This window comes from Melozone crissalis, unplaced genomic scaffold, assembly GCF_028551555.1.
Source record: "Melozone crissalis strain CALT ecotype California unplaced genomic scaffold, PUWL_Pcris_2 ptg000013l_1, whole genome shotgun sequence".
In the NCBI taxonomy this organism is placed as follows: Eukaryota; Metazoa; Chordata; class Aves; order Passeriformes; family Passerellidae; genus Melozone; species Melozone crissalis.
The window spans coordinates 6,472,910-6,544,156 of NW_026535791.1; the positions used below are offsets into that span (position 1 = coordinate 6,472,910).

General features: G+C 41.9%; 2 protein-coding genes across 4 annotated transcripts; one reads left to right on the forward strand and one right to left on the reverse strand.

Annotated features, from left to right (window-relative positions):
* Positions 1 to 11,381: 11,381 nt before the first annotated feature.
* Positions 11,382 to 19,849, forward strand: POMP (proteasome maturation protein). Of its 2 annotated transcripts, none has more exons than XM_054271405.1 (6): positions 11,382 to 11,438; positions 12,875 to 12,972; positions 13,726 to 13,786; positions 15,825 to 15,926; positions 17,602 to 17,695; positions 19,351 to 19,849. In XM_054271405.1, the coding sequence occupies exons 1-6, from the start codon at positions 11,436 to 11,438 to the stop codon at positions 19,416 to 19,418; spliced, it is 426 nt and encodes a 141-aa protein (XP_054127380.1). In that variant the 5' UTR covers positions 11,382 to 11,435; the 3' UTR covers positions 19,419 to 19,849. The 2 variants fall into 2 exon arrangements, with proteins under 2 accessions (XP_054127380.1, XP_054127379.1); XM_054271404.1 differs by lacking the exon at positions 11,382 to 11,438 and adding an exon at positions 11,783 to 11,922.
* A 4,778-nt stretch (positions 19,850 to 24,627) lies between these two features.
* SLC46A3 (solute carrier family 46 member 3) lies at positions 24,628 to 34,689 on the reverse strand. 2 transcript variants are annotated; one of them, XM_054271401.1, is made up of 5 exons: positions 34,284 to 34,689; positions 28,310 to 29,183; positions 27,818 to 27,901; positions 26,235 to 26,391; positions 24,628 to 24,796 (listed from the first exon to the last, which is right to left on the reverse strand). In XM_054271401.1, the coding sequence occupies exons 1-5, from the start codon at positions 34,473 to 34,475 to the stop codon at positions 24,709 to 24,711; spliced, it is 1,395 nt and encodes a 464-aa protein (XP_054127376.1). In that variant the 5' UTR covers positions 34,476 to 34,689; the 3' UTR covers positions 24,628 to 24,708. The 2 variants fall into 2 exon arrangements, with proteins under 2 accessions (XP_054127376.1, XP_054127377.1); XM_054271402.1 differs by having other exon boundaries at positions 28,310 to 29,179; positions 34,280 to 34,689.
* Between the last annotated feature and the right edge of the window lie 36,558 nt (positions 34,690 to 71,247).

The following is a 71,247-nucleotide window of genomic DNA, read 5'->3' on the forward strand; positions in this document are numbered from 1 at the left end:
ATTCTTAAACTCCATACTGATTGGCTCTTGGGAAAATCATAAGGTAGATTCAAGCAGGTAAGAAAAGAAAATATATAACTGCAACTTTTCACCAGATTCTGAGTTTCTACAAGATCTTGGGCAAACCCAGTGTGCTGAAGTGTGTGAAGCATGTGGGATTTCTGATGCCACTGCCTGGTTTCCTCTTCCTTGAGAACAATGGTATGAATGGGACTGGGAGGGCAGGAGAGCATCCAGCACTGGAGGACATCTATTCACTCTGCTCCAGCCAGAGGCCTGTCAGCATTTCCACTGTTTCACACGAGTCCCAGCTTCAGACAGGGATGACTTCATTTTAACCACTTTTCTCACATTTAAAAAAGTCAAAATTAGTCAAAACAAAAACAGCAACCATGTGTGCTCAGGGATGTGAGCGGAGAAATAAGGATAAACAAATCTGCTCTCTTGGATATCCTACCAGCAGTTCGTCTCAGCATGATCCTTAAAAACAGCAGGGTGCCTAGCCTCAGCTTTTATCAAATAACATTTATAGGACACCCCACATTCCGCAACAGTGGACCACAAAGAATCAACAGGGAATGAAGAGGCTGTCTTTATTCTTGAAATGTTAGGGTCCAGCTTACTCAAAAAAACCCCCATGATCTATTTTATTTTGTTTTCTTGTGCTTTATATCATGAGAAAGAATGGATGAGCAGTGACCCACACAGGCTAACTTATGAAAAATTATGGTTCATCTCACAGGCATGTTTATGAAAACAACTGTGTGTAAGGACAAATACCCCTCAAAATCAGTTCTGCATCTGCACGGACACAAGAAAGTAGCTATAAAGTCTGTTTTACAGGAATGTCATCTCTTCAGCGTAGGAAGAGGGAATGCATGCTCTAGCATGTCCAGACAGATGTGTCCAGGGCTGTTGTCCCTAGACAGCAGAGGATATATGGCCTTTAAAGAGGACAAAGTTTGGCTTTGCTATAAAAGAACAAGCCACTTCCTGGAGAGGAAGATACAATGATTTTTTAGGAAAATGCAGACACATTGTGAGCTCCAAGGAACAGTTATCTAGAGAGGAAGGAAGAGGCTATGGAGTGAGGACTAAACATTACCTACCTACAAACTCTGTAATTAAGGCTCATAGCCTGTTATAAATGACTTTTTGTACAATCTTCACCTAGATGACAAGGAGAAAATACTTTATGTCTTTATTGGTTTTTTTTCTTCTGCTTCTTTTGTGCTTGAAAAGATCAACCAACTTTTAAAGTACGCCTGTAATACGGATTTCACTGCTAGTAAGAAGGAAGGCCAAAGTGGAGTATGCATTGCAAGAGAAGAAAAAGGCTCAGTGCTCAGGAAAAGATAAAGAAAGCAAGAAGATATAGAGAAAACTTGATAATGCATGCCATGTCTCCATACTTAGACACTGACTCCCTGGACTTTCAAAGTTTCAAGGAAAATCTGGCACTGTTGTGTTCACAGAATTCATGCAGAAAATAGGAAATGTTTTCCAAAAATTTAATAACATAATTCGCAAAGTCAGCAAGTTATGTTTTACTACAGGAAAATTAGGAAAAGCAAGAAAAATATGTGAGTGGGAGACAATGGAAAACTGTTATTTAGCTTTCTTGTTTCAGTAAGTAAGCACATAACATCCTTCCTTTGGCTACAAGACAGGCTATGTTTTCTTAATATTTTATTGTGAATAAACACAGATGGAGGTTCAAGGAGTTCTATTCCAAAATTATTGCTGTGGCTTTTAACTTCTGAATTAATGTATTGGGTTGAGTTTCTTTATTAATAATTTTTCAAATTATAGAACTATTTTAGCAGTATTACAAAGGCTAATGTATTATCATAATTCATTAGCTTGTGGTTTTAAATGCTAGGAAAGGAAGTGGGGGATAGGACAGATGTCAAATCCTTTGAACAGAGAAATAATCCTGAAATCTACTCTTCTCTTTCTTATCGCCTAACATTCACATCTTATTATGTTCAAATATGCCAGACAGTAGTTAATAATAGATAAGCATATCTAGAATGAGGGCCAAACACATCACTTCATGCTCTTTATCTCTGTAATCTTCCTTCAGAGGAATTCTCTCCTTCTGGAATTTGGGGCAACTTTTCGGGAAACCACAATGATACCAAACTCAGTAAGTTATCAGTCCTTACAACATGCGTGAGTTGCCACTGGAAGCAGAGCAGATGAAGATATCAACTGACAGCAGATTTTTTCCCATGATATCTGTCATTAGACTAAAGAAAATATGAGCTCATGGCATATTAGATATGAAATGAGGAATGAATAATTTCACAAGCTTACAGGAAAACTGCCAGAAAAAACCATTGGGAAATGTGGCATTGAAGCAGAATAGTACATTATTGCATTAGCCTCTCACTGCCAGACTAGTAAGAAGCTATCTGAGATCCCAGAATCACAGAATCAATTAGGTTAGAAAAGACCTTAGAGATCACCAAGTCCAGCCTTTGACCGAACACCACCTTGTCAACCAGACCATGGCACTGAGTGCCACAGCCAGTCTGCCCTTAAACATCTCCAGGGATAGTGACTCCACCATCTCCCTGGGCAGCCCAGGCTAAATAATATAATTTATCCATTAATTATTTAATTAATAATTAAATAATAATGCCTTCCATCCCCCTATGGATGAATTGGTGGGTTCCAGTTTGGAGACCTTCAGGAACGTGTCTCGAAGAATGAGTATCTATTTCAGTCTGTCTTTGAAAACCACCCAGGAATGTGTAGAAGCACATATTTTAGGCTGGATCCAAGCACTGCTTCAGGGAATAAACAAAATGTGTTGGCAGGTTGAGCTAAATAAGAGTAATGCAAAATGTCAAGTACACTTCATGTAAGCGCAATTGTCTTTTATTTAAAGATTGGTAAATGCTTATTCTTAGAGTTTTGGAAGCACAGTGGTAGACTTTGTTTTAAGAATGCTTGGGCCCAACACTGGCATAGTGTAGTTATTGTGTATGCATGGTGAAGCCTGGTGCTTTAGTCTTGTGTTCACAAAAATGGGTATGAAATAAGACAGAATAGATGCAGAGTCAAAAATATCTACTGTTCAGAGAGAGAGAGAGTAGCTGAAATAGCTTATCACCCAATCCCAATACTATTTTTCAACATATAATGAAAAGTAGGTTATTTCTCTTGGACATAGACCAGATCCCCATGTTCCCTCCCTACTACGAGAAGAAATATCTGGCCTCTTTTTGCCAAATCTTGTGCACTGAGAAGCTACAATCCAGCACATCATTTAGGGCATGATTCTTATTTATGCTCTTTAGACATAAATATCCCAGAGGAGAAGGCTCCAGACACTCTTCCTTCCTCTCTATTTCAAAGGACTTTTTTATCTTTTCAGTATAGTCAGTGTGCTATCCCCAAAGAAAAGCCTAAAGCTATAGCTTTTACTGCAATCTGCTTAGTAGGAATCTAGAGGGAAAATCAAATTTGGAAAAATAATAATCATCATTTTCTTGCAGATACAGCCGTTCTTGAAATTTGATGTAGATCCAATTTCTAGCCAGGGCAGAGCCACCAAAAATGAGTATTCTTTCTTAGTTTCCAAGCAGAATGAGAAGGTATGACATTGCAGCAAGACTGAATGCTAATTTTGAAGAAATCTGTAGAACTGGAAATGTCTATTTCCAAGGTGGCAGAAATTTTTAAAGAGTTGAATAACCAAAATGTTATAGCTTAGGTGATTTTCATCCTCAGTTCCCAAAGAATCAGCACAGTAATCACAAATCTTATAATACGGGTTTTCAATAAATCTGACAAATATTGTTTTTATCTGTTAGTTCATGGTACATTTAGGAGCTTTATTTATGAAAGAGAGAGAAGGAGTATTTTAGATAGCAGTAGAATCAATAATCTGATTATAACAATATGCATAATTTTATGATGAACTTTGAAGGAGAGTGTAATTAGGCATTGGGTAATTGGAAAATAATGTAGACTGAAAAAAATGTCAATTTCCAAGAGGAGGCTGTGTCATATCCTTATTTGGTTGTGAAAAGGAAGCTTTGAAAATAATAAAGTACAGCTCTCATCTAAGCACAATTTTAGTTTAGTACTTGAGATATTATAAGGAAAAAGGTTTAAGATTGAGAAGAAGGGTGGTAATGGTAGGATTAAAATTTGAATAGAAGTTTACACAGTAGACTACAATGGAGTGCCTTGAAATACAATGATTCAGCATATATTGGAGTTTCTTGGGATCTATTTTCAGGATCAGTCTTATTTCATATTTCCATAGCTGATGGTCACTCAAGAAATAGAAATATGTTAATTAAAGTTAATGGTAACCCAGAAAGTCATGAGGTCTGAAACCAGAGGAACATCAGACTAATCACACATGAATGACATGAGAATAATAGAAATGCAACAAAATAAAACAAGATCTCTGACTAGAGATTAAAAAAAGGCTTCCCACAGCAAACAAAGTGCTTGCCAATCAAGCATCTGAGATGAATAGAAAGCCTGAGAAGCAGAATATCCTATGAAGCACCAGTGTGAAGCAGTTATAAAACCCAAATGTGATCCTAAACTGTATAAGAAGAATTGTATTACTGTAGCTGTGCATGCACTGATGTGACCTCATCTGAAGCACTCTACAAAAGGTTGACTACGCATGTTCAAGAATGTAAGACTGGAGTGTATTCTGGGAAGGGTTGTTGGGATTATCAAAGGAACAGATGATGCAGAGTTTTCATGTCCTCTTCATGAAGAAAGAACCATGTGAACTAAAAGCCACCAGAAAAAATAGGTATAAACTGTCTCTGAACGACTTCTGTCCAGATATTAAGTTTTCATGACCAGAACAATGAGGTTTGAGCACAACTGCTTATAATAAGAACAGTCAGGGAAGAAGGAAGAGGAATGAGATCAAGTTAACTTAATATTCAAGTTTATTAAGATGTTATGAAAATAATTATACAGCATGGCTCTTTGTAACATCAGTGGGCAGGATTCAGTAAGTCAAGAGGAGCCCTTGAATCCAAATATCGACCTCCTTCCCCCTCCTCATCTCCCTTGAGCTTGTATATTGCTTTGATCTGCCCACTCTGATCCTTCATCACAAAGGTATTCACGCAAATTTACTCTCAGAGGAGGATATGACAGTCTGTCTTGAAATGTCCACTGTATATATTTCCCAAACCCTTTCAGGACTGTTTGCTTCTTTGAATAAATGGCTTGGGGTTTGTTTTTCCGGTAATCTTTCACAACTTAAAAAATTCCTTCAGAGGAAGAAACCATGCAAGTTTTCACAGTTAATTTGCATTTTTGCTCCAGCCTAAATCTAATTATTTAAATTTCTTTCTTTCTTTCTTTCTCTTTCTTTCTTTCTTTCTTTCTTTCTTTCTTTCTTTCTTTCTTTCTTTCTTTCTTTCTTTCTTTCTTTCTTTTTCTCACCTTCTTTCCTTCTCACCTTCTTTCCTTCCATTGAAGGTCATTCTGAAGCTGATCCACAATCTTCCTTTGCAAAAATAGAGATAAAAATAGAGAATTTACCCAGTGGCATTATTGTAATTTGTTTCTTTTTTTCTTTAGTTTCAGTTCGGTATGTTAAATACAGAACTTTCTACAAATTTGTAATGGTATGTGCTGCAACAGCTGTGAAAAAAACTTGTATTGGCTCTTTGCTGCAATATTCTTTACTTAGTAAGTATAAAGCTGCCACTCTTTGAATTCACTGACAGTTTCTGTCACAAGCATGGTATGATATAAACTGAATAGGAAATCTCATTGTTACAAAGTTCCAGCAACACACAATCAGCATCTCATGGCAATAAACTGGAGCAAAGGAGCATGATTTAAGCTGTTGGTATGACACCTATAACGAAAAAATAACTCATGCCATGGAACAGGTAGGTAGGTCTAAAGACTCAGAATTAAGAGATGCAACATGAAGATCAAAACAAGTCAAGCCCATTATGTGGAAAACCTGAAGTAAGGAAGTATGAATAAAATCATCCATGGAAAATGTATACTCATAGTTTAAAAAAATAAAAAGTTTTAAAAAAAAGTAGGAACAAAAAATAAAATTTGTGATGCACTATATTCTCCTTAGAAACAATTAACTTCACCACCCCTTACAATATAATATTATTGAATGCAATAAAAGCTTTTCCTGCAGAAACAGTGGAATAGTTCTCCATTACAAAAACAATGATATTTTCTGCTCCTTCAGTGAACTCCATTCTCCAGGGTGTGGGATCATTGCACCTGTGTGGAACTCTCTGTAAGTCAAGAAAGCCCTCTACAAGTGCCAGGGCTTGCCTGTGAGCTTACTGTAAGCTACGACCTCTGTCTACCTAGAAGAGAGCAAGCTGCAGTTTTCTGTCAAAATGACTCATCAGATTTAAACCTGAGCCCAAGCCTGGCCAATGTTTGAGAGGCTCAAGAACTATTTCTGATTTTGCTGGCTAAACCTAGACACCGGCTGGCTCATATCCTGAGGAGTTCAACACATTGTTGCCTTTGAAGATTCGAGCCTTAACTGTTTCTAAGCCAGACCACCACCATGATATCTGTGGGCTTAAATCTTAAGTAGCACATGGTGGCTGGATGAGAAACTTGGTCACAATTTCATTTTTAAAGTAACAGAAAATGCACGTGGAGATTTTTTTGATTGACAGTTTCTTAGAGGGAAAAGAAAAAATTTTCTTAGTGTTGCATATTTTTGCTGAAAACGCCTGTTTTCTGCACGGAATGCCAACTTTTCAGTTTGGTGATTATGGGTTCATTTATTGTCGTCAGCCATAGTAGGAAATTAGAGTGACTTCTGATTATTTAGCTGCTTAATGGATGTGGTTATGAGTCAGAGCAGTCTCAGACCCCCCTTTTGCTGCTAGGCATTTTGGCAAACTCTTGTGGGATTTTTTTTTTCCTGCACAGTAGCAGGACTAGGAAGTAATGTTCCATTCAATTCTTTCAGCTGTGACTACCATTAATTAAATTCAAGGTTTCCCGTAGGAAGACACTCTCACAGGAAGCGTGCTCTTAGTCTCACCTATATGTTCAGAGTGGATACGCTTCTGGGAGAAAAATCACGCCAGACTGAAGGGAAACACAAAAATATTTTCCTTTGAATTCTCATGAGGGATCTGATTTCAGACCAGAGGTCCTGACTACGTGAACACTGGCTTGGTTAAATGTTGGACTCAGCCTGCAGGATTAGTTTAATAGTGTCACAGGGAGGTAATAGAGCTTACTGAAAATAGCCATCAACACATTAACTTGGAAATAAGCCTACCAGCATTCTGTCAAGTACTGCCCATATAGCTTCAGCTGTTGCACATACCTTGCTTTTTATCTTTTGACCTTGTTTTTCCATAAATCTCACCGCACTGCAAGTGAAAAAGTACTCAGACCCGGGCAGGAGCATCTGAGCGAGGCGGACCAGAGGCGGCTGGCGAGCGCAGAGGGAAGCAGGCGCGGGGTGCTCGGGCACTGAGCATCCCCTAGTGACCGGCTCTCTCGGTGCAGCATCCCGCTTGTCTGAGCCCGCACAAAGAGCGCAGGGAAACAGACTCACGGAGTACAAACAACGGATTAGTACAAAAAAAGTACTCCTAGACTTACAAAAGCACTGACAAGCTGCAAAGTAAGTCATCACTTCTAGAGAACAAGGACTCCTTTTAAATCCAAGTACATTGCCTGGATCAAAACACAACAGGTTTTCCTTGTCTGACCCACCAAAAAAGGAACTGGAGACAGATATATTATCTTTTCACTTAAATTTCACTGGTGACTTATAAATCAGATAACGAAATGAGGGATTGTCAGTATTATTTCCCCACAAGATGCTACAGTATGTTTAAAAAGTCTACATACATTCCTATAGAGATCCTGATGTTCTCTTTCTGGTCACACATTGGATTTCTGGCTGCTTTTGAATGATGAGGACGGGAAAGTTTTGACTAAAGAAGATCCTACAAACAGTAGATTTTGCTGGTAAACAAACAGGAAAAAATAAGCTCCTTCAGCAATATGTGGGTTTTTTTTTTTTTTTGTCTCCGTGCAACAGTAACTTTTTTTCTAAATACTTTCACCAGCTTCAGGAAAGGGTGGGTTAGAGACAGGGGTTTCCTGAGCCCTTTCAGAACATGGCTTTAACGAAGCCGTGTGTTCAGAAGAGCCCCTAGAGAGTCTTGTTTTGGAACAGTCTGACGCCTACACGTTATTATCTTTGCTACGTTTTGCAGTTTTGTGTGAAATTTATTTTTAATCTTTAACAAAACATGCCCCTGTTTATCTTAAATTCAGAAAAGGTTTAATAATGTAAAACAAAATAACTTTTTAAATAATTAGATTTACAATGAATGCCAAAACATAAAAGTATAAAGCAAGTTAACAAGAAAGGAGTTCTTAAAGATCAAAGAAAATGTGTTTATTTGATTTGATTAAAAACAAATAAAAAGTACTTTCACTTTAACAAGCTATAACTGACTGTTGACAAAAACCAGTGAAAGAGTTTCCCAGTCCCACAGAATAAAGGTTTTTTTCTGATAGAGGTTCACGTAGCCAGAACAGATTGCTGACACTGATACGTCACAGGAATGATATTTTGAAAAGTGACAAAGCTGCATCAATATTTTAAAAAACATGGATACAAAGACAAGCTTCCTTGAAGAACATATTCCTTTTGCAGCCTTTGCCCCACACAAAAAATTTTTAGGACTAGGGTTAGAGTTTGGTAGCAAAGGCTGCCCCATACCAGACTTCTCTACCCATGGAAGAGGAGATCTGTGGAAGCCAGCTCTCCTCTGGGCACTCTGCTGCTATGTTAAAGCAGGTTTTGAGCTAATGTTGTGCCTCTGTGTGACAATTTTTGGATCTACCTTTCTTCTGGAGCTCCAGCAGGAAATGTACAAATCTCCCATGATGATGCCATGCTGGGATCCAGGCAAGAGAAAGATAAGTAACTGAAACCAGAAATTGCTTTAGGTCAGGCTGTTTAAGATTTCTTTAATGAGATTTTTTAAAAATTTTAATTCCAATTTAACTGATAAAAGAACAGTACCATTTTCTTTAAAAAGAGTAAACACTTCCCCATTTCCAAAAGATAAAAGTATCCATTGTCTAAGGATAGCTTGAATCTTTAATGAAGGTCCACAGCTGAACCAAAAAGACCAGGCTTGACATTCCGAAAATGCTGTGGTAAAAAATATCCAGAAAACACACGAAGCAGTCATACATTTCAGACCTCCACTACACAAAGTGATAAAAAACAAATCTCAAAAAACCCCAAAACATTTGGAGTTTATCTTTAAAGGCAACATGTGAAATTCATCATCCTAACTTTATGGAAGTAACCAATTTAGAGGAGCTATAGTTATTTTCACACTAATTTTAAGGTGTCCACATCCTCTTAAAAGAGTGTCCCCAGGCAAGAAGGCCCCTTTAGCAACTGCAGTCACTGCATCTCACTTTCTGTCTGCTTCTGAGCTGTCAAAGTGCTCATTGCTCACCATGGGCTTTCATTTCTGGTCCCAGGTTTGATCAGCCTGACAATTGCTCAAGCAACTCCTATGTCTTTGCAGTGGGGCTGCAGAAAGGCACCCAATCACCTACTATCAAGACGGTCACTGTGAGATTGTTAAAGCAAAGCTGGTTGTGAAAGAAATCAAGCCTTGCTCCAATTTGAAATACTTGGTAATGTGTTGAAAAAAAATACGTGTGTGATTTGTGTTTATGTCTGGAAGTTTTCCCCAGTGTGAAAGCCTGTAAAGAAAAACCAGTTCTTTCTCGCAATGTATGCCCTTTTATGTTATGCAGCCTGCACTGTGGATCGCAGTGATGTCAAAAATGTACATGGAGTGATTGCATCCTGTCTGTGTCCTGCAAGAATGACTTTGAAAGTTAGATGTTTCATCTCTACAGTCATATCCTGATCAACAAACTCAGTCAATAAATAAATACATTTAGTGACAAAACCTAGCTTTCTGTAAGCTGCAGTCAAACAGGAACTTGATTTGTTTTTTGTATTCACATCTATTCTATAATAATGAATCCAGCACCACAATAACCAAGTACCCATTATAATTATAAGATCAGAGAAACCTTTGTGGTGTTCATTTTCCTAAAAATTATTTTAAAAACGGCAGTCCTCCATTCTCATTCTTTTGAAGTTTTTGCTTTAAACCTAAGACTTAAATACAAAGGGCTAGAACTTGGGTTGAGAATGTGGGGGGTGGGGGATTTAAGAAGTGTACAGATATTGTCCAAGAAACAGGAAAATGGAGTATAAAGTGTATTCATTTTCCAGTCTTATTTTTTTTACAAATCTGAGTGCCATTAAAACATATATAAAATTCCTGCTTAAATATTGCCTCTGTGTCTGTGTGTGTGCATGAGAGAGAGAGATGGAGTTTAATTGCGACATTTAAAATTTATAATTTAAAAAGCAGGTCAATTTGGGTTGCTAAGTGTAACCCAAATTAAAAGGTTAAAGGATTGAATGAGCTACACGTCTCACAAGAAATATACAAACTAAATATCCCAAATACACATATGGAGCTATGCATTGAAATGTATGGAAAACTCTGGAAGTATCACTGCCTGGTTTCACCACCTCAGGCCATCAGCACTGTGATGCTTTTGGTGTCACCCAAGCAGTTTTTGCAGCCTGTGGCAGAGGGGGACAGGATGGGTTTGACCGAGAAAAGCTGTCCATAAAAGACATGGCTGCCCAGTCCACTATGTGGAGGTGTTTGTCAACTTTAGCTCCTGCTTGGGACCACAGTGGCACTGAGACAGCTAGGCTTTGCTGGCATGTGAGAAGTTTTAGCCTGGAAAAGAAGATGTCAGGGGTGACCTTATTGCTCTCTCCACGTGCCTGAAAGGAGGGTGCAGCCAGGTGGGGGTCGGCCTCTTCTCCCAGGTGACAAGCGACAGGACAAGAGGAAATGGTCTCAAGCTTTGTCAGGAGAGGTTTAGGTTGGACATGAAGAGGAATTTCTTCACAGAAAGGGTGATTTGGAATGGACTGTCCAGGGAGGTGGTGGAGTCACCGTCCCCGGAGGTGTTTAGGGAAGGACTGGATGCGGCACTCAGTGCCATGGTGTCGTGGACGTGGCAGTGTCCGATCTGGGTTGGACTCGCTGGTCTGATAGGTTTTCTAACTGATCCTGTGCTTCAGTGAACAGCGCGTTCAGTTTACAAGGCACAGACCTCCGAGTAAGAAAGCCAGGGAAAAGGAGGGCCCACGCCGGGACACGAACCCCTCACCCCTCACCCCTCACAGGGCGCCGGGCGAGGCGGTGCGGCCGCCAACAGACCCCGCCCCCTCAGCACTCCCATGGCCCCGCCCGGCCCCGCCCCTCACGCGGTGACGCACGCGGGGGGCGGGGCGGAAGTGAGCGGGCGGCGGCGGCGGAAGTGGCTGCGCGCGTCGGGGGCTCAAGATGGTGAGTGCGGGCAGCGGCGGCGCCGGGCGGGCGGCGGTGTTCCTGTGCTGGACCGCACGGAGCGAGCCTGACCGGACAGAACCTCCTGCCCCGCCGCCCCCGCCAGCTCCCCCGGCCCTCACCCTCTCGGCGTCCCCGGGGGCAGCGGGGCCGTGCTGAGTCATAGGGGTCCGGCGCGGCCATGGCGGGTTTCCTCACGAGCCGGGAGGCGCGGAGGGCCCGTGGCGGCTGTGCTTGAAGCCCTTCCCTGCAGCGGGGCGGGACGGGGAGCCCCGGCGGTGCCAGCCTCCCGCAGCCCGCGGCTTCGGCGGCGCGGCTCCCGGGCAGGGAGGTCACGCCTGGGCCCGCCGTGGTGGGCAGCGGCGCTGGGACCGCCTCGGATGGGCCGGGCACTGCGGTGACTCGAGAGTGTTGGTTCTGGGGCATGTTGTGTAGTTTTCTCCGTGAGTTTAACTTTGATCTTCCCTCAGGTCCGGTCACCCAGGTACCGTATCGCTTTAATGCTCTCATTTACAGCAGTCTCACAAAGGTCTGGTCGGTGCTGAGTGTGTAAATTGGTAGATGTGTTATGTGCACGAAACAACAGGCATGTTAGGACTGTCCTACAGTTCTTATGTTACTGTGAGCTCACATGTTGGTACAAAAGATCTTAGTTTTAAGTATGAGTTTTCTGTTGGATCTGACAGTGCTGCTGGGGGAAACCCTTGCACTGAACTCATCACTGTCATCTTCCAGATATCATTGCTGTCACCTTTTGTTGTGTATTAGATATTGCCCTATTGGTGGAGCAATTTCTATGAACAATCCTAAAATCACTCCAGCAAATTTGGGTAGCTTAGAGTGAAATTAGTGGCATGGGTTACTAGTAAGCAGTACTCAGTAAGTCTGTGGACTTCTGGTGATCCACTGCAAGGTAATGCTTGCCTTTGTTCTTTCAGTTAACTGTACACTGGACTGCTCAGATACACCTTGTCCTCCTTATGGCAGCCTCAAACTGTGGCTAAATTTGGTCTTGTGTCAGTATTGCAGTAAATGAAGGAATGCTCCTTTTCTGTCCTGTCAGCTGTCAGGACTTGCCTCTTTCCTTTCCATCCCTGCAGCCCAGGGTGGGAACAAACAGGGGACATATTGTGAGTTTAACCTGATCTGGGTCAACCAGATCCAAAAATGTTGTCAGTATGTCTAGTTCTTATCATTACTACACCCCAAAACATAAACCCTACACTAATATAGAATTCTATAATTCTATATTAGTGTAGGGTTTATGTTTTGGGGTGTCTTGCCTCTATTTTAAAGAAACTGTAAAGGCTAGGGGTACTTCAAGGAGTTTTTGAGCACTTCCTTTCATTTGGCTGGCCTAATGGCCCATACAAAAGTGGTGTGGTTCTATTGAAGTAATCCTCTTTCTTTTTCTTTTTTTTTTTCTGTTGTTCCAGAATTCCAGAGGTGCTGCTTCTCTGTTGAAGGATGGTATTTCATTTACAGATGTTTCAGCTGCAGGGCTGTTTGAAGGTCATGATCTTCTGCGCAGAGGGTACGCTGTTCTTTTGCTTGCTGAATTGTGTCATAGACAGTGCTGAGCTGCAGTGTGTGTTAAATGCTGGCTTTCACAGAAGTTTCTTGCAAGGTGTGTTGCAAACAGGCATTTGCCTCTGTGATACTGTTCTTTAGAAAAGAAACAGCAAAGTATTGATAATTGTGAAATATCTGATAGTTTTAATATACATTTATATGAGTGCGCCATAACGCTGTGGGAAATGGTTAATTTCAGAACTGGGACAAACCCCAAAAGTAATATAATAAAAATAGTTTGGAGTTTGCTATTTTCCCTCAAGTGCAAACCTTACATCTCTGTCTTGGATAAGGAATCCAGAATAAGTTCATGGAGTTTAAAATGCTGTACAACTGGCATTGGGGGTAAGGTGTGTACAATATTCAATTGCAAAAGCTTGGAGGCTTCAAAAGAAGGTACAATGTAGCTTGGACATAATTAAATATGTAATGATTTCATTTATTAGTATTTTAATCTCTTTCTGAAAGGTATCAAGAAAGAAAAACACATTCTGTTTTGTCAAGCATAAAGAATGCTTGAAACTCTTTTTTCTTCTGGTAGTGCTCTAGTTAGAGGTTTTGCTTCTGCTTCACTATTCACTCTTCTTTTTTGTAGTTCAGACTTGGCTAGTTGTGTGTCTCTGGTGTTTGTATCTGAGATTGGTTTTGGAATGCAACTTAAAAAAACATATCCCAATTAATTTGAAGTTAATGTCCTTTCTACTTATTCTTCTAGCTTTACAAGTGTGAAAAATGAATTGTTGCCCAGCCACCCACTGGAGTTGACAGAAAAGAATGTAAGCATAACATCAAATGTAGCCATCTTCACTCTTTACTAATTATGAAATTTAAACTAACAGTGTGGTTATCTGGACTGCTTTGTGCAGTAGCAAGTAATGAGCAGGGTCTTTAACAGAATGAAGCTGTTCAACAATAGTAACATTTTATTTATACAAATAATATTGTCAGCAAGTCTAACATTAATCTCTTACTTATATCTCTCCCCACTTCAAGTGTGTAAGCAGGCTTCCAGGTAGGGACTTGTGTAGTCAGGTTTAGTCATCCAAGAGTGTGTGCAGCCACCACAGGTAGGCCTGGGGCACGCCTGTCACCTCGTGAAGGCTGATCCTCCCATTTTTGTCTAGATTTACATATAATACCATCTGTACTCACTTTCAGCCTGTGAACACGTGCATATTTTTCCATAAATTCCTCGACCCCATCTAGACATTTTACACCTACAGTTTATCATGAGTGTTTGCAATCTTGTCTGGCTCAGTCCTCGCTCATGGGCCATTACAAGTGGTCTGTGGAAGGTGGAGGGAGGCCGAGCTTGCTGGTTGAGCTGAACGTCTCTGGTGCCTGTTATGTCAGCACAGAAGGTACAATGTATCAAAGTGTCTTGAAGCAAAGATGTTATTTTGATAGAATGTTCCAAATTGCTAAATTAAACATCAGGACAAGGTCTGACTGTAATGTCTAATATATATTCTGATTTTGGCTAGTGTTAGTGTTGCCTTGCATTAAAAGGATGATTTTGTGATACCAAATTTGTGTGTTTATTTATAAATACTGTTAATGTTTCAGAGCTATTTGTCGATTTTTTTTTTTAACTGATTGCTATAACTTAGTTTTTAACTCTGTTTTTGCTATACTAAACCTGCATAATTAAAAGATCACATGTTGAAGATACAAAAATGCAGAGACAAAAATAAAATACGCTATGTGATCCATTAAGAAGTATGTGAATCTTCTAAATTGTTTCTTCCACATTTGCTTAATTTTTCTGTAAGTTTAAGGCAACTTCAACAATTATTTTAATCTATATTTGATTGGGAAAATATTTAACTTAGCCTGAGGTAGTTATGGTTGTTTTTGCTGCTACAAATGTTAAAAAGGTTTTTCAGGTAGCACTGGTAGAAACCAGAGGTCTCTGCTGTCCAAAAATCCTTCTCTCTATAAAATTAAAGAAATGGAAAAATAATGTAACCAGAATTATAAGATTAGGATGAGGCATATAAATATATTTTCTGCTACCTTTTGAAGAGCATTCAATATAGATTGTTGCAAAGAAAATGCTTGTTATGTCTTTGACTTGTATTTTTCAGTTGGTTTTTGAGATCCCTTCTCATAAATATGATGTTCTCATAATAAGAGGGTTTTGTTGTGGTGATGGAGTACAGATTTTAAAGTTAAATATTTTAATTTTTTTGATTATTTAAGCTTAAGTTTAACATTAAGTATAACTTACTTTGTACTCCAGTATACATGAGTAAGTGCTTTTTCTTTAAAAAGCCTCTACTAAATAGATTTTCTTTGTCTTACTGGTAAGTTTGAGAGCAGTTGGAGGAAATATGAGTTTTCATTTGCTTTTCAGAATCCTAAGGACTGTAAGTGGTGCTCTGTTTCCCTGCTTGACCAGAAAAGAAGTACATCAAGTGTTTTTAAGTAGTCTTTGATGACTAACTAATGACATCAAATTGGTTTTTGTGATCTTTAAACTGGACTTAGCTTCCTATTCATCCAGACAATATCCTTGTGAAGTAGTGCAAAACTGTACCACTTAGTGGTGTTACATCTCCTGATTATCAAAAATAACAAAATAAAATTTCTGCTATTAATTTGGAATAAAATCCAGCAAAAAGCCAATTTCAGCTTCATAGAAATCTTACTGTGTCACTCTCTTCCCTGTACACTTGATGTATGTTTGATGGTATCACTGAATTTTTACATACATATTTAGTAAGCGTGTTCATTTAAGTAGGATGTCACAAATTTCTTCTATGGCTGTATTTTAACTTTTTCTAAAATAAAAGTCAGTATTGTTTGTGACAGTTCCAGTTAAATCAAGATAAAACAAACTTTGCCACACTGAGAAACATCCAAGGAATCCATGCACCTTTGAAGCTGCAGATGGAATTCAGAGCAGTGAAACAGGTAGGCATTTTTATCCAACTGACATAACTTAGGCCATTTGAAAAAAATGTTTACCTTGAAACATGCTTTCAAAGACACATCTTTCTTTGTTGAGATACCTTGTGTTTCCAAAAGAAATTAATTCACTGTTAAAAACAATGAACCAAACAGTGCAATTACTAGTTTTTAGAGTAGTCCATATACTGAAGTCTCTTAACTGCTGTTCTTTTATTGGTTATTTGGTGAAGTGATAACTGTTCTAGCTTTGCTGTGGAATAGCTTCCTGTAAGCCTTCAGAAAAAAGCAGGAGAAATTGAGTATTGATTCCTAAAATTAATAGTATCCACTGCAGAATGTATGACCTTCACAGGAAGGAGTCTCTGTAGCTGTAGGGAAAAGAGACTTAGGGGTTTGAAGCAGGTAGTGATTTGGGAGGAGATGTAGAAGTAATGTGAAACCTGGAATAGAGTTTTCTATGTTCTTATTGTTCCTCAGCCTTTGTTGTAAGATCAAGGGAGCTCTACAGGGAGTTAAGTTCAAAGGTTTTAACTTAATTGAGAAGCTGAGTCTCCTTTTCCTTCTTTTCTCCTAGGATTGAGGGTTGCTGGAGAAAGGGAAACATAGAAAGCTCATTGGTCCTAGTAGACTCTTTTGTCTTCTTGAAGGTTGTCAAGCTACTAAGAGTAGGTTTTCCAACTGAATTAGAGCAATTTTGCGCTCTGAGTGATAAGGAATTTTGTACTAAACCATAGTGAGCTGCATTAAGCTTGGAAGAAATTACTGGTCCTGAAGGTGTGAAAGTCAGGATGTGAGATACACAAACATCCGTTGGTCTCAGCTGTGCTGTCCTGAGGAATCTTTTTCCTAACTAACATTAGTACATTGCAGAGAATGAGGGAGGTGAGGATATCCTGTTAGTCTGTCTCCAGAGGTGGTTTTGGGAGATGAGTGGGGGAAATATGGTGATCAGAAGGTTTTTCACTTCAAGATTCATGTTGGGTATACAAGTTTTCTTGTAGTTTAGCTGAAGTATCTCTAGCAGTAGTGAATGCATTCTCAGAAAATTTATGCTCTGAAATCTATGTGTGCTACTTGAATTTTTTTTCAGAAATACTGTGAGTGAAGGGTACAGAAGACTGTTGAAAGTAACTAGGAGTGGACTTGAAGCTTAAGAATTGGTTGAGATCAGAGACATAATTATGATTTAGATTAATTAAAAGGAGGATTATATTTGAATGTGAAAGTCAGTATAGCTCTTTCACTTCCATTCTTGACCCATGTTAGAGATGTAGGAGGCTTAGAATGTAGTTCCCAAACTCTGCAGTATATATCAGTAGTCCAGTACTGACCTCAGGGTCTGGAGGTTTGCAGTGAACCTCCCCACCTTTATGTGAGAGGAGCTTTACAGAGTAGACAGAAAGTACCTTGTTATTTTTTAAAGTGCACTATTTGCTGTACTACCTACACCACAGTGAAAACTAAAAATCTATTAGAGGGCTGTTCTTCTCAAACAGATAACCAAAAGAAGATGGTGGTGTTTGTGTGTCTTTGTATGCCAGTAGTTCTCTTATTCCAGTGTTGCTTTTTCTGGCTGTGTTGATTTTTCTAAGTCACCTCAGACTGAGAAATCCAAATATGAACCCTTTCTATTTCAGACTCGCTGAGATTTGAACTCTTGCTTGAACTCTTTTTACAGGTCCAGCGTCTGCCATTTCTTCACAGCTCAAACATGTCAATGGATATTTTGAGGGGAAATGATGAATGCATTGGTTTTGAGGATATCCTTAATGGTAAATACATTCTGGCTTTAATATTATGGAAACATTTAAAGGTAAAGTTGGGAAGCTGTGAAGTTCTTTGCCTCTACTGAACAAGAGAATTAAACTCCTAAAATGCAAAAAAAACCCCATTAAATCCTAAAAGCAAAGAAACACTGGGGAAGGGGAAACAAATGTAATTCAACTGTAAGTTATGTGAAAATTACTCTGAAATATTGAGCAAGACTGTAGGTTGTCTTGCTTGTAGGCTGGGTTTCTAAAGGAGTAGATTATGCATGTATGTTGTATGCCTCTTTCCTCAGAAACTTTTTAAGTACTTGTGCAGATTTTGTCAACAGAGGTTACAAAGTTTTTTACATTCTGTAATTAAGAAGAAAATGTTGGAGAAGAGGTACAGAATTAATGAAACGGATACTTAGCAGGGGAAAGGCTCCCTCTAATGAGCTCAACAGGCTGAGGTTGCATGGTAGCCTGCTGACTATTAGTATGAGTGGAATAGAATAAGCCTGGAAAAATGGCTTTTGAACAAATTACTTCTAGCTTGTATTTAAGGAGATGGAAGGCGGCAGAGAGTGTTTTGAAGTGGCACTGGAGAGTGGAAATATCTGGGAGATGAGGAGCTGGAAATAATGGAGGAATAAATCTCAATCTGGAGGCATGAAAATAACCCCCAAATTTGGGGTTATTTTCTGCAATGGATATAGAAGGACCAAGGGAAGGAATCTTGGGCTATTGTGGTTCCACAGGGGTAGAACAATGTTGAACATAATTTGTAGACATTTGGTTATTTACCACTGCTCACAACAAACTTAGATTTTTATAGAGTGGTGAGGGGTGAGTGGGTTACAAGTGTTTTTGTAAAGGGCTTTATTTTTCAGAAAGTGGGCTAGATATTTTTGTTGTCTCTAGAGGAATCAGGGGCATTAATATGTCTCATTTATGGAAGGAAAACATGATTGATGCACCCATAAAGAAAAGTGTATTTCTTCCAAACAGTCACAACATGTATGCTGGCTCTGGGCTTGTTTTTTTGTTGTTGTTGTTTTTTGGGGTTTTTTTTTAATTTTAATTTTTTCTGTAGAGAAGGAGTTCAGTATTGGTCTCTCTTGTGTCCTCTGCACATTCCTTGGTAGCCTTTGAGTACAGTGGCTAATGTCAACCATACTTTACAGAATAGAGGAAATCTCAGAGATATTTACCAGTGTAGAATTTCTGTGAAACTAGGCAGCTGGGTGGAGAAGAGAAACCAGGATTATGTCCCAGCTAACAGAAGGGAGGACTGTGAGCTCCAGTTGTGTTGGAAAGGCGTAGGGCAACTATGGAGAAATGCTTCAGTCAGACTTGAGTTTTCTGAAAACACTAAACTTGTGGTGTAATCCCTTTGAGATTCAGGCAGTTGGAGGCTGTGCTTATGCAGAACTGGTTTGTTTTACTTTAAATGTGTGTGTGTCCTTAGGAAAAGCTGTTCATAATACATGTGTTTGTTCTATCAGTGCTTTGGATAGAGGCTTCTGAGTTGCAGGTCTGCTCTCTGCAACACTGTCAAAAATCAGTCAAGTAACTGTTGCACTAAGCATTATAATGAAAGGAGATGTTCAACTTCATTAGTTGTTGTTAGTCTTTGTACCTTGGTAAAGGTTTCATGCTGTCAACTTTTCTTTTTTCAGATCCTTCCCAGAGTGAGGTTATGGGAGAGCCACACATGATGATGGAGCACAAGCTTGGTTTATTGTAACAAAATATACTTCAGAAAAATGTTTTGTGTGTGTCTTTCTAGTGCAGATCAAAGTACATGGTACTAAATTGACACTCACAGTGTTAAGTAAGCAGACCTAGTTATCACTTGCCTTCCTTAATGAAAAGGCACGTTAAATGTTTAATGTCTCTAAATTGTTCTGTGCTTGTTTCCAATCATACATATGTCCTGTAACTAGGTAGTTTAAATAATGCCTTTTCATAAACTGCTCAGGACAATAGCTTCTCAAATATGGAAATGCTATATATGTATACAAGAAATTCAAAAATACCCAGGCATTTTAAAACTGACTACTGTGGTAAATGCATTTAATAGGGGAAGAGGAAGGTATTTTCCGTTGCATAACTCTTTGTTCATGAAAATTTCCATACACTTTTTAAACTATTGAATAAAAGTTTGCTATAAATGCTGTTGCGTTTCAAAATATATTTAATCCTAAATCAAGAATCTCTTATCCATGACCCAGTGTTGTCCCTTTTGTTGTAATATCTTTAAAGGTTTTTAACTTCGGCATTGCCAGTTACATACATTGTAGCCCTCTCTTGACAGCTATTTGAGTGAGCTATTCAGCTTTTATGTAGAATTGAAAGCATTGCTGTAAGAGTGGAATTAAAGGTCTAGCTTTTTTTCCTGTGTCCCTGAGAGGGTATTTTGGTTTCTGGAAGTAGAAGCAAGTTCCACTTGGGGTTTAAAGAGATATTTTAAAATCTGTTTGAACATAATCCAAAAGAGCACTCCCAGGTCTAGGTATTTTAGTATTAAGAAAGAATGCAGAATTATTTAAGTATCTAATAAGCTGCTGCAGTAAGGACATGAAGATATGGTGGTACAAATGCAGAAAAAATTATTTGTGGGTTTACTAAAATCAGATCTTAATTAAGGAAGAGAGAGATTTATACTTAAATACATCTTTTTAAGGAGCAGACCACTGAAAGGGGTTTTGTGTGCCTAAGTGGTTTTATTTATTAAATTCAGGGTTGTAACAATTATTCCTGGTGTCATACATGTGTATATGTTATATCAATCCTGCAAGGCAGGTAATACAATGTGGCATATCAGGAAAAAAGTCTGGTTCAAAAAATGTTATCTATTGTTAGATATCAAGAACTTGAAAGAGTATTTCTAAAACAGGAACTGTCTTTATTCAGCAAGTTCTAATGACTTGGTTAAATGTAATTAGTGTTCTGTTGTAGATAATTTTAGCAGGAATGTTGCTATAAACCTTTTTCCACAACTGCAAACCTCCCTTGTGCTTTACAGTGGGCTTACAGCTACTGCAAATTCCCTATCAGTTTGGGCCAAAGCCTCTAGCTTCTGTCCTGTAAATTTTATAGTGCTTTTATATGCAAAACATTGCAGCATTTTGGAAACATTAAGATAATAGTATGACTCACTTTAGTGGTGGTCTTATTTGGTTTTATATTTAAATTTGTTTCATTTAAGAATTGAAGCTTCTAAAATTTTCTGTCACTTAAGACTTGTAGAGATTAGAGGCTTGTGCTATGCAGTACAAGCTGTTTAATTTCTTGGGTTTTTTTCCTTAGGGAAGTTAAAGAGGGGACCAATAAATTGAACATGCAAGTGCAAACCTACTCACATTTTTGTTTTCTGCAGCTGTCCTCATCTGTGAGTTGATAATCTTTATTAAATATCAGAGTTGGCTGCTGGTTTATAATAAAGCCAAACCAAACTGTTATGAAGCAAGCTTGGGATTCAGTAGGCTTTGTACTGCTCAAGACTCAGGCCAGAAAAGCTGAGGGATTACATTGCCAGGTCTGGGACAAGTTAAAGATGCTGGCATGGATTTTTAGGAGGTCTGCCATCTTACCTGCACTTTTCAAGAAAACAGGGAGCCATCCAACAATCAGACACTGGTACCTTACAACTCCCCACTTCAGTGTATTGAGCTGGTTGGCCTTTCCTAGTGTTGGCTGAAAGATGGATGCTGTTGCATTTAAGCAAAACTACATTAAGACAAGTAATTTACTAGAGTTTCGTATTAATGCAGTGTAAAAGCAGAAGCAGATTAGGAGGCTGCATGCAATTTCTAGGTGGTTTTGTTCAATGATTAGTATACTTTGTAATAATCTTGGGTGAGATCAAACCCTATTCAGAGCCAGGAAGTTGCATTGTTCATTATGTCTGTAAGGAAGCTAATCCTAGGGGTTAGCCAGACTGGAAAGCAAATAGTATGTGTAAGAGGCCTGTCTTGAGAATTTATGCTGTTAGTAGAGAAATGGGAGTCAAGTAGGACTCAGGCAAAAAGCTTTTGAGGTAAAAAGGAAGGGTTAAATTTTCTCTGTGCTATAAGGGTTGGGCTGTGGACTGGGCTTCCTGCCCCAGCCCATTCTTCCCATTTTGTACAAGCTTTATTCTGTAAAGCAGGTGCTGTACAGAACAACCCATGGAGGCAGCTGAGTGGTGTGTGCTGGTCACTGGAGCTGGGACAGATCTGGCCTGGGTAAGGGGAGGAAGGCACTTCCAGCTCTGCTGCTCTGGCAGGTACAACACAAGCCCCCACCATGACTTCTTGCAGGAGGCAGTGCTGTCCCTACTCTGTAACTCCCCACACCTCCTCTTGGTGCAAATGTTCTGGGCAGCCTCTTTTCCTCTCCTCGGGTGCAGGAGGGAAACAAAAGCACATCTGCTCTGCTGTTTGTGTTATGACCATAAAAAATAGATGATACCGTGGTGCTGCTCCTGTTTACACCAACAATCTATCAGTCATGCCATTGGCCATTTGTCAAAAAACAATTTAGAAGCAGAACAAGTCCAAATGCAACAGAGTTTAAAAAACCCGAACTTTATTGTTATTATGTCAAAATAATTTGTATTTATACACAAATAAAGAAATTATTATAAACTTAATAGATTTTGCTTTAATAATCTGATGCATATTAGTACTTGGCTCCTCAGCTTCCACTGGCTTTTTAAAAACACAATTCATATCCTCCATGTGTTTTGGCCTAAATTTATAGCCAGTTCTAAATGCTCCATCTACCAGAAACCTCTGCAAACAGCATGTACTTTGTGCAGTTAAGTCATAACAAAGCCATTCCTGAGGTGTACATGCTTGTTGGACTGACACAGCACCACTGTGCAAGTGGCTCACTTTGTTGTGAGCTCCCAAGTACCAGGAGAGATGTGCACTGAAGAAGAGCAAGTGAAGGTACAAGTCCCTTCTGCATTTGCTTTTTTATTTCCAGGCAGTTTTGTGTGAAATAGTTAATTTCATAAAGCCTTACATAACTGCATAATGAAGAGGCAAGGAAGACAATGTAATGTTTGTGCTAAAATCCTTTACATCAGTGTTTTCTTAATCTCTCTACAAGTACTCATTATGCTTTGGACCCACTGGTTATTGTAGCATTCAGCTCATGTTTCCAGTAAGTTGGCAGTAGCTTGGGCGCCTCAAAGGCATTAAGCAGTTTTATTTTCTGGCCCTCGTCTAAGCTACTGAGAGAAAGCTAATGATCTTTAATTGCCAACATCAGTCTTGGGAGTTCAGGACAGAAGTGTAAGAGCTAGCTAGAGGTGTTAGCCCATTCCCTCTGGCCTGGATAAATGGCCATGTTTTCACCTGTGATGGGCAGATAGTGGTATCCTGAATATTGTAAGCTCTCCCTTTAAATTATTTGAACCTTCTTCCAGGCTTCTCTCTGATCATGACACATAACTTGGAAAGAATACAATCATTCAGTTATAAAGGATCTATAAAAGTATCATCATGATTTGGCATTACTGTTTTTTGGTGGAGTACCACTGGGAAGTTCTGCAGGAGTCTCTGTTCATAGGATGGGTATCAGTGGCTGTAAGCAGCTCATTGTTTATACATGCTATGTCTGTCTGCATTTTCATCCTAAGCTGTGTGCATGTGAAGTCATTGTAGTTGCTTTCCTACAGGTTTCATTCTCTAAAGGCAATGGCTTTACATTGTTTTGCTTTTTCTACCTAATCTGTCTTGGGGGAAGAGTCACACACAACTTTGAGAGATCAGAACAGTATTGGCTGTCAAATTCTTAACAAAATCAACAGATGGGAGTGGTCCTTAACACGATGTTATATTCACATTTCTGCTGTGCATTCTAGAATTTAATACTCAGGATAATTTCTACTTAAAGATTTTCAGGGAAAAGGTGAGGAGTCAGTGCTGAAACTGATTCCTAGGTTTGGCAGTCTCACCAGTTTGCACTGGGCATGTCACTTGTCCTCTCTGTTAATTTCTCTCTATCCAACCGAGAGGATAGTATCTATTATGGAAGGATGTTTTGAATAGCATTTGTAAAGTGCTTTGAAGATTAAAAGTGCTGTTCAAATGTTCATAAATTATGCTGCATTTCTTGCAAGATGAATAGATTATTGATTCTGATTTTGTCACCTCATTTCAGAGTTGTTAAAAAAATAAAGATCTACAGATAAGAAATGCTATCACAGATTTTCACCAAAAGAAACCTTTAAGCTAAGTACCAACTTAACTAGAAAACAAGTATCTCTGGGACAAAACAGAGATGTCTGTATGCATTCCTTAATATATGGAAACTGATAAATTTGCAATATGGCCTCTGCAAAATGTAGGTTTAGGCTAAACTTCACACTCCGTAAGATTTCTCTGCAAGAAATTTTCTGACAGTTCTGTGTGAAAATCCATTTCAAGAGCTAAGTCACAGGCAAGGTCCACACATATTATGTTAAACTTACACAAACACTCTGCTAGCTGCAGAACAGTAAGTGTGCTTATGGCAGGTGTAAGTACTGCCTCCAGTTTGCTTTCTGAAAAAAACTACTTTTTAGTTTAGTAATTTTAGACAGTTTGGGGCTTCAGTGTTAAGACAGGCCTTTCAAGATATATGCAGTGGACCACATCCTCCGCTGGCACAAGCTGCAAATGGCTTCAGCAGAAGTGCCAGCATCCTCTGGGTTGCTAAGCTTGTCTTTGCCACCCAACTTAGAGTGATACAAGATGTATCACAATCCACAGCTGACATTCTCAAACTTGAGAAAGAGTAAGTGGAAAAAGTACCATCCTACCTTATTTTTTCCTTCATGCTGAAGCAGCATTAATCTCAATTGTCAGCCTATTTCCATAGTTAATAGCTAGCTTTAGTCAAATGCTAAAAAGAGATTGGGTATTGAGTGGTACCAATTTAGTGCTTATTGCTGCAGAGCCACTTGGGAGATTGTGTTGTGTTATCTCTGTGGTTTCTGTGTGACATAACTATCTCGGCCACTGCATGTCAGATTAGAAATCCTGGGTATGTGGATCCTTTGTTCAACTATCAGCACTCTCTAAGCTGGATACTTCTTCGGGTACCAGCAGAGCCAAGTCCTCCCCATTCCAGCTTGTGCACAGAAGCCAGCTGTAAGACAAAGATAAGACAGGTATCTTTAGCTGAGATAGTTCAGTATAGCATGCTGATTCAGCACCAACAAACACACAGGCTAGCTCTCTGCAGCCATCTTCTGTGGCACAAATGTATCTTAGTGAACAAAAGCAGTGACACTATTTGCCCTAATTACACAAGTCAGACAATATCATTACTGCTGCCTTTGAGCACAGTACTAAACTACTTTGCATGTTACAGACTGGAACAACTACCTTTCTGCTCTCCAACTGCAACACTGAATGACACCAAAAAGAAAGGGTCAGATATCTGAAACTGATAACAGAAGAGACTTTCTCTGCTTCCACTGAACTAAACTAAAGATAATACTTAAGAGAACAAGTATTTACTGTGCCTTTGTTAATTTAACTGAATTTCTCAATTACTTTATTACTTTACTGGAAAGTATTCTTCTTACATGCAAGACCCCTTTGCTTCAATTCCCTCAGGTCTAAGACCCATTACTACTTTACATTACCATTAGAATAGTCTACTCCTACTTTATTATAATTATTTACACAGTCTTTACATCTTCTGTAAAGACTGTAAATAATTATAATGAAACAGGAATAGACTTGAAATTATGTGAAATGGTCTAAATCTACACTGCCTATTTGAATCTTAAAATGCAGCTGATGCAGAGATAAAAGGAGACCGAGGTAAAGTCTTAGGAAAAAATATGCAAGTCTCCAGCCAGAGTGCCACTCTCTTAAGAAAAAACAGTTTTTTCCCCCAACTGTAAATCTGTCTAATGAAAAGGGATTCCTCTGCCATTTCGATTTTTGTTTCAGCATCCTAAAGAAGTAATTTATAGTGGAAATAATTTTTGCTTATGAGTACTCGTGAATGGTATTTCACTGTCCTTGCTACTAGATGGTCACTAGGTATGATTAGACACAACTTCTATAGAGGCCTTTATTTAAAACATGTTTAGAAGTTTATTCTTTTGGGCTTTAAAATCTTTTACAGGTTTTAATGGCAATGGGTCACAATGTACCCATGACCAAAGACCAGGACAGACAGGTTTCTATTAAACCCAGTGGGTGACTGTCATGTTTATAACCCTCATTAGCATCTAGAAGAGCTCAGATTGCAAAATTAAGTTCAGGGAAAGGTTTTCCTGGAAGAAAGACCAGGTAAAGGTCTCAAACCAAGGGAAGTCACGTGCAGTCAAAGGGTATGGTGTATCCCACTGGCAGTGCATTCAGTTATCTTCAGTTTGGGGGAAATTCACAGCACAGAGCTGAGGGAAAGTGGCTGGATGAGAGAAAAGGTGTGAAGCTAGAGCCACTACAGCACACTTGCAGATAGGAAAGTTTGAGAACTACCACATTAAACTATTCAGCTTCAATTCATGTCAAAACAGAAATTACTAGCAAAGCCAGTCAGAAGAACCCTCCTGATCTGTACTTACCACAGGACAGACAGTGGAATTAGACAAAGGCCTGCTGATAGGAGGAAGCTAAAGCCTGAAAACCATGCAACAGTAGTTGCATAGAGAATATTAAAAACTGAAATTGACATTGTGCCGGTCACAACTTCTAAACAGGCAATACAAGCAAACACAGCACCTGCCAAAAATAAATGGGCAAATTACAAACAAAACAAAACCAAACCAAACCTCTTCAAAGTACTGAAGTTTTTAAACATGGTTCAAAAGATACATCTGTTGACAGTATTTTTGCAAGTTACAAGCACTAGGCAATCATACTTTGCTGTGAAAACCGTGGCAACTCCTACAAAATGCTAGTTATTTTAAATGAACAAAAACCCAACAAATAACACATTTTGTTGATGGAAACTATTTTTCTTTCCTATTATTCTGTCACCATGCCTACTTTCTTGCATTTGCTTATCACATCAAGTTTAACCTGTTCATCCTCACTAACCATGTTGTGCACATTTCCATCCTTTACCCCTTCCAGTTCTCTTCATTTTACTTTTCCCTTTCTTGTTTCTTCCTTCTCTAACCTTCACTTTTATATGTGGAAAATACTGATTCAACGAGGACTGCTAGTTCAGCTTAAAACCACTGCCTTCTCATTTTTGAAAAGAAACAACTTTTTTTGGACTGAACTACCCTTTGGGATGGCAGTCTATCCCACAAGTGTCTTGTTGAACACATTTTCTGGAGCTTCATTCATAGTCACAGAACCATAACCAAAATCACACTAGGTAAGCAGAAAAGGATGACAAGAGGCAACCTGATTGCTTCATCAAACTACTCAAATAGCCAAAGCCCTGAAGAATGCCAAGAAACTCAATACCAGAGGTGCATTTTGGCACAGCTAGTAAAAGAGGTCCTTGTTTTAGTGTATGAAGATTAATCTTTTAAAAAGTAAAACACAGCAACTCAGGAAAATGTTTCTAGAAAGTATATGTTTCCCAAAATCTAGAAAATACACACTCCCCAAAAGCAAAATATGGAATATTAGAGCCGTATTTTGAGGCCTGACATGCTTTTTTCTGTGTTCCATAAGGAAATTACTTTGAGAAGTATTATGTTACATTTCTAGGGATATGTTTAGAAGCTACAAGCCTGAAGCTGGGGTCCTGCTCCATAGCTCAGGATACAAGTCTAATTGTTTTCAAGTGCTATGAAGATTGACCACCTACTGCTTACCTTTTTAAATTAGTAAGTGAGAAATTGACTAAATAACATATTTTTCTCTGCATGCTAAATCTTGTGAATGTAGAAGCCCTTGTGAAACACTTGTATAAATCTTGGGCATTCCCTGCTTCAAGTTTCCCATGGTCTTTAATTTAAGAACAGTATTTTGTTTGAAAGTTGAAACTTGCAGTACTTTTTAACACAGTATTGTTTATATTTAATTCAGAACCAGAAACCATTAATGTCAAGACACAGGCTTATATTATACAGAACTTGAAAGAAAAGGAATCTTAAAGTACCATTATCTGTCTGTTTAAAGGTAATCTTTGTGCATCTCTGTTCAGAGGCACCATATTATTTTATTGTTTAAAAACAATTCTACTTACCCTGTTCACCAGGGAGAACCACTTTTGACAGCATGGATCGGAGAACAGGAATAGGCATAAAGCAGAACAAAGATGGCACTCTCACTGTAAAGCAGCCATGAGACATTGAACTAATTAAAATCCAGGGATTTACAAATATATTGCAACTGCATTAGTCATACACTTTTGAACACTTAGTTCCCCAAATAGTAAAAGGCAGCAGAAAAGTCAGACTACTAGTGCACTGAGACACAATTCTCCAAGAACAGAGAAATTTATAAATCAAGTATATTTCTATGGCACTAAAACCATAAGCAGGTAATTCCATTGTTTCTCCACGCAGTTCATCTTTTAATCAAATCCTAGATCAGGCTGATCACCCATCTATATTTTACCTCTCTGTGACCCTTTCAAGGTGGCACATTCAATATCCAACAACTGCATTCACTACAGATAACACAGCAGTATTTTCATATACATTGTTGACCATAGAATAACTGATTCTGAACTCACCTAAAAACATGAGCAGAGTAGTTTTGGCAAAGGCAGCCATGATCATTCCTCCAATGTAAGAACACATCCCAATAAAGACAATATAAATGTCTTTGAGACATTTGGAAAATAAGTAAACTCCTAAAAAGCTGGTCAGTGAGACAGAAGTGGATGCAGCTGCTCCATATCCAATGTATACTTCATTCCAGCAGAGTGGCTCATCCAGTTCATACAGTGTAAAAAGTGAAGTCCCACCCAGCACAGTAAACAAATAAGTCATAAATGTAAAAAGTAACACAATTATTAAAATTCTCTTTTTATAAGGGGCAGTTTGAAAAAGCATGTACACTCCAGAAAATGTCTCCCTAAGAAGGTCTTTCCAGGATACTGGTGCTTCATGCTGGAATTGAGATACACCTACGGTATCTTCCAGAAAAAATACAATATAGATTATATTAATGACATGGAGCAGAGATGCTATCACAAATGTCCATGCAAAGCCTATTCCTCTTAGAAAGTAGCCAGATGACAATCCTGCCAATCCAGATACAACTCCAAAAATCAAATCCACTACAGCTATTCGTGTTGTTTTCTGCTTCTCATCATGACACTCCTCTGCTATGTAAGCAAAGCCTCCTCCAAGGAAAGTTGCTATACTCCCAAACAGTCCAGAAATAAATGCAAATGCAAATAGGACAGAGAGTGACAAGGAAAAATATGATATTGCAGTGAAGCTAATACTAGAAATCAAAGCTCCCATTGATGGTAAAACTAAAGACCTTTTGTGTCCCTGGCGATCCCCATTAGCTACAACGACAAAGGCAACTATAAGGCTGGGAATGGCTCTAGTTAAGTCCAACTGCATAATAAAAACAGAGGCTTTTTCTTGAACTTCCTGCAAAGAGAAAATAAAAATAATTGTAAATACTATAATAAATTGGGGAAAAAATCTGTCACAATATTGCTTACATAATTATTAGTATGCAATATAATGAATATCACTGTGCATGTTTACAGATTATAAATTATACTATTATAAAACATAATACATGCAATGTAGTTTTATAACATTCTATGACATTTTGATATACTAGGCTATATACTCTATATATAAAACATGCATATTCAGACTTTTGTAATTCGATCTTCAATATTCCTCAAACATTCCCTGTTACATTTTAACCCAAAACTTAAAGCTGAAGACACAGTCTTACTAGTACTGTTGACAGAGCAGTTTCAATGCAGACAGGAGAACTATCCTTTTGAACTTGTACTTAAAAGAGCTGTAAGTATCTTTAACTGCAACTATCTCCTTCAACACAGGATATGGCAAAACAGCACTGGGCTATTTTAATACTACTCAGAAATCAGTAGTAAGCCAGTCACCGATTAAGGAACACACTCAATGCTCCCTCTTCACAGGAGCTCTTTTTTCCTCCCAAATAATTCTGCTGAGGGGGGTACAAAGAAGAATTAATGGACTAGAGCACACTATGCAAGTAAACAGATCACAGTTTGCTCTGACATCCCACTGTACAATCTTACTAGTACTATTACAAACAGCAGTAACAACCAAAAAAGTGAAATACAGGTTTAAATACTGTACTGACTCACAGGTACATGAATTAATGGATTTTGCAAACACTGTAAAGCTCTGGGTTCAGGAATTGTCCAAATCAGTGATGTCTCTACACATACACCACAGCAGGTATTCACATAAGGAACAGCAGCTAGCACTATAAAAATAAACACCCTTTATGGGAAAAATTTCAGACTTCTTTTTAGCAGAAGTATAAAAATTAAATGTGACTGAAAACCAACCATTTAACAGAGCATGGATGCCTGCAGAAAAAAAGAACTAAAGAATATTTAATTGAAAAGAATTGTTTTGAAGCCAGCTGCTAAAGGACCCTCAGCAAGCAAATTCTGATCTTGTTTTTAATGCAGATATGAGAGTACCTGATAAGTGTAGCCACAACAGCTCTTTCAACGACAGCCACCTGATCAGACAGTAGGGGAAAAGGAAGCAACTTTATTCATACAAACCCTTTATACTAGCTAAAACAAAGTTTCAGATGCAGAGAGCAAAGTCTTGTTGAAAGTCTTGGAGTTTTCTGAGGCACAACACTGACTTGGGCAGGCATTGTGCTCTTCAATCAGCAACAGGCACACTTCTGCAAACCTGCCCACGCCATTCTCAGCCTGTATTCAAGCCATCTATACTCCACATTTCAGGTGTCTCCTATGTAGCTAGCATAATCCTGACTGAGTAGCATCCAAAATCATGAAAAAGCCCTAAAACTTACAGGAATGTACCTGGGGAATTTTAAAAGCTGCTGAATGCTGTATAAATTTGTATTTATATTTACAGGCAGAGACCATGAGTTTCTCATTCAATCTCTTCCTTTGCTTACAAGATACCAGGCTTTATTACAAGAGGAAAATCAACTGATCCTGAGGTTGCCAAGGAAAGCCTTCAAGATCCCCAGCCCTCCAAAGTCTTTTGCTCCCTTCCCTTATGGTGTCTGACTGCCTGATCATTCATGACATCCTGGTAACTTGCCAGCAATGCTGTCACCCTGGAAGAGTCAAAACCATGAAGACTGAACAAACTGAGTTGGAAAACATTATTCTGATCTTTAACTCTTCTGCTGCTGACAAAAATAACTCTATGTAGTCACAGACATTGCTTCTTTACTAGGATTGTCTTGTTCAAAGCCATGAGTATCAAACAAATGCTACTATGTTAAAAGTAAAATTAAATGTTAATAAGTATCATCTCAGCCCACATGAATGATATAATACAGAGATTATTGCCAGACCATAATGAAGTGTAAAGGTGAAAGAAAGAAAAACCCAAAACTTGGGAAGAAGTTGTGCAACACACAAAACATGGCTTCACATCCAGGTAACACACGTGAGCATGAACATGCTGAGATAAAAAACTTGATGTCTACTGAAAAAAAGACTACAGACATAAGTACAGGAAAAATCCATTTAGAGTGTAAGGCATGCGACTGTTCAGTCTCTGGTTTTATGAAGCCAAAGGAAAAGAATATAAAAAATGATAGGTCAAACCTTCAGCTTCTTTAAAATCACATAACTCCATTAAATAATCAATGGAACTACATATATTTGAAGGGAAAGGTATAGGTTTTCAATCTGCAAATTCACTCTACTCTGAAAAATTACTCACAGGGGACTGAAATAGGTATTTCAATCACCTATTTCAAAATTAAAAGAACAAAAATGAAGAAGCAAGTAACTTATATAAGGATTAAATTAAGAGAGAAGGGCAGCACCTGAGATTGAACAATATAAAGGACATATAAAATCACAGGCTGATAAGATAAAATATTACTGAGTAGGAAGGGGAAATTAATGGATTGTATAATGAATCAATGGGATGATAAACAATGTTTAATGATTAATAATACAGCTCTTTCTGAGATATTAAAAAAGGATTATCCAAGTTGGTGATCAGAATGCTTCAGTTTACATCCATATTACCTTCAAACTCACTTCATTATGACTATCTTTTTCAAATTGTAAAAAATAATCTAAATTTTGTGAAGATGAACCATTTTGAACTATATTCTACTTTTTATGCAGGCTCCAAGTGATTTTTGTCTTCAATTTCCTTTTACATTTTGCTTTGAAATAGGTGAGATTCGTATAAAGCTTCTTCATTCTCAGAACATAAGGACTTACACTAAATTAACTGTTAGTAGAGATGTTCTTTTAAACATTAATGCCAAACAGGGCCTTACAGCAACAGTTACAACATCTAATAAACCTAATTCAGTTAGATTTAGGTTAGGAAGGTCTTGGAAAATCTGGAACACCTACTTCACACTTCCTTGTGAAAGGGTTTGGAATTAAGTTACTGGATCTACTCTTTGGCCCCCTCACATGATTATAACTCAGCACAGAGGCCCATTTGCACTTAAATTAATGGGTGTTTTGAGCACCTACATTGTTACACTATGGTAACTAGTGTGGTATAAAAATGCAGCAAGGCATCCAGACAAGAGTGTAATTGTTCAAAAGCTCATGCCCTACTGGCAATCACTGAAATGCAGGGAACGGAAATTTGGCAGGAAAGGGAAACGAAGAAGTTCTGTTGGCCTTTATTCAACTGCTGTCTTGAAGGACTCATGTTCTCAAATATCAAATTAACTATAATTTGTAAGCAAAAGACCTGTAAAGTGTGAATATGTCATCAAATCAGAGATGCTATCTAAACTTCAGCTGAAATGAAGCACTCTGCTTCAGTGTTTTGAGAAAAAAAAATGAAGTCATATCTTGAACCATAGGTGATGGCAATTTGAAAGTCAGGTTGAATTTCAGGGGGTTGCAAAATGCAAAGATGTATTTGAAACGTTGATTTCTTGATGGGCTCTGCAATTAGAATTGTATGCTTAGAGAAAATTGCCAGACACAGCATCAAATGGGGAGCTAATACTAAACAAAACACTTTTTGGGAGTAACATACAAGCATTACTCCAACAATAACTGGTGAGTACCTCCATGGGTCAGCCCAGAAGCCATGTTGGACCACAGTTCTATTGACCTTTTCACATTTTTTCTATGAGACCAGCTTCTGTCACATGACAAAGAACATATACCACACTAGAAGTCCTGAATTATTTCTTTAATCACCTTCACTGGAAGCATGTTCCATTAGCAATCTCCTTTTATATATGACAAATGAGGCAGATAAGCTCAGGCATTCAGTCTTTTCAGACTTGCACATATGCAGCACATCAGAGATTCAGATATGGGATGTGAGCAAAACTTTTCAAGTACCAGCTTTTCAGCAGTGTAAGGGAATGCCAATTGACTCTTTCTGTGACCCCAACTTCTGTGTAATTTACACAGTGAATCATTTACTTTTCTGGCCCTAAAGTGGTTTCATCTTTCACTTTATCCAACTCAACTGCCAGTTGTTGTTGACAAGTATGGTGCTATTGCACCTCTTCTGAAAATATGTTCCCTCTGCTGTTCTCATGTTAGACACAGAAATCATGTGGCCACTGAGTGTGCCAGAGCAGTGTATTGCTTCAGGAAAAAAATCCCAACATTATAAAAACAACAACCCCAAAACAAGAGATGAGCTTTCTGTTGAATCAGTGCCCCACTCAAATCCAAACCATAACCTCTAACTGCAGAACTGCAAGACACAACAGTGGGGTGAGAGGGGGAAGGGAAATGGAGAATGACCATCTCTTCTGCTGGCAGCTCTCAGCCAGCTCTGCTTAAGTGTAGCATTAAAACTGCACTGGAAGTGCAATGGAAGAGGTGCCAGTCAACAACTAGCTATCCAGCACACTGAACTATGGAAAAGTGCTAAAAATGTAACTGACCATGGGATCCCGTCATGCTGACGTCCTTGTATTCCAGCAAGGCACACTAGTGCTCTGAATGGCAAACCATCAACCGTATTTAATCATGTAAAGATCAGTTAAAATTTTTTTCCTCGTTTTAAAACCACAAAATTTTTAATTTCCTCTGTTCCTCATTCTTGTAATTCCTCTGAAACACATGTATTTTAAGCTAGATACTGTTCTTCAAAATTACAGCGCATTTGCTAAGCTTCACTCGGTTACAAACAACAGTAGGAGCCGCAGACAACGGGCGGCTCACAAACACAACACGCACAGTGGTGTGGGAGGAGGAGCCTCCACCTCCACTTGTACCCGCGGTAATGTCAGCCCAATGCTAATTTGGTCCCCATTCTCTCAGGCGATCTTCAACTCCCGCTAAAATACGAATTTATCTCAGTATCTTCCTGGAGACAAATCTTTGTCTTTAAAGCACTGTCTCTACCTACAGCATAACATTAGAGCGAGGAGACAGTGAAGTGGGAGCAGGTTACAAAACTACGGCTTTCCGCAGAGTTACAGGTCAAGGTTATGAAACAGGAGGTTATACTGAGGCAGCACCTCCTGGCAGCAAGTTTATTTACAATTATTATTCCTCCCCCGCCACTTGCCTTCTGTTTGATATAAGCCGGGCTGCTCTTATTCTGCTCGCAGTGACTGGCATTGCTGTCGCTGATAAAAGTGGAGTTGTACTCCTGCTCCCACAGCCGCCGGTAGATGAACTGCTGCACCAGCGGGGTCGTCAGGGAAAACGCAAACACGTAGCAGAAAATGACGGGCTCCACGCACAGAACCTTCCTCATTTCTGGGTCTGGGCTTCAAACCCTGCGCCAGGAAACAAACCGCGAGTGCTCAGAAGGTGGAAGCGAAAGCCCCGGGCGGCAGCGGGCTCGGTGACAGCCCCACGCACGGGGGCCGTGCTCCGCCAGCCCCGTCCCGTCCCGCCGGGCTGTCCCCTGCGCACCGGGCCCGTCCCGCAGCGCCGGGACATCGGGACACCGGGGGCGGGACGGGGGCGGCCGTGTCCCTCAGCGGAGGAGCGTCCCCCGCCGCGCCGTCACCGCCCCCCGGCCGCCCAGAGGACGAGGCCCGGAGCGGCCGTCCCGGCGCTGTCCCCGTCAGGGCCCGGGAGCGGGGCGAGGCGCTGCGGCGGGCGGAGCCTGACCGGGCCCGGGGCCGAGCGGGGTCCCTGTGCCCGCCCGCGGCTGCCACCGCCGCCCTGCTTGTCCCCACGCCGGGGGCTGCTGCCGGAGGTCAGCGCGCGTCAGCACCGTGGCCATGCCAGCAGCGCTCCCCGGGCCCGCGGCGTGCTCGGGCTGCTTACACAACGAGGATCTGCGCTGTCAGCGGCATCGCCGGCCTCGTTTAGCACCGCCAGCCCGGCCCGCAGCTCAGCCTGCGCAGGTGGCCGTGCCTGGCCGAAGGGGAGCCCACGGCGTGCTGCTCTCCCGTGCTGCCGAGCGCTCCGCTCTCAGCTGACAGAGCTTAGGGGTTTTATTACAGCCGCTCCCCTTCCGTGGGCTCTCGGCTTGTCAGCGTGTGTAAACGCAACATTTGTTAGCCACCAGCCGGTCTCTCATTAATAGAGGCATAAAGCTGTGTAGGTTGGATAAGATCTCTAATATCATGAAGTCTAACCATTAACCCAGCAGTGCCAGGAAGAGATAGATCTCGCTCTCTGGGTCGGGCATTGCTGGCGCAGGGTATCAGGGGAAAGGCTGTGAACAGCTTCTGTCGCTGTGAGCACCTGCTGGGGCACCTGCTGCATTTCCGCATGAAAGGTTGTGCTGATGCAGACCCGCAGTTGTGCGGTTCAGATACGGCCTCTGCCCGCCCTGCTGTGCGCGGCATCCACAGCACGGCGAGCACACAGCTCTGCACTCTCCTCCCAGGAGAGCACCGAGTAATGGCTCTGCCCTTGTCACAGGTGTGGTGTACCAAGGAGAGGTGACACAGCCAGGGCATCCTGAAGGACCACCTTTCAGTCTTAAATACTGGTTCTCAGTCACAAGTACTGCAAAAAAGTCCCTTTTGCTAAAAGCACATCAGAACTTCAAAGTTTCCCTGATGTATTTGCTCTATTAAAATAAGAAGAGCAGTTTAGAAACTTCATGAAAATTGAGTTCCTTAATAAAGTGATTTGAAGACAGATTGTCCATAATGTGGGTCATATGATCTTGAGCAATGCTTTAACTTGTTCACTGCCATGTGACATGTCATTCAGTCCCAAATTTAGGGACAACACTGGTTTGTCAAGTGTCTCCTAGCACAAGATCAACCCAGCGTACCAGCTCAGTGGCCTTGATCATTTACTTGAGCTTCTTTGGTCTAGCATATAGGCTTGCTCACAAAGGCACACAGACAGGCTGATTCAAAAAAAGGGCTACTCTGGCATGAAATCAGCTTGTAGAGAATGGTGTCCTTCTCCTCAACCTGGCCAAGTCCAAAGTCTGACTCATCCTGTGACAGCATGTTGTTTGTCACAAGGTAAAGCCAAAACAATCATGCGAGGCTGTTAGGTGAGAGAGGCTGTTCAGGTCACTTGTCCAGCTGTTAACATTTATTCGAGCAGGGTGAAGAAGGGATTTTAAGCCTGTTGGAACTTCCTTTTGTTCCACAGAGGGATATTGTCCAGAGGCCATTAAGTTTCTTGCCAGATCCAGCTGTGCTAAAGAGCCTGTCACTTACAAAGGAACACAAGTGTCTGGGTGCAGTCCAGGTTGCTGACCAAACTTGTTTTAATGCACAGCTCCTTCAGAACAGCCTTCCCAGAGCCAAAGAGTGGAGCTGTCCATCTGTGTTCTGGAGAGGTCCTCTGCTTCTCTCCTTCCTAGTAACTGTGTTTAAGTTAGGGCTTGGGTTTACAGAGCCAAGTGGCTCCAGCAAAGCTGTGATCTCACCAGTGCTGAAGGCAAAGCTGCAGCCTGAGCTGCTCACCTGGAAGCGCCTTTTTACCTTTGTGCAGCAGCTCGAAGCAACAGCTGTTTGTGAATATTTCCCAGTGCTGACACAATATATTCCCCTCAAGCAGGTGCACTGGGAGAGACTTGGCCCTCATTTGTTTCCAGTCTCCCTCACTGCAAGGAGAACTAAAAGCAATAGATACGATTGGGCTTTTAAGATCATACCTAGTTGGGTGATGCTTATTCTTTGAAGTTGAGCATTTCCAAATAACACAATACATGGTAAGCTACCTTCCACTGTCCCGTGCCACCAGCATTCACACTGGCCCAAATTTGAGTGACATGCCCATGAACAGACTTCACAAAGATCCCAGGCATGTGGTGGCTGGAGCTCTGCAGTTTGCACTGGTTTGCATTTTATGACATCCTCAATGTGTGAAGAATTGAACATTCTTTTGATGAAGACATTTTGGAAAAACACTTTGCTGAAATATTTTGCTGAAAACATCAGTAGTGCTTTACTAAATAATATTGACATGTAAAATGTAATTTTAATTCCTTCTGAGAAGTACTTTTTAAAATTGAGTTGGCTTTAATTTACACTGCTAACAATCTACTGAGAACCTTAGCCCTCTGCATGTAATTTATGGATTACAGAGTAACATTACTGTACTGTTTGTACTAATGTTCAACTCATGTTTTCAAGGCTGTCTTGAGAACAGTGGTTAACACAAATTTTAAAAAAGAAACCTAAAAAGGGAAGAGAAGCACATTTTTGGCAGATAGTTTTATATGAAATGCAGTTCTGCAGAAATCTTTCATAACCTGTGTCATGCCCATGAGCAGGGCAAACAAAGATGTATGAAGGAAGTTCTCCAAATATTGAAGGAAGAAAAAGAGAGTAAGTAATGCAATTCTGCAGAAGCATACCTAAGTTTAGATGTAACTGTAACGGTGTGGGCAACAACATCCCACTGACTTTGTGTTCCTGAAAATGGGGTGCTCTGAACACCTCTGTCACAGCACCAGCACTACTGTTAACATTCGTCTTGATGCCATATGGCACTTTTTACTCTTCTGAAGTGTTGTGTTGAAAATTTGTGCTTGTTTGAATCCTCAAGCATATCTAAGGCGTCAGGATATATTTATTTTTTCTGAATAAGAAAATCTTAACAGAACTGGGGTTCTTGCTGGCATCTTGTCTCACACACCACATAACAGCAACCATTTCTAAATGGTGTGGTGTATTCAGTAGTTCTGTTTTTCAGTATTTGCAAGTCCTCCTTGCTCATCCCTGATTATTTCATATGTCAGATTTAGTTATTTCCATTGAAAGCCCTTCACACTGGTGGGTCTTCTGTTTAGATGACTCAGTGGCGAAGAATTTAGCAGCTCCCTTTGGGCTGTGCTCAGGTGTAGCTTGTGCAGAGAGCCTGTTGTGGCTTTGCCCAGCCCTAAACAAAGCTACAAGGGTTACTAGATCTGCTGTGACTCGTTTTCAGACTACTTGAGGATTTGAAATTTAGTGCAGCTTCTTGGTTCTGTTTGAGGTGATTTGGTCTTTTGTTTTCCTTCCTGTTTTGCTTTCAATCGCATTTATGTTCTGGGCATGTGATAGCTTTTCACTGTAGATAGCTGATGTAAGTTGTTTTCGTCTGGCCGCGTTGCTTCATACAGAATTTCTAGTGAGCCATTTCCCAGCTCCAGTCCAGCACCTCTGGGAGATAACTGGTGGCGCCGGTAGTGCTGTGCTGCCTGCCCCTCCCTGTCCCTGCCTGGGCAGCAGGGGTGCCTTGGCAGGCCATGATCAGCAGCAGCAGCAGCCGCGCGCTGCAGATATTCGCGGCCGCCGTGACTCAGCAAAGCGCTCCTCGCCTCGGCCTGCGGCTCACCTCACCCTTGGCAGAAGCGGACAGAGGCATGCTTCTGCCTAACAGCGTCTTTTAATCTGAAACAGCAGCTTTCTTTCCTTCTTTCAAGTTTCGTCTGTTTAATGTAAACAGCTCCTTAACGAGGAACTGAAAGTAGGCAGCTGAGGCAGAGCTGGAGTGCCTGCCTCTGAGTCACATGCTGCTCTGTTGCAGGAGGCTGTTAAATTTCATCTGCTCTTAAAATCTTGCTAGAGCAAAGTTCTTTCTCCGTTTGTTAAATGAAAGTGCTTTTCATTCCTAGTAAGTTGTTGGTACTGTTGGCTGCGTTCCCTTTCCAGAGATAAGGACATCCACCATTGCCCTCCTGAGAAGAAGCAGCTCTTTGAGGAGCTTCACAAAGACCAGTACGCAGAATGCAGTGTGTTTAGGATACAAGCATTTAAGCTGATTATCATCAGGAAGGTGGTGACAGATGATGAGCTGTTCTCATCTTTCAAAGTCAGTGGGAGATTGCTGCTGTTCTCCCAGAGAATTGTGCATCAGGTTTGAGCCTGAGCAGCCCAGCTGAACTCTTGAGATCAGTGACAAAGTCTTCCTCACTTGAAGGAGTTTGAAATAGGGTGAGACTGTGTTTCTACCCCAGACATGGATTCCATGTGCTTTTTTTCAGTTTTAGATTCTCAGGGGAAAAAGAAAATATTTTCAAGGGTGAACCTGTGAAAGGTTTCAGAGGAAGCAGGACTCCAGTCTGCTTAGCTGTGGTTTAGGTGGTAATGGCGTTTTTCCTCCACCAATTGACCATCAAACCTATTCTTGACATTCAAAGCAGCAGGAAACATGGTTACCAGTCCTTATTCCTATCCATCCAAAAATACCCAAATACACCCTTACCCAGATTTTCCAAACATCTGCCCAGATCTGTTCAGAAAGATCTGCAAAGCGATGTTCAATATGTCCTGTTGCTTGAACTGGAATAATTCCTTCCCTGGCATGATTCTGTTGTATATTTGTGCACATAAACATCACTGGGTATTTATCAATATTCAATTCAATCAATATTTATCAATATTCAATTTTTTTTTTTTTTTTAATAGTTGCAGTAGGTCTGCTGGTGGTCTCTTAGGTGTCATAGAACAGCAGCAGAAAATTTCCTGGGTTATTTCCTGGGTTAATTCAGATTATGAAAAAACCTGAAGCAGATTTGTCACTTGTTTTCAGACAAGTGTCTTGCAAGATTTCTTATACAGGAAGATGGGGCAATATCATTGAAAATAATATGGCACTTCAATCCAGCTTTAGGCATCATTATAAAATAATTTCTTCTACAATACTGTTGAATGCTATTTATTGCTCCTACAAGGAAAGCAAATAATAAAGCAGCTCCACTGCTTTGGAATTTGGAGCCCATAAAGGGGAGGTATTGAGTTGAGCCAATTGAATGATAAGAGTGAATTCTCAGGTTAAGCACCTTAAACAAGTCCTTCAGGGACCTGTTAAACCCAATAACCTAACCATGGCAGATCACATTCCTGGTTCAAGAAGTTCCTGAACTGATGATTCCTGGAAGGGGGGAAGGTATCCTGAGAACAGTCAGCAGATGTACTTGTTCTTTAACCTGCTTTCTGAGCATCTGTTATTTGCCCCTGCCAGAGAAGGAAATTCGAAGTAGGTGGACTTTTGTCAACTTAATGTGGCCATACTTATTTCAGTAGGACTGCAGTGCTGATAGAAGTATAGAGCTAGCATTTTGAAAAGATTTCATAAAAACTGGGAGCATAAAAATGGGAGCATACAAGGCAAAGGCTGTACAAATTAACCAAAAGGAGAAGCTGCTCAAATAAATTTGCATGAAGATACAAACTTTGGGCTATAACATGTACAGTTAGTTACAGGCAGTTTTGCCCTAAATTAATCAGCTGTATAAATGTATGAGTTTGTATAACATCCTGGAAAAAAATTTTATTTTTTGCATGGGCCAGGGGATAGTTGTTTTTTCTATGAGAAGGTACAAGTCATTTTCAGATAGCTTTGCAAGTGAGCTAAGCCTGATCAGGAGTTTAAATCTTGCTGAGCTTTAAGCTTACCTTGATGCTGTGAACAGCAAGTTTTGCCTTCTGTCTTTTTCAAAAAGTAGGTTTGTGCTGGGGAAATGGGAAACCAGTTATCAAGTGGTTGTGCATAATGAAATTGATTGTGACAGTGTGCTTTACAGACACTGAACCTCCTGTTCATAACTATGCTGCCTGCTTTCCCTGACTGTGTTTATATGGCATGCCCATGGCTGCTAAAACTGCTTAATGGGAAAAAGAACAACTAATAAAGCACTTAGGGACTTAATTGCAAAATTAATTTGGCAAACAAAAAAAGAACTGCCTGACTCTCAGAGATCTTTTTTCTTTTTCATTCCTTCTCTGCTGCTGATTCTCATTGACTGTGTTGTGATGATTTTCTTCTTTGCCACTCCAAACTCCCTGGTACCCTATGCCCTCCTTTGGTGCATTTTATGCCCAGCTTCCTACATCCCCTCAACCTCTTTGGCTGAGGCATTGTGATGCCTTGGGAGCTCTTGTCTCCCAAGGCCTGAGACCTGGGAATATCTACTGTTGTTTCCATGCCTTATTCCCCAGCACTGACACCTCAAAGAAGCAGCTGGGCCTCCTTCCAGAATTGTTTCCAGGTATTTGCAGATGTCAGGTGAGTGAAGCTTGGAAGCTTGGAGAAGAGCTGGAAACCAAAAAGCCATGCTGTCACCAGCAGATCAAGCTGCTCTCCATGAAACCAGACAGTGTCCTTAGCTTCCCTGTCATTTTGCAATCTTTTTACTCTCTGCCTGTTCTGCTCCATCCACACCCATTTCAACACCTGCAATCCAGTCTCTGAGTTGAAGTGATTGTGCCTTCTCACAACTTTTCTTTTTGAACTTGAATAAGCTCTGTTTATTCTATATTGACAAGAAAACCCTTTATAAGTATAATATTTTGAGCCTGAACTTGCATACATTCTCCAGGGCAACATGAGAAAAGTTCCTCTTTCAAAACGAAACATTTCTGTTGTTTTTGAAACAAAACCACATTAACAAAGACATCACTAAATATCATCAGTGATTCAAATAGATTCATAGAATAGATTTACAATAAAACATGCTGTATCAAGTGTAAATAATGTTTACCTGGGAAAAGCCAGACATGTGAAACCGTGAGTACTTGAAATACCACCTTTTCCCGCTCTTCTTTTGTTCTAAACTTTCTGAAGACTGGACTGACATCATAATACTTTTGTTTTATAAAAAACATTTTGAGAGATAAATGAAGAAAATAGAATATTTCATTTAGAAATAGAAAATAGATATTTCATTTAGAAATATCACAGCTTGAAGTTTGTCCTTTCTATTTCAAATTTCTGACTGTGGCTTTTGTTTAGTTTCTACAAGACTAAACTGGTAGAGAACCCCCCCTTAGTTGCTTGTGTTTGTGTTTCTTGAGGGGCTGGCACTCCTCTGGGGCTCCAGAAGAGCTCTGTCAGTGCAGGAGGCACCAGCCTCATGTTCACAACCAACCCACCTGTAAGCTTGAGCTCATGAGATAGTGACAGGTGAGTTGTGTTTCTTTGGCTTGGTTTTTTGGCATGTTTAGAAGATATCAACAACAAATACAACTATTTAAAAGTCTTTACTTATTTACATGTGAATCACTGACAGATTGATTTGTGGTATCTCCACGCTCAGCTATTTTTTATTTTCTGAACAAGAGTAACACTTCTGACAGTCACTCAGGCCTTAGTTAAATAAAAGAGGAAATCAAATTTTAGCATGCCTCATCCCAATCCAAACCACTAATGCTACTTTAAATTGATAAGATTTATGGCAGATCAGATAGTGTCTGACCAAACCACTCCAATGCTTTGCCTACATGGCCACAGGCCATGTTCCTTTGCCCTGTAAGTTAAATACTGCTTTTTTTCATGATGTGACAGCAAGGCTTGTGGTTAAAGGTACTGAAACTTTTCATTAAACTGAACCTTCACTGGCTGTTACACTGAGGTCCTCTCTGGAAATTGTTCCTTGTTGCTGTGAGCAAGTTCAGCTCATGTTTTCAGGAGATCTGACATGTTTGCTGTTGCAGTGTCATTTGCACTTTTCATTTACTTTGGTTATATGCAAAGCACAGGCAATGCTGCATGGTGTTTGCTGTCTGCTTGTCACAGCCTGGGTGAAGAGAGGTAAAAAGTGGTTAAGGTGGGGCTGGGTTGTCTGGGGGTTCCCATTTTTCTTCTCCCCAAGCTGTTCCCTGGGTACAGATTAGATACCTCATTTTGGGATGACTGAGGGGAGGTGAGATTCATCCTCATTCTTGCATCTTCTGAAGAAAATTTGGTACCAGTATTTTAACTAATTTGCAGTATATCTGATTATTCTTTCTTAGTAATATTGGTACTATTTACCTGTCTTTGAAAAGCTGCTGAAATTAATGTAGCCTCAAGCATTCTTTAATTGAGGGTAGCAAAGTACATATTTTCAATAAGTAAACATCCTGAAATTACTGGTTAAAGACTGATTTAATTCTCCATCCTAGTGCAATTCTTCAGTCTAACTCAAATACAATTTCACAGTTCGTTCATGCTGAACTAAACATAAAATATTTTATACTTTTTTTGTGAAATCACCTCAGACTCTTACACACCCATGATACTAATCACCTATTTAATGAGCACAACTGAAGAAATGGGTGAACTCACATATTTAATGAGCACAACTGAAGAAAGGGAACACTGTATGAGAGAGGAAATTATACTATTCCTAAAATTTCAAGAGTAGATTTTTTTTCTAGTAGAAAATTCAGCCCAATTTCAGAAGTGGATGATATAAAATCACGTAGTAAATGGTGGAAATTTATAATAAAATCTAAAGAATCATGCCTACTACCATACAGGAGAATGAAGTTCTGAATTTTCTTTTTTTGATTGCTTCTATTTCAGTGGCCAGATTTCTTGTAAGAAGCAGGTTTTAAGAGGATGCAGAGAGGGTCAAAATGCTGAGGAAATTTAAGGGGAACCATGTGAGATAGAGGTTCCTCTGCTGCCTCCTCTCTCCTACCCTCCCACACCCATCTTCTAATGAATGATGAAAGGCTGTTGAATAACAGAATAATAGAATTTTTGAGCAGCATATGGGACAAAAAAAAAGTTAAAATGCAGTAAAAATTTTCTCCAAAGATGAATTTACATTAGAAAAAATATGATCAAGGTGGAATTTCTAGATCAGTAAGTCCTATTAAAAAAAAGAAAAAGAAAAAAGGACAGACTTTGTGATATTTCATGGATATTAGCAATAATACCTGTGCAACAACCATATCATCACTGCACATAATGGAAGGACCACAATGGATGCAGATTAGGACACAAGCATAGCCATTATAATACATGATTGTGTTCTGTAGTGATAAAGAAATTTAGAAAGACAAAGTGAGTAGCTGTTGCTTGTTGATGATATATTGTTCCTTCCCCTTTATAATGGACATAGTGTAGAAATATCTCAGCAGAATGATGAGGTTGCAGGTAGAAGACAATTGCAATTACTTCAGAAAGGTGAAAAGTAACAGATGCTTTTAAAACTCCAGGGAGCACATTTGATGGAGGCAGCTGCAGCATTGTCATATTAATGTCTGTCAGTAAGACAATCCTCTGAATGATAAGTCATGAAAAAATAAGCTGTCATCCTCAGTGTTGTGACCCTGCCAGCATCATCAGAGCAAGCCTGTCTCAACTGATGAGTCCCATCAGCTAGACAACAAAACTGAAATCAAGTAATTGTAAAAATAATTATTCCCTAAAGTAATTTTTTCCCTGAATATCAACCATTCCTTCAGCTAGCAAAAGCTGACAGTCTTTATTTTCTGGTTATATTTGTAATTTCTCATTTTCCAGAATATTGTCTATAGATTTTTTTCCCTGCAGATGAAAGTTCGTACAATGTTAAATGTGATCAAATTTGCTCCAATTTGCATGAGAGCAGTAACAAATCATAGCTTTCACCCATGACTGCACTGTACATTTCTGCACAATAAATCTTCCTCTCTCACATGTTTTTCATGCTGATGAACCTTCCTTAATGTTATGCAATATCACACAGTCAGTAAAATGGCTACTAGGGAGCCCTGGTTATCATTCCAGTAATTTCCTGTGTGAGGCTGGGATGGGAATATCTGGCAATATTTGATTTTGCAGCTATCACAATATCCTATCTTGTCTATCCTCTTGAGGCTGTTGTTATTGTCTGGAGTCATCTGCAGGCAGTCTGGTCCTGCTTGCAAGTAGACACCTCTGGGAATTTTCTTGCCTTTCATGCTTTGAAGCTTTGCTTGAGAAAGCTCTGCTTTCATCCATTTTTCCCCCTTAAAGCTGTTGTCAGCTATCCTTTGCTGTTCTTTGGTTTGATGGTAAAGTGCAAAGGAATGCTGGAGTCTTATCTTCCCTTGGCTGGAATGCAGTCCTAACAAGCTGGAAGTGATGTATTCCCATTAAAACCTCATTGTATCCTTTGTTGCCTGGCTTTGCTGATGCTTAGCACTACCAAGGCAGTGGTACTGTGCAGGATTCCTCACAGAACTCTGTGTACCTTTCTGCCCTGACCTTGAGCACTTCTGTAGTGGAAGATGCTATGAAGTGATGCCCAGCTGCTGAGCCCCTTAAACAGGGTAAGGTGGATTGTACCAAAATATCTGTGTGTAGGAAGAAGAGTTTCTTCACCTTTTGATTCATATATCTTTTGTGCCCTCTGTGCATCTTGTGCATCCAGGCCCTGCAGGGCCCACAAAACAAGGCACAAGGCCAGCATCAGGGACACCATGATAATCCTGCTATTATCTGCACCTAGCCATTGGGTATTGGTTGGCCATCACTGCCTCTCATCTCCCTGTGATTTACAGGACCCTGTCCCCTTCTGTTGTGTACAGGACCCTGTCCCCTTCTGTTGTATGTGTACAGGGAATGTATTCACAGATGTTTGAGTGCAGCAATACGTACTGCTCATTAATGCCACTAGCCATTTGCTTCCCAAAAAATCCCTGCCAACTTTCAGTAAGAAAAAAGTCTAGATACAAATCAGGGCTGGCATTGCCGAATGATCTGAGATCTACTGTCAGCTTTGCCAAACTTGCGCTGTTAAATAGTGGGAAAACCAGGTAGGTTAGCAGTTTATGTTTTAATTTTAAATTATGTTGATAGCTAGTATTTTCCATTGTGGCTGTTTGAGGTCAGATGCATCTGAAAATGGCTGGTGTGTGTGTAGATCCCTTTGGCTTGATAGTTGGTCTTCATCAGTCCTGTGAATCTAGATGGTTTTATGCTTTTCAGTGCAGACATCAGAAGTTTCTTCTGATCACATCCTTTCTATTTCAGGATTTTCCCATGACTATTATGAATGGGGTGATATTCTTCTGATACCAGGTGCAAATTCAATGTCACCAAATAGGTTGAGAACATAAAACTGCCACCAAAACTGCTGGGGAATTATGCAAGGGGAGAATTCCTTTAATGACAAGGCTCAATTAATGGGAGATTTTTAGCTGTCAAGTCATAAAGAGAAAATTATAGTCTCATTTCCTCTATAATTGATAGAGAAAAAATTTCCTTGCTTTATGATCTCTGGTTTGTGAGTAATTGTTTTATTTCTGCATACCAAGTCAGTTATTGTGAGATTGTCGTCTTCTATGATGTGGATTGCAGCCACAGTTTAAAAGTTTCCTTTTAAAGGAAGCTATAATGTCCTAATCTATTTTTTTGGCATTATATCATTTATAGACAAAATGAACAGGATCAAACTACAGTTGAAGAATCATGGCATTTTTAGCTAAGGAAACGTTCCTGATGAAAACATAGATTTTATTAGTGATACTACAATTAAATAAGCCATTATCAACTTCCTACAGATCTCCTAAGAGCAGCTCTCTTTCATTCTGGAGCCCAAATTACGGAAGCAATCTTCATAAAGGCCACTTCCCCAGCTATAGCGCCTGCTGTGATATGATTCATGCCTTTTGTCTTCTACTTGGAATTTGGGGATGTTTATGAAGGACTGTTATAAATACTGCATCTAATTCCTCTTTTCACAAGATGCTTTATTCACAAGAAAAAAATAAAAAGAAAGAAAGAAAATCGCATCACATGTGTACGTCACATCATTTCCATTCCCACTGCCATCTGGCACTATTCTTGTTGCCTCCTTCATATCCATATCGAAAGGATGTGAGGCCAGTGCCAGGCAGACTCTGGAGCACATGTTTCAGCACTACAGCTGGGAGTTTCATGGGGCACAGGCATCTTTGAGACAGTGAGTCTGTGTAAATGGGCATTTGAAGGCTAGAGCTGGAGACTTACGTGCTTGGGAGCGGAAGTAATGCATAAGAACCCCACTCTCCATGCTGTGTATCACTAGTGATCTAACACAAAAGTTATGAAAGTGAGCAGATTAAATAGCTCAGCTGTTCTTATACTGCTCAGCCTTTCATTTTCCATAGGGAAGCAGTGGTATCATAGGTACCTGGAAAGTACCTGGCTGTTGATTTTCCCTGAAGTGTTGTCTAAAAATACATGTCAGTTCTTTTGGCATGGCAACTTCTTTGAGACAGAAACTGCCATGTATCAGTACTAGCTGCAGCAGGATCCTTTTTCAAAGAAGAGAGAGATTTTCAAGGCTAAAAATGATCAGCAGGATGATCAGTGCAGACCCACTGCACTCATTTTCCCTCCTTAAGGTGAAGGGTGATGATGATGGTTGCATTCATATTCAAGCAGTCTATTTATGTGAACCATTATGCTAATAAGTGACAAAATTATTGGTTATGAAATTCAGATGGGCTTCCAAATACAAGGCAAGTGCGGCCTTGTGACAGGGGAAAGGGAGGAATTTAGGAGTCAGGGATTTCTTGGCTGTGCAAAATACTTATCCGAAAAGCTAGAGAAGTAATTTGGCCATGGGTTCAGAGAGCTGATCTTTTTATAAAGTATACCTAGTTATAGGTTACACTGCTATCACCATTCCTCTCTGTACATCCTAGAATCAATGCCACCCTGACTTCTAGCAGTTGTGACAGGACTGGACATGCAAAAATAGTTGTCAGCAGACACGTCCAGTCCTTCATGGTCTGTATTTGCTGCCTGAGCTTCTGCCTCCCTTCCTGGGCCTGGGGCTCTGTAGCATTGACTTGGGAAGGCAGTTCAGCTAGACCAGACAGCCCCTGCCCAATGGCTCTGAGGAGTGCACATGAGGGACCAGAACCTGGAAAGAGGTGTTTAGGGGACCCAATACCTGCCTCAGCATCGTGAGCAGAGCCCAGCTCAGAATCACTGTGGGATGCTCACTGTCTGGAAGCTCTGTGTTTGCCTGCTCCCGAGGACTGAAGCTTGTTTAAGTAGGAAATCTGAAATAGCATCTCTAGACCCTGCAGGCAAATGAGCCCCAGCAAACAGTGATGTGGATGGAGCAGAAAAATGAAGCAGTTTGTGGTGTTTTGGTTTTTTGTTTTGTGGTTATTTTATCCTCCAGCTGAATAAAGGATAAGGTGGATTATTACACATCCTATTTTGTGGTCTGGCATTAAATCATTAAAGCAATTTATATTTGGGAAGAGTGATTTTTAATCAGCTGGGTACAAATTACCCAAACTGCAATAAACAAAACAAAAACTCATGAGTAATTCATATTTAATGAGCCAAAGGCTCAATTCTCATTGCAGTAGCTTTGTTCTCTGCCCTGAAATCCCAAAGAAGGACACAAAGCCCAGTGGTGGTTCTGGGATTCCTCTATCTGATGTATCAGTCCAGGAGATTGATACATCAGATACTACAGATACTACAGGAGAAGCAAAGGCTACATAATTCCAGGAAAACAAAATGGAGCAAATGTGTTACAGTGGGTTGCGTGACCTTGGCATCCTTTAGGCAGCACTTGTGATTATCAACTATAAATGAAAAATAAATGGAATTAATTGCACTTCAGGAAGTACTTCTGGAGAGCTCACCACGTTCAGCTTCTTTGGGTGTGGGCTCCCCAGATGAACAATACCAGATTTTGAGTGCTGCTCTGACCGTGGCTGTGTGGCATCTCAGGACAGGGGCTGCTACCATGGGGAGTGAAACCCTTCCCGACAGCACCTGGCATTTGCCACTGATCATGAAGGGAGTGCTGATGACTGACTTAGTGTGGAGTCCTGTTTCTAGAGGGTTGGAGTTTGCCTGATTGGTTGTGCAACTGTAAAACAAATTTTCTGTTCATCAGCACTGATGTGATCAGGAACAGTAAGATCTGTCTAATCCATTCCATTTTCATCCCTGAACCTTCCTGGCAGTAATAGCTCCCCATGAACTGGATAACATAATTCTTATGCAAAACCAACTCCTGACCCCGCTTTATGCTGCAGGAGTTATGCAGCTTGATGCACTCATTCCCCCCCTCCAAAATGACTTATAGTTTCAAATAGGATAGGAAAGCTGAGAGCTCCCACTGGTAAAATAATGAGAGCTGAATACAGACTCCTCCTCTGAATAGCTTTTAAGAGCTGCGCTTTCCCCTGGTTTATGAAGGGAAAACAGAGTGGCTTTAAATGCAGCTGATGCAACACTGCCTCCCTCTGCTGCATCCCATGCCTCAGCCATGCTTCTGCCAGCACAAGCCCATTGCTGCTCCAGTGGAAAGGCAGTGGGGCACCACAGATAAATGCTGGGACTTTTCTCATTTTGTTTTCCATGCTGTTGATTCTACATGCCCACATGGATAGATCTAGGTCCTTGTGCTGGGCAGTCTTCAGAGCAGGAGCTGAAACTTCCATCTCCCTTTGTGGAGAGGAAGTTACAATGAAGAAATTCCAATTAAAAATCTTCAAATGACAGTACAAGACAGTGTTTCTTCTTTGTTTTTTTTTCCTAATCAAAGGACCATTCTCTCTTCTAGGAGAGCACATGCACAGAGCAGCCTCCACACTGCTGCCAACAATCACAAATAAATAGAAATCGACTAGGTCGCATATTGTATATTTGTTTTTCACCTCAAATAGCCTTAAATTCACCTTAAATATAAGTAAGTGTTTCATAGACTTCCATGCAAAAAATATATGTATATTGTATATACATATATGTATATATATATGTATACAATATACCAATATATATATACATATACATATATATATATATATGTATGTGTGTATGTATATGTATATTTTAAATGTATATGTACATTTTAAAATATATCTTTGCCACCATCCCACCAAAGCAGAGGCTGAGAGTAAAGCAGAGACTGAAAGGAAGCACTCTCCTGTACCAGTTGATTGCTGAAAAGGCTGTTCTTGTCCTGTAGCAGCACTGTGGCTCACTAGGGGATACTTGTTTTTCTGAATTGGCCCTATGGCAGGCAGCCTAATTCACTGTGGCAAGTACAGTTGTGTAGCCACTTGCTTCTACTTCCCAGGACAGCCTTTTCCTCCCCCACAGATCTTTCCAGAAACGAAAAAAGCACTGAAGGTACTTTTTACTCCAGTATTGGCCAGAGCTCATCTGGACAGGGATTCTGTTCTTCATCGTGGGTTTCAAGTCAGGAGTTGGGCAATATCTCACTCTGACATTTCACAACTTTCTTCTGACTAACCTAGGCTACAACAATCAAATCCCCAAATGTCCTGCCAGGTGTCTTGAATTCTCATGGTTGTTGATGTCTAAGGAGATTTTGGCTTTAAGATTGCTGATTCAAGACTATTAATGCAAGATCACCTTTCAGACATCCCATGGATCAGTCTCCTGCACCATCATGCTCTCCAGATATGATGCATCAGGGGACACACGTCTGCTCTGCTCTCCCAAACCCATCCAGCCCCTGGGCAGCTGGCAGCAGAACAGCCCTTACAAAACCTGATCCTGGATTCTCCATTTGTTAATCACCCAAGAAGGTTTAGCTTGTAAGATAAAGATTTTTTTAAAAGAAATAACCACACAGAGTTACTTTAACTGTTTCCTACCCCTTCTATGACAAAAATCTGTGTTTTCTAGTCAAGCAGCTGCGTATCAGCTGACAGCTTTTCTAGCTGAAAATTGTAGTGCTTTTACACAGTTTGGGTTGGAGTCCTGGAAGACCATAAAATTTGAGCATATGGCCCTTGAAAACATTTAGTTTTCTTTTGATTTCATAGGTGGGTTTCCAGTGACATGTGAACTGTAATCCCTTGTGTCTGGTCTTTCTTTGATGAGGCTGCCTGTTCTTTTGATCCAGTGGGATGCTATTCCTGCTAGTCAACAATGTAACACTCATTAATCAGTTTTGAGACTGTCCAGTGTCATCTCAGAAAGGAGGTTCAAAAGACAAACAGTTGGGAAAATTAAATTTGTGAGTAGTAGTTGTTTTGTTTTTTTTTTTTCAGCCTCCACATATTCATCTATGGAATTCATCTATGGAATTCATCTATGGAATTTCTGCTTTTTTCTGCCATAAGGGACAGCAAAATGAAACGTGCAGCTGATGTGTATCTTTTCACAGAGCTTGAGAGCGCAGAGCACCATCAGAGCTAGCTTTTGGGGCTGAGGCAGGTTGCATCCAGGATGCTGGGAAAGCTCCCTGCTATCTTGCAGTTGAAGGCTCGTGATTCATGCTCGGGCTGCGTGCAGGGCCGGGAGCGAGCAGAGGAAATCAGGAAATCCTTCCTCCCTCTGCCGCTACGTGTGGAGCGGCGCGCAGCTGGGCCGGCCGGCGTGCCTGCCTGCCTGCAGACACGGCATCCCCGCCGAGCGCGCCCGCTCCTTATCTGAAACAAAAATGGACACCTTCCGTGCCCGCAGGATAGCCGTGCACTTCCTCCGGCCGTGTGTCCGTGCGTCCGTGTGTCCGTGCGTCCGTGTCCCGCAGCACGGCCCCGGCTCGGGCAGAACGTGTGAGCCCCTCGCGTGTCCGCTGCGAGTGTTGGCAATACATCCAGCCGCTGGGAGAGCTTATTCCTGGATGCCAAATAATGCTGGCTGGTAGTATAGACCTAGGAGAGCAGCCTGTGGAATATCTACCCACCTACAGCAGCATGAATCCCTCCCACTCCAGTGCAAAAAGTTGTCACCGTTCTGCAGCAGAATTGCCGCGTTCGAGGGGGGATTCACAAAGCCTCAGGCTGCCACGGGGTTTGTAAAAGTGCTTGCAGTAAGAAGGAGCAGATGCATAACAACCAAAGCTAATGGCATCTGTTCCAAGCTTTAAAAAAAGATTTTACTTTTGTGCTTTTCCCTGTTCCAAAAATGGAAGTCTGTTCAAGAATCCCTAGTGGCCGACTGTGTTTCATAAAGTGAAATTAAAAAAATAAACCAGCAAGTGGTTATTGGGAAAGAGCGCATATGTAAAATACAAATTGGATTTTATTAAAGACCTGAAAGGGGAGTAAACATCAGCTACCTCTGATGGGCCAGATGCTGGAGGCCCTTCCAGGCCCTGCCCATGGAACAGCATGCTACTAAATGAGAAACCCCATTATCTTTTAACAGCAAAAGGGAAACTCAATTCCATAGCAACCACATGATGTCTGATATGCTGGAAAGGCAGAATTCATTATGGGAAAAGGAAGCTGTGCCTGGCTTGGAAACGTGAAACTGCCACTCTGACTATGGGAGATCAGAACAGATGCCATTAGAGTGAGATACAGGATGCTGTGTTACAGAATTGGAAGGAGGCGATTTGTGACAACTTTCCTCTCTAGAGTGGGGAGTAAAGAAGAAAGAATTATTTTCATAATCCGCTAATTTTCAGTAGTTTAATTTGACTTCTGATTGTCATTTGTTTAAGTTTTACTAATATTTATTGTACATATCTGCTGCATCATGACAAGGCAGACAGGCAGCTGAATAGTGTTGTACCTTTGTAATCTTCAATTATAGTTGTTATTTTAGTACAGTTCACAGTCATTCCCTGCAATACAGAAGTGGAAAGTTCAACTGCCTCTCAAAAGAGCTGGATTGGGACTGGAAAATGTTCAGAGCAGGATGTCAAAAGTGGCCAAAGGAATGTTTATTTCTTCTTCCCTACAAGAAATAAACAATACCGTTCTTCTAGCTGGAAAAGAGGTGACAGTGGAGAGAGGAAGGCAGTCTCTAAGTGCTGGGGCAATAGGGAACAGGAGAGGGTTTTCACCATCCCTTCCAGTGCAAGAATGAGGGAAACTAGTGGGTAAGAAGTTTCGGGGCACAACCCAAGGTGATTCTTCAAAAGTCTACGGGCTTTGTGAGCTCCTCGCCACAGGAATTGGAGGGTGATAAAGGTCTTCATGCATTTCATTCTCATCAGAGAAATCAGTGAAGGGTTGGTAAACACAAACACAGCCCATATGGTCCAGGCAGTCACTGCCCTGCAGGTTGTGACTGGCTGGCAGGATGTTCTGGGCAGTATCTATACAGGCATTTCCTTGCTTAAACATTTCTCTAGGTATCTACTTCTGGTCATTGTCAGAAGGGCTAACTGATCCAAGTTGATATAGTTTTCATATTCTCAGAGACTTGGCATACAGGCAGTGGCTATTTTTAAAAAAAAGGTCAGAAATCTCCAGTGGATGCCCCTGTCCTGCCATGTTTCCTATCTGCTGTTCCTGTTGCAGCTCTTTTGAGCTTCCACACTGTGCATGTATCTGTCTGACCTCAACCCTCAACTCACACAAATTCTACCCTCCATGAAGGAAAACCCAGGTGCAGAGTGGGACTAAACTCCTCCAAAACATTGCCCCTTGGATGCCAGGGCACCACACAGGTGTAGGGCATATTGTGCTAGATTTTTGGACCCTTATGATCTGGCCCAGTATTGTACTGCCATCAAGAATGAAAGAATTCTTTCTTATAACTTTCTTTTCAAGGTTACACCAGAATTTCCATTTGTCTAGTTCTCCAGCTTAGAGTCTGTCCCATATCCCTGCTGAATTTACATTTAAAATGTGTGTAGCCAGCTCACATGTTTTGCTGTAGTCATTCTTGGTTAGCACATAGAAATTCTATTGGGATATTGGCAACTGTAGTTCGTTAACTTATTAAGTGTCCTTTCATTTGCTTATCAGCTGTATTTGGGGAAAAGAGGGTTTTGTACAAATGTTTCATCCTTGGCTGCAGTAGGCTGAAACCTGATCCTGCTCACGTGTGCACAGGGCGCTGAGGTTTGGGTTATTACATAGTTGTCAAGAGCCTGTGGAGCTTCTCCCTGTTTTTGTGACTGTGTTGCCCTCTGCTGTCTGGAAACGGTTTGGAAGATCCCGCAAGTCCCCACAGAGCAGCCCAGGCGCCTGAAGGCATTCTGCAGCTTATACCGGGATGCATTTTTGACCTGGGATGACAACCATGCTCTCCTATCTAAGGTTAGCTGTGTAGCCAGAGTTGGGAATCCCCCAATAATTCAACAAACTGAATATCCCTCTCCATCCACATTTTCAGCTTAGCTGATATTTTATTAAAGTTTTGATCCTAATTAACAAGTAAAAATTAAATTGACAAAGCTTCAAAACCCACTCTTTATCTCCTGTGAGCAGTGTCTCATGCCTCTCATCAGCTGGTTTAAGAAAATCACAACATGACACACTGCATGGAGGGAAGATGGAATTTGACAGTAGCTTGCACAAGAGCTAGTTTTCAAGGGCAGGAAAAGGAGATGGCAATTATTTGAAAATAGATGCAAGTCTGTACAAAGAGAGAAATCCATCAGGAAATGTAAAGCCAGAGATGATTACGTACTTAGGGCATGAACCACTCCAGACTCAACTTCAGAATTGAAAGAGAACTCTATTACTTAGTTAAAATGTGCTTTCCTGCAATCCCTAAAAAAGCTGTTGCCCTGGACCCTGATCCTTTCCCAGGAAGAAACTGAGGAGCAGCATTTATTGAAATGTTAACAGAGAGATTTGTGTCAGGTGGAGAAAGAGAAGCCTGCCCTTTGACATGGTGGGTTCCTATCTCAAACACAGTCTCTCACATAAAAATTGCTTTGAATAGCTCCATCAAGATTTCAGCAAACTCTTGTTGATAATGCATACCTCCTATTTGTTGTCAGCTTTGAGACTTAGGATTGAAAAAGCAGAGTCTGAGCTGGAGGCAGTATTTACTTTATTTACAAGGGCTGAATGCAGAGAGCAAAGGGAGATTGAGTGATGCTTGTAGACAATGTAACAATACCCCAGGCACAGATGCCCTAGATCTGACTTGCAATTCCATCCTGGGTTATAGTTCTTTTTAAATCATCCAGGCTCAAGGCAGGCTGAGCTGAGTATATAAGAGCAGTTTAGCCAGAGCGCTAAAGTCTCAGACACATTAAAAATACCCCAGATCCCTGCAGAAACAACTATTAGCTCAGAGAGTGTTTTTCATACCTTCAATTTAATAAATCTGTGCAGGGAAGTCTTGCATTTTCAGATTTAGGAAACTATTTTTGCATTTTTATTTGGCTATCAGATAGTTTCTTGCTAATAAGCACCATCTTTTGAAAACTAAAAGCAAGTGCAGCTGCACAGCCATTTAATACCAGAGTTGCCCCTTTTTATGAATGCTGTAAAGTTCTACCCTAACAGCATTATCTTTTCATACATGTCTCTATGTTTTTATATGTAATTTTATATGTGATTTCGAAATGTGGAAGCGGGTCTAAATGCAGATCTGTACAGCTGCATGCAATGTTGTATCATACCCTGCCAGGCAGCAGCCCATCAATGCAGGCCAAGACTCATACTTGCCTCTATTTGCATCAGAATCAGCAGTGCTGCAGCTTTTTAAAGCATGAGTTCTTTTTCTGCGAGCATCCAAGACGTGTGGGTGATCACACATTTTATTATAGGCCCAAGCCTGCAGAAAGTCAAACTTGGTTCAGTTCTACAAGCTCTCAATAAAAGAAGGAGAGAAAGTTCCAGAGAATCTTTAACCTGTGATGATAGAGGAAGAGGTGCTCTTTCATAAACATGAACTGACTTCATTGTCAGTTTAATTAAGGAAACTCATTTAAATATGACTCAAAGATTCGTACTCTCCAGATGAATATTGATACTTGTGGTAGATTTACTTCTTATTTGAAGTGTGGTTATCACTAATTGCCTGCATATATTGGGATGACTTCTGATTATGTCGATAATGTCAAAAGTGTTTTTGGGAAGAGACTTTCTCAGTTGTCACTTGTTAAGGACAAAGCAGATGTCACTGTAATTAGGAGCTAAACATACTGCTCATTTTTAAGAGCATCCAGATGAGCATGCTCCTGCTCAGGTTTGTTTATTTACTTCAAATCTGATTTCTAGCTGGAGACCACTTCTGGGATAAGGACCAGTGCCAGGTGCCCTCTCATCTTCTGCTCTGAGATTCTTTTTATAAGTGCTAATGCTCTCCTTATTGGAAATGAACAGTATTTCTCCCAGAGAATGGTTAATCCTTAGGAAGGAATACCTGAACAATATATACACACTTTTTTACTGGCATATGTGCTGTGGTTTCAAACTGAATGAAGCAAGTAAATTCGCATCACATTAATACTGGATTTATTTTACCTCATCCTACAATTTTCTGCTAGTTTTGTTTCACATTCTGTCGTTCTTTTTTTTTTTTTCCCCCATCCACACTATATTCTCCCATGTTGTTCTTGTATCAGCACACTGTCCTGGTATGGCTCTCTTCCACTTTTTTTTTTTTCCCCCAGGAAAAGTGGCCATTAACCCCACCAGGTACCACCACCCTTTCCAGGTGGCTGGACATGGTCAGCATCCTGAAGTGGAGATGTGGTTAGTGCCCGTGAGGAGCTGTGACAACACATCTACACATACTTTTGGGTGTAAATGATGAGGCAGCAGTCAATGTGGCAAAGGATCAGGCCTACCAGATGAGATGCAGTGAAGGAAACTTGAGCTGAGGCTTGCTGGAAGCTGATCACAGAATTACAGAGTAAGCTGGGTTGGAAGGGACCCACAAGGATCATTGAGTCCAACTCCTGGCCCTGCACAGCACCATCCCCAAGAGTCACACCATAAAATATTTCTTGTTTTTTGAATCTCTTGAATTCCTAATTCCTTTTGGCTGGTTTCAGCCAAGTTTGGTACAGACATAGAAATCTTAAATATCTCAAGTGCTTACCTGTGGCATGAAGGCAGCAGCCAAGTACCCCATGTGCCCTCCCCAGAAGCACAGGTGAGTGAGCTGACTTGCACTATTAGGTATCAGAGAAGGCACAGGGTACCTGAGCAGCCTGGCTGATCCCCACACAGCCCATGGGCACCTTACTGCAGCTGCCTCACCTTATCACAGGGAGCCCAAGGAGGTGGTGCCAAGCCTGGGGAAAACAGGCTCCAGCAGCACCAGAGCCAAAGACTTGTGCTGTTCAATAAAAGCCTTACCAGGGCTCCCCTCTCCCTGTGGAGGCTGTGAGGTGTCCAGCTGGATTTTGTCTCACTTTGAGGGAGGACACAGTCAATGTGGGGAGCTGTGTGCGTCCCCAGCTGTGACAATGAGCCCCAAGTGAGGGAGACTGCTTGGGCATGGCCTCTCCTTGGACGGGGAGGCAGAGGGTATCAGGGCAAACCAGGCAGTGTTTGGACTGCAGCAGTGCTATTTTAATCCCAGTTTTTCCCAGATATTTGGGAAAGATTTGCATCAGTCTCATTTGCAGGACCTAGGAGCTTGTAATTCCCTGTTTGGTACAGTACTCCTTTTTTCTTAAACACAAACCCTGGAAAGCTGACATTTGTGGCCCATGTGAAAGCTGGCCCATGTGAAGCTGACATTTCCTACAGCATTTTACAAAATTGATAGGGAGACAGTAATCCATTCATTCTTAGGGGCTTAGAGCTGAGTTTGGTTAAATACAATACCCAAGGACAGTAGGTCAAGTGCCTGAAATGAGAACATGTCCATCTCTGAGGTTGCTGCAGAAAACTGTTGTGAAACAAGTATGTGCTGAGGGGGAAAGAGAGAAAAGAAACAGGAGTGAGAGAAAATCCCATTTCAGTCCTCCAGCCCTGTCTGTTGGACTCAATTATAAATGTGTTCTTCACAGAAGAGCAGATACCTCATAGTTTTAATTTTTTTTCCTTTCAATTGATTCAGAGTCCACGTAGTCTCATTATAAAGCAAAGCCAAGCTCAAAGGGCAGTGTCCAAATGGAAATGTCCATGGTGAAGGAGGCTGACAGGTGGCCTGCCCTGGGGGAGCCTGTATAACTGATGCTTGCAGGAAGCCCTGGAGCAGCCTTCTCCCTCTGCCCTCAGGGAAGCCAGAAGAGGGTCCTTATTTCTTGATTGTGCCTCTTTCCTGCTGCCTACAAATCCTATGGAGGCTAATGATGTCTGGGGCTGTGATAAACCCTGACATTAGCCCTGCACAGGCAGGTGGCATGTGGACTCAGCTAGCCTCCCCCTGCTCCTCCACTCAGCCTTTCTTTAAACTGCAGTCCCCATTGGCAAGGAGTCACCTTCATCAAGAACATCCCAAGCTCCATGATGTCTCTGCAGGTGAACTCAGGCTCAGAGAAGTGAAACTTTGCCCCAGGGGAAAGCAAAGTGGGAAAATACCTCAAACTCTCCCCAGATCCCACAGCGCAGTTGGCTGTTGGTCCCAGTTGTTGAACCTTGGGTTTTAAAGTGGGAGAACCAAAATTTTGACAGTTTAACTGGGGTGTTACTGGATGGTGCCATAAAGCCAGAAAAAATTGACAGATAAGAGAATGGCACACAAGAGGGCACAGAATTCAATATAAGTGCTGTATAAATAATGGTCCTTTTTGAAGCTTTTCAGTTGTCTGCAGTATGTAGAAATCTCTGTCAGGGCTGAGCTCTGTTCTCACTGCTCCTTCTCTGTGGCTGCTGGACTGAGCTGCCCTCAGGAGAGAATCTGCAGCCAGTGTCACTGCTGCTTATGGGCCTGCTAAAGCACTTGCTGAAGAATTCGCTTTCCTTGGAGCTTGTCAGAGTCACTGCCATCATTTTTCATTCTTCCACTTCATTTGCAATATCATTTTCTGGAGAAGCATCCTTGCCATTTTGGGCTGCTGATAAGTCCCACTGTCAGTCATAGCTCCACAAAGCTCATTATTCTGCATCCACACGAGTGTCAGTTCCCTTTGCTTTCCTGGCTGTGACTGTATTGCTGTTGTTTTCCTCCTGGTCCTCATTTGTGGCTGTTTTCCTCCCTCACACATTTATAAGCAGTGAGTTTCCCCTGAAAATTACCTGGTGCTGCCTTTCCAGCAGTTGAATGACACAGGTAACAGCAGCTCTACTGTAAACCAGCTTCTATTTTCTTTAGTGCCATTATCTAAATGTACTCTGAGGAAAACTAGCTGATACCATGATAAAGCTGAGCCATCCCTGTTCTCAATTTATTCCTGATTTTGACAGTTCCCAGCTCTCCCAGGAGGAGATGCAGAGAAAGGCATGTAGATCTACCATTGCTCCAGCAATGTTGGCTTGGTTCAGCCAGGGCTTGGCCACATTCTTTGTTCCCTGGTGACTGTCTACAGTGCATCCTAAGCTGTGAGTTTTCAAAGGAAGTAATCCAAGCAGAAACTGATGTTCTGTTAAAAACTACTCTGTTCTTCTTCTCTGCCTGATTTATCACAAGTCCAAACAGTGATAGTTGGTGAGAACTGGGTGTATTTTCCTACTGCTGATTTGCAAAGCCATAAATCAGACCAGCAGGCAGCTGAGGAGGATATCTTTGGGTGTGATTTTACAACAACTTACTCTGAGCACTGCATTGCTAGCAACCTCTAAAATGGGAGTGTCCAGCAGGTCTGGCAAGGTCCATAACCCTCTGTAAAAACACCTGACTGCAATGTTGTCTTTTATCCAGCCCGCCTAAGTCCCATGAACAGGCCTGGCTCCCCCACAGCATAGACACCTTCAAATAAAAACTCCAGTTTGGAGTGCATTTGGGTTTTCCTGTTCTCCATACAGCAACATTCAGAGAACTGAAATCACGGCCTTGAGAGAGCTGTGAAGCACCTCCAGCCCTTACTTTGGCCAGTCAGATGAAATACACAGCCATACCCTCCTTTCCACTGCGAATATGCTCCTGAAAAGCATGAGCACTGGCCATGCAATGGGTAGGGAAGCAGTTCTTCTTATCAGAGTTAATGAGCAGGTAAGTGTAGGAAATTATCTTGGCTGCTTTGTTTAGTGAGAGCGCACTCAAGCATTATCCTCCATTGCTGCCCTTCACGTTGCATTGACTTGACTAATCTTGATTCATCTGAGGAAGATGATGCTGAATGTGCCCCAGAAAGAGGCATCAAAAACACTCACAGTAAAAGATGCTGGGTGCTCATTCTCATGGATAAGGCAGCCAGGACAGTGGATTGCTTGTGTCCTCCTCAGGTGATGATCTGGACAATCCTGCTCCTGCATCTTCATCCTCCACATAATATTACTCTGTTCTTGTGCATGTAAGGTATATTTCTCAAGTCTCTGGCACATCCTCCTGTCTTTCATTAATTCTGAGGAAAAAAGTGGTTCATTATCCAGTGAATTCAGTCACTTTACCAGCCAAGCTGAACATTTGATATAAAATTTTTGAGAGGATCCTTGCTGCTGCTTTTTAATAGTCACATCTTCCTTCTCCTCTCCCTCCTCCTCAGATGAATCAGGAGTCAATCAAGGTAAAGGATGGAGAACACAGTAATGAGGATGGTTGGTAGGGCAGGGGCTTGAATGGTCACTGTGGATCTCTAAAGGGATGGACACAGGTGTGATGTAGGTTACAAGGACAAACGAGTGCTCCAGGGCTGCCAGAGGGGAGCTGGGTGCATGAATATCAATAACTTCACTTTAATATGCTCCTAATTTTAGTGCCTTCTCCCTACCCATGCTTTCTGGACAGGGTGTATCTCTGCTTCCTGCAGGTAGTTGTTCCCTGTTCCACCGCTGGTCATACAGGATGACTCCATGCCATGTCCTCCCTTTCTGCCCTGTGTTTCTCTGTGTTCCTGGGTGGCTGCAGGGGCAGTGTGGCTGCTGTGCAATCTCCCCATTGGTCAGGACTGTTGCACCCCACAGCCTGCAGCCCATTCTCCTGCCTATTTGTGGAAGTGCAACCACTTACTGCATTGCACAAGGACTTTTTTCCTAAAACAATTTTCTGGAAATTAAAAAAAATTGTGCCCCAGCTCCCTAAGCCAGCCAGTGTGAGGGCAGTTTTAAGAGTCAGGCTGTGGTTTGACAACAGAGACTGCCACTGGCCATCCTTCCCTCCACCTGCTCCTTCCCATGGCATTCCCTGGTCAGTCATGTACACAGGAAGGACCAGGGGTCCAGCCTCCTTTGTGTAGGGAAGGTTTTCTGAGTGACCAGCTGCATTTTGATGAGCAGAGCTGTGTGATACACTGAGTCAATCTAACCAGCTCTGACAAAAGCTGAAATCCTTCTCTTCCCTCCATGTTCTCCTTTGCCCTCACCCTTTCCTGCTCTCCCCACTCCACCTAATGCACCGATGCCGATGTTCACTGAACTCCTTTGTGAGGCAGATCAGTTTTCTTAATTTTTCCCCCATTTTCTGCCAGCCAGTCATGAACCTGGCAGAAAATGAACCACCTTAAACCAGACTGTCTGTGCTGCCAAACCAGCCCTCAGCCCACCCAGTGCTGACTCCAAGGGTGTTGCCTCCTGCCCCCCGCTCCCAGTGCTGTGCTGCTGCAGTTCCATTGCAAACTCAGGAGAAGAGCTTTGTTGTCCTGTTAGATTTTTGCAAGGCTGGGGTGGCTCAGAGCAGGTCCAGCAGGTGCTGGGGCCACTATGAGCAGAGCAGGAGAGCAGCCCTGCTGTGTGATGGCAGCTGGAGTGGTTTTGAGCAGGGTTAGTGAAATGAATTGGCTCTGGTGTGTACTCAGCAGCCAGCAGGGCTGGGGAAATGAGGGAGCAGGCTGGGATTGAGGGAAGGGAAAGGACTGGAGGATCAGATCTCCCCTCCCATGGTCAGTAAGGTACAACTTGTGTGCAGTCTGTTCCCTGATGGCAGCAGCCCAATGTGTGTAGGCAGCCACCAAAGCCCACTCCAGGCTTAACAATGGAGCTCCTTGTTTTCCTGTTCTAAACTCTGATAGTCTCTAAATCCCAGCTCTTGGCAGAGGAATTGAAGGGAGGTAGCTCTTCTGCAATGTGCCCATCCTGTTGTCTTGAGCTCTGCATTTTGAAAAGGAACTGCTTGGATCTAGAGACACTTGATTTTTGTGGCTCAAAAGGCAGCAGATGCAGGCAATCTGCAAAGAGACTGCTGACTGTGTTTATGTGCAGTTACATATAGGTGTGTGTATGCATATCGATACATGCAACTGCATAAATCCATGGAAATCCATGATCTACAGAGAGTCACACTGCTTGGGCTGCCCCAACAGCTGAGGTTTTCTCAACTCTAATGTTTCTTCAGTAAAAATTGGGGGGAAAAAATAAAAAGGACTGTATAAACATTACTGAAATTGTGCAGTCTTTTCTCATGATGATTAGAAATCATGCACATGAAAAGCCCCCTTGGTCCATGTAAATGTGCTCAATTATATTTATTCAGAGAGCAAGTGGATGTGCTATGCAAGCTGCCATTTTTATCTGACCGCAATTACTCTTCTTCATGGCTGGGATTCCTCAGGTCCCACGGGACAGATATCTTCCACAGTGTCATTCACAGCAGCTCACATCAAACTGCTTTATCATCTGTCTGCAGTGTTTCACTGCTGTTATCAAGCAGTAACACAGCTCAGAGAAGCAACTATTGTGATCCCAGAAGATTTTGAATTTATGGCTTAAAATAATCCAGCCATTTGAAGAGTATTTGAAGTCATCTTAACCAATTGGTTGTACTCTACTCAAAGATGAGCAGGTTATTGCTGTTAGCATGCCTAATGCAATGTTTTTGCAGGATTTTCAGTCGCTAGTGACTTGAGTATAGAAGATAGTCCTCATAATTTAAATGAAGGAGAAATCAACTTCATAGATTAACTTGATATTTTCCTGGGCAAGACTGTTTGCTTTTCATGATGGATTTGCCCTGACTGCAGCCATTTATTTCTTACTAAATTAGCCAGCCAGCAGCCACAGATGAGCGTTGGTTCAGCTGTAATTTACATAGAGCTCCCCTACACCTTCACAGTACAGGTTTCTTTGTGAGGCCGTGTCAAGCCAGTCTTGCTGATGAGAAGAGCAGCAGTCAGCCAGCAGACAGAGCCAGCTTCTCAGTGTTTACTAGGACACAAGAGCTGTCCCACTTTAACTGCACTGATAACAGTTTAAGTGACCCAGTCACCGCTTGTGTTAATGGAAAAGTGCCTGTGTTGTTACAGCTATTCAAGACAAGAAGATACCTAAGTTAGTATCAGATAGCCTCATACTGGGACAAGTATGTCAGCACTTGAGTTTTACCCCGTGTAACTGAAGTTTAAGATGGCATTTAAATAAAAATAGCTGCTAGGACTACAGTAGTTCTGTAAATTAGAAAACAGAAAAGAAAAATAAAACCAAAACCCTAAAACAAATGAAAAACAACAACAACAAAGAAAAACTCCCACAACCCACAATAATATATAAAAATCACACTTTCAACTGCAATAATTTTGCTCATGAACTGTGTGCAAGTCAGACCTGGAGTGCCAAGGAAAAGTTCCCTTAGGAGACAGCAGCTGATGCATCTTACCCAGTCAGAGCTGGGCATGGGGAACAGCCTGTCTGTGCCCCCAGGCTGCAGCTCCAGCCCCTTCTCCTGTGCCCTCAGCAGTGCTTGCAGCCCAGGAGCTTCTCTGTGGATCCTTCATCATGCAGACCCAAGCTGCATCCTCCCTGGTACAAAAACCTTTTAAAAATCTTCTGGCGCTGATAGCCTTTAATATGGTGTTGCAGCTTTTGCAGCTTTATCTGAGGACAGGAAGAGAGGCTATTTTTTTCCCCTGACTTTCATCATTCCCAGATAATCTGCAAAGCTGAACACCGATTGTGTCTCTTGCTTATTTCTGGAGAGAAATGAGCCTTATGCAGCTTTCTGGCATCCCCAGCTTTGTATTTATCACTAAGTGCTGCCAGGGGCACAGACTGGCTATATCCATGCTGCACAGTGCTTGATCCTAGGCTCCCATCTGGTGCCCCTGTGGCCCCAAGATATTGGTATTAATGCAGAGATGTTTCCTTTTTTTTTTTTTTTTCTTCCCAACCTGTGCTGCCTGAGCAAATGTAAAGCTGTGCAGCAGCCCACAGGAATGGTGTTTAATTGCATGAAACAGGGTGTGGATTGCATGACTTGGAGTGAAGTTTGTGGCTGATTAGCCTCCTGTGGCAGAGCTGGCAGACTGCGTAGGGTGAAGGAAATGGGAAGCACTGCAGTCCCATCTCTGCTGCTTGCTGGGGACAATCCCTCCTGTATGGGACTGTCCCATACAGGACTGTGCCCAGGCTACACAGCACTGCCTTGCAGCACACTTACAGTTAATCAGCAGGGATGATCACCAATCCAGCTGGCTCCCTGGTCCCACCGTGTCTGTCAGTACAGCCAGAGCCACTGAGTTATCCTGGTGCTTGTTCAAACACCAGGGATAAAGCCTGGATGTGCAGCAAGAGGTGCCTCCAGTGTGCCAACCATCCGTGCTCTTAACGACAGCGAGGGAAGACCTGGGGGCCTTGGCAGGTCAGCCGTGGCCAAGGCGTGTGGCTGTGCCATTCCCCAGCTCCATCAGGGCCCCATCCAGCCTGGGGTGCTCCAAGACAGGCTGTCCCTGCCCTGCCCCAGGGCCCCTCTCTGCCTTCTCGTTCCAGCTCTATGTGTGAGGCTATTCTGCCACCTCTCTGTGGCTGCAGCAGCTTGTTCCTAAACACATTGACAAAGTGGCTTGAAACTGCTCTGCCTGCATTTATAAAAGCCATGCCCTCTTCAGTTTCTCATCATTTTCTTTTACTCTTTGCAGCATAAACAACTATTCCTTTGTTATGCCTTCTGCTTGTGGGAGCTGCATAAGAAATCTTTCATTGAACATTTTTATAGGCTAGAGATCTCTCTTCCAAATGTTGAAGAAAAACAAGTTTATGTGAACTATCTACAGCAGATAATTTCAGTTCTGCACAGAATCTAAAAATAAAGTGAAGCCCACATTCTACAGCTAAGTAGCTTTTAATTAGGTGTGATAACATCATGAATTATCTTTTAGAGTGCAATAGTTCCATGATCAGAAGTCAAAGGAAGAGAGCAATGATTGTTTGCAAAAATGATTGAGGGAAGAAATGTGATGCTGGCATGCATCTTAGTTTTTTTCCCCATATAATAGATCAGGCTGATTAATATTTTGGGTAAATTTGGACCTTCTCTGTTACTGTCCCTGTTTTAATAGGGCCAGTGGGTCCTTTCAAATACTGATGTAAAAGAGGGCAGTGAAAGCCTGCTAAGTCTCTATTGTCAACAGCTTCATGGCAATGCCTTTGGACAAGACAAATGGCACTGCTGCTTCCTGAAAATCAGTGGCGGAGGTGTGGGATGGCTTAATTAACTTCCTCTGAATCCCCTCTCCTTATTTTAGCCATAGATAAGCTCAGGGCCTGAACATAAATAATATTGTGAATTGTGAGCTGAGGTGCAGCCGTGTCTCCTGTCCTGCCTGCTTTGCTGGGAGGGTTCATGTCCTAAACCACCCCAGATAAAGCAGCCAGTGCCTGGTTTGTCAGGGTTTGTCCTCCTTTGTGCCGGCCAGAGAGATGCTCTCAGTGACTTTACCAGCTGAGATCCTTTATCTTCATTGTCTTTGTAACTGAAGCGTATCATTTAGTCCAGAGTGGTGGGGGTGGGGGTGGGTGTGGGGGAGGAACGCAGCTTTATTCAGCAGGAAGACAAACCTTAAAGGAAGGTCCTTTAAGGATAAGAGACACCCTTATGGTGCCACAGGGATGGTACTTGGCACTTCAGATTGCAGACAGATGCAAGCACAGTGTGTTTGAGCACAGGCAGAAATAAGGAAGTTATTGTGTGCCTGGGAAATAAGGATATATCCTGTGACAGTGGCTGTCCTGCCGTGTGAGGCTGTGACACCAGCCTGACCAGGCAGGCACCAGGAAGGCAAAGCCTTTCCTCAATACTGCACTGAATCCCAGCTGCCAAAGGGCCAGGCTGGCACTGGGATGCAGATAATGGACATTTCTTCCCATGTCTCCCTAGGCACTCTGTCTCACACCTCTGTGCAAGCTCCTGGCTGCTCTTCCGGTGTCTCCAGGCATCACTGCGGGGGCTCCCAGACAGGAGGATGCTGTGCATCATCTGGCTGGCCTCATAATCCAGGAATCCCTTCATCACCCCCTCCTGAACAGATCCTCATGCATTTGCCCAGAGGACTTCATAAAAATTAATTGAGTTGCCCAGCATTAGACACAGATCATAAAACTGCCATCTGATCTCGTGCCTGCTGCAGACTTTAACAGCTGATTGAAACAATGAGCGCCAGCTCACCGGGAATGTGACAATGCCCGCAGAGAGAGCCGCAGCACGGGCTGTAGGTGTAGATAAGGCTGTAAACGCACAACAGATCCTCTGCCGGTACCACAGAGCTCTCTTTGCTACGGGAGTAAAACCCTTGGGCTGCAGTTTAAGCATAGCAAAAGTGATGGAGATTACTCTTCGAGTTACAAGTTTTGCTGAGAAGCAAATCCGTCTCTTGCTATTTATTTAAATAAATAAACATTTATTTGTTTGTTTTTCTATTATCTTGCTCATTGTAAACTGAAAGAGAAATGAACTCGGAGTGAGGGAGAACTCGAGGGCAGCCAGGCAAGGAGCAGAAAAGCCGTGCCACGAGCAAGTCCCGTTTCTGCCTGATGCTATCAGAGGCACTATTACGCAGACGCTGATCCTAAACATTTCCCTCCCCTATCGCCAAAAATAAAAAACCAAAACCAGAACAAAATTCCCATTCGGTAAGGTACTAACAACCATGTACGTGCTTCCAGGGCGCTAACCGGGATGGAAAAGCCGGCCAGGCCGCTAGCCTGGAGAGGGAAGCGGGCCGGGGAGCGGCAGGAGCGCGCACAGCCGTGCGGCGGTGCGGCCCGGGGGTCCCCGCGGGCGCGGGCGGAGCGCGGGGCGCGGGGCGCGGGCGGGCCCGCAGGGGGCGCTGCTGCGCGGCGGCGCTCGCTATAAAAGCCGGGCCCGAGCGCGGCCCGCGCCGTCCGCCCGGCCCGGCAGCGGCGCAGGCGGCGGGAGCGGCACCGGCAGCGTCAGCACCGCTACTGAGGCAGGTGAGCGCCGCGCAGCCCGCGGGCTCCGCTCCCGCCTCGTGGGTGTGCGCCCCTCCCTGCCCCGCATCGCCCCGGGGCTGCTATTGCCCCATGCTCACCGCCTCGGGGCTCCGGGAACGGGACGTGGGCAAAAACTCCAGGAGACGGGGATGGCTCCCGTGAGGGAGGGGCGCGGCGGGGCCGGCGGATGCTCCCGTACCCCTGCTGCGGGCAGGAGATGGGGGAGCAGGAGCAGCTTGTCAGGGTGGATAATATTTGTGATGAAATCCATTCAGGCAAAAGTTCTGGGGATGTCAATAATCGGACTGGCTGGAGCGGGCTTTGCTGTCCGTGCGCGGATCGGAATTGCCAGCGGGGCGACAGTGCCGGGGGAAACAGGGTCCCGGCAGGGCTGGGGACCCCGGGACACGGCCGAGCTTTCGGCATGGGCTAGCGGAGGGCTCAGGGCAGGTGCCGAGCTCGCCGGCAACCCATGGGCGCGCATGGCTGAAGTGCTGCTGTTACTCTCAGCCCCGTCCATGGCATCTAACAGCATCCCATTATTTTTCCGAAAGATGACGGAAGGTAAAGCAGCTACTATGAATAAAAAGCAGCGTTTTTCTAAGAAGGAAAAGCTAAACGTGTGGAAGATAGGGCAGCGAATCCAGATCTTCCTACTCAAGTAAAATGCCTTTGCGTGAAGAGCTGTTCATCCAGATCGGTCGTTTCCAACTCTGTGTAAATGAGTACGGGTACCCTTTTGCTCTTTGCTTTAGCTCCCTCTCTGTCTCTGCCGCTGCTCCTTTCTCCCCGGTGCCCATCGCTGCCTCCCGAAGGTGACAGTGCCGAGGGGGCTGGGGTGCCTTGGCACCCGCTCCCTACAGGTGCCTCTGCTAGCGAGCCAATGATCCCAGGTTGCGCTAAACATGAAAAGAGTAAGCCAGCGGGAACCTCAATATTTATCATTGCATTAAAACGGTGAAGATTAAAAAAAATATAAACATCTCTCTGCGGGTCAAGCGTTAAAAATATTTGCTTGTAGTAAGGCATCGGTAGCAAAATCATTTGCCTGTCAAGTGTTTGCATGCAGGTTAACTTTGCAACGGATGGCTGCATTAAGGAGGCACTTGGCAGCCGATGAGCTGGCTGTAATGTGATGCATAAATGCTTTGTTTTGGTTTGTGTGTGATTTCATAGAGGGATTGTTTTATGCTCCTTACACCCAGTGCAGTGTTTGAGGGTTTTATCGTTTCTCATCGCCAATTTCAAGCAGGGTTGTGGGCTTTTCTGTATCCCATGCTACATAAACCCTTTACTGGGTCTGCCTGTTTGCAATGCAATTAAATATGCCCAGCTACTTGTCTCCTATTTATGCAATCCGTGGTGGAGAGCAGCGCAGCCTGCGCTGCTGCCGGGGAGTGGTAGGAGAGAGCTACTCGTGTGCAAATGAGGGTTAACTTCTCATTCCACGGTGTTTAGCCTCGCCTTCCTTTCTGGAGAACCAGCTCTATTTTAAGGTACAGAAGGGGGATTCTGTAAGTAACTCTTTCAGTGCTGCACTGTGAGTTTGGAAATTGCTACCTGGGAATGGGTGGGGTGTGGAGATGGGATGGGACACAGACACCGAGGAAAATGCTTGCAAGGCTGTGTCCATGTGGTTTATTTGCAGTAGCTTTTGATATGGTACCATGCTTCTCTGTATATTTGTCTCTTTAAGGACAGAGGCAGATATTTGGCTACTGATCTAACAAATAGCAAGTGTAAGGTTGGGTCAGATAAGTAGTTTTTAATTTCTTTAAAGCTTTTTCTATGGTAAAATTTTCTAGGGTGTTATCTTTTATTTTAGTGATAGCAACTGTAACAAGCAGGAAAGCAGCTTTAAACTCATGGCCTTAATTTCTGGAGTGTGTATGTTTATGCAAAATACACTTATGTTATAGTAAGCAATGCTAGCTATTTAGAAAGGTAGGAGAGGAGAGCTAACAGCAGAAGTGCAGCTTCCACAGCTGTAAAGCACATCAGAGCCTGTGCAGGGAACTTGGTAACCAGTGAGAATTAGTCCTCTCTCTGAAGTTAGGAAAACCAAGATTTTCAGCTTTCAGTGTGTGTTCTCTGTCTCTTAAGTTCATTCAGGAAGTACCAGAAATCAGCGTAGGACAGAGTTACAGCCAGTTCCACTTAAATATGTGCTCTCTGGAAAGTCGTACAACAGCAGATAAAGTGAAGCACAGTACAGCAGAGACTCATACACAGTGTTTGGTTTAGTGTTTGATTGAAGGCTCTGCAGGAGAAAAGATCTAGGCATAATAGCGGCCATCTGGGTGAAGGTATTTGCTGAAATGCCAGCAGCAAACAGTGCAAGAGGATCTCCTCTCCTCCTCCCCTGTCTGGATGCTGAGGCTGCTAAAAAGACTATTGAGACACAGCTGATTTAGCAAATGCTTTCCCTCCACAAGCACTGCATTTTATCTGAAGTTATTTATAATTATACTGACGTTGTTTAAATGCAACTATTACCAAACCTGCTGCAGTCAGTTTTGTTAAGGAAGTCATAAGCAGCTGAAACTGAAAAAAAAGTACCAAAGGAGGGCAAAACTTCAGTATGGTGGTTTGTTCTGTACCTGAACTTTTTTACTGCCAACTCAAACCTGTTGAAACAGTTTTTCTTTAGGAAAATAATTCAGATGGATTTTGCTATAACTTACTCTGGCACTATCCTAATATAAGTAGCATCCTTGTGAGCCTGGGAATGCTGTCACTTTCTGTTGCTGGGTATACATTTGATGCTGTTCTCTCTGTAAACCTGATTTGTTTGTTGTTCTGCCCACTGCTGTTATGTGGTATCATCATCTTATTCTGGGTTTTTCAGTGGGCAACTGGAAAGAGGATAAGATCCAGTGCTTCACCTAAGGTGACCAGAAGGATCTCCAGAATACAACCAAATGCTGGAACCACCTGACTGGCCTCTGCCAATGACTTCATAAGAAATATTTTCTTAGTAAGAGTCAGTAGGCTGCAAAGCAAGTGGAGAAATGGCTAGCTGCTATAATTTGCTGTAACTTGACAACCAAGCGATTTATACCAATTAAAGCTCTGCCTCATGTTACTCTGTTATGACAGAGAACCAAGTCATTATTTTGCAGCCAAATGACATATATGTAAAATGTTGAAAGCATTTGAAAAATAGTCCAGCTGTTAACCCAGCACTGCCAAGTCTACCATGTCTCCAAGTACCACATCTACAGATCTTTTAAATACCTCCACCTATGGTGACTCCACTTTCCTAGGCAGCCTCTTCCAGTGCTTGACAACTCTTTCAGTGAATTAATTTTTTCTAATATCCAACCTAAACCTCCCTTGTCACAAACTGGGACGATTTCCTCTTGTTCTGTTGCTTATTACCCGTGAGGAGAGGCCCACCCTCACCTCATTGCAACCTTTTTTCTGTGCAGTTGTAGAAAGCAATAAGGTCTCCCTAGACTCTTTTTCCCCATGCTAAACAGCCCCAGCTCCCTCAGCTCTCCTCATAAGACTTGTGTGCTAGACCTTGCTTTTTAAAAGACTTTATCTAAGCAGTTGCCTTAGTAATTTCTTAAAGGATTTGTATTTTCTTTTTAAATTAAGAGGGTACAAAGCTGACAGTCAGGCAAACAGTTCCTAAGCTCCTGGGATAGTGAATCTTCACATTTTAGGGCAGGACCTGTCTTCTGCTCAAGGAAGAGTAAATGTCACTTTCGTGAGTAGTGTGGCATAGCAAATAGTGAACCAATGGTGCATTGGGTGGAAGGTGAGGAAGTCCAAGTTTTGTTCCTCTGTAAATATGGGAACTTTGGTTTGAGACCATGCCTGTGCTGGCTCACTCTTGCAGAGCATTTGGGGACTGTGGATGGTGAAGTCTGTTTTGTTCCAGCAGAGGTCTCAACATCAAACATCTCTGAAAATGGCTTAATCCTCAGAAGCATCTGGTGTGGCAGCAGTTACCAGGCTTTTGCTGTTAGTGACATAGCTTGCAGATCAGTGATTTTATGCAATCCACAAAACCAGCAGAAGCATCACAATTTTCTTGGGTTGCCCTCCTGGCCTGCAGCTGTGACTCTCAATTCAGATGTTGGTAATACAGGTTGCTGCTCCTTATATGAGCCTGAGGGCTATAAACTGCTTTGAAACAGCTGCTGCACGGGATGCAAAGCTGGAAGAAAGGCATAACTTGTTCCTCTTTGCACAGCTGTGAGTCTCACTTCTTGGGCACAATCACCAAGCACTTACAGGAGAATTGCTTCCCTTTGAAATCACAGCTAAAAAGTAAACAAGCCTCTAAAACAGATACTGGGCAAATCAGTTTCTCTATTAAATTTTACTTTTTGAATTTTAACTCTTTGATTGCTTATTCTAAGTGAGTTGGCTTCCATGTTTATTGTCCTCATGGGGTGCTCTGTTATGGCAAAGCACTAGGGCTGTCAAAGAGCCAGTCTGGCAGGCAAGGGTAGCTCAAAGAGAGATGCTCTGATAGTGCTTTTGCCCTCTGGTCTATTTTCTCTGCCAAGTTTCACAGGGGCACATGGAACAGCAACCTTTCAAGCCACCTGTGATTTTAGTCTGAGGCAGGTCTCTCAGTTA

What these genes read in the sequence shown, in the direction of transcription:
- POMP (XM_054271404.1), top strand. Translation starts at nt 11,863, where the DNA reads ATGTTGTGTAGTTTTCTCCGTGAGTTTAACTTTGATCTTCCCTCAGGT. An exon ending in CCTCAGGTCCGGTCACCCAG is followed by an intron (nt 11,923 to 12,874) that starts GTACCGTATCGC and finishes CTGTTGTTCCAG; the next exon opens with AATTCCAGAGGTGCTGCTTC. An exon ending in CATGATCTTCTGCGCAGAGG is followed by an intron (nt 12,973 to 13,725) that starts GTACGCTGTTCT and finishes TTATTCTTCTAG; the next exon opens with CTTTACAAGTGTGAAAAATG.
- SLC46A3 (XM_054271401.1), bottom strand. Translation starts at nt 34,475, where the DNA reads ATGAGGAAGGTTCTGTGCGTGGAGCCCGTCATTTTCTGCTACGTGTTT. An exon ending in CGGCTTATATCAAACAGAAG is followed by an intron (nt 29,184 to 34,283) that starts GCAAGTGGCGGG and finishes TTCTCTTTGCAG; the next exon opens with GAAGTTCAAGAAAAAGCCTC. An exon ending in ATTCCACTGTCTGTCCTGTG is followed by an intron (nt 24,797 to 26,234) that starts GTAAGTACAGAT and finishes TTTGTCTTACAG; the next exon opens with CTGGCTTCTGTGCACAAGCT.